General features: G+C 38.4%; 3 protein-coding genes and 1 pseudogene across 8 annotated transcripts; 3 read left to right on the top strand and 1 right to left on the bottom strand.

The window, feature by feature from the left end:
- Nucleotides 1-16943: 16943 nt before the first annotated feature.
- Nucleotides 16944-26255, bottom strand: RMI1 (RecQ mediated genome instability 1). Of its 2 annotated transcripts, XM_052645280.1 has the most exons (4): nt 26210-26255; nt 23143-23207; nt 19508-19603; nt 16944-18854 (listed from the first exon to the last, which is right to left on the bottom strand). In XM_052645280.1, the coding sequence occupies exon 4, from the start codon at nt 18816-18818 to the stop codon at nt 16944-16946; it is 1875 nt and encodes a 624-aa protein (XP_052501240.1). In that variant the 5' UTR covers nt 18819-18854; nt 19508-19603; nt 23143-23207; nt 26210-26255. The 2 variants fall into 2 exon arrangements, 1 of the variants encoding a protein (XP_052501240.1); XR_008199838.1 differs by lacking the exon at nt 26210-26255 and having other exon boundaries at nt 18451-18554; nt 23143-23197.
- Nucleotides 26256-31789: 5534 nt separating this feature from the next.
- HNRNPK (heterogeneous nuclear ribonucleoprotein K) lies at nt 31790-43033 on the top strand. 5 transcript variants are annotated; one of them, XM_052644711.1, is made up of 17 exons: nt 31796-31920; nt 33797-33875; nt 33983-34067; nt 34465-34562; nt 35197-35253; nt 36675-36718; nt 37594-37666; nt 38196-38267; nt 38763-38876; nt 39209-39337; nt 39913-40220; nt 40338-40392; nt 40693-40776; nt 41057-41072; nt 41149-41231; nt 41621-41790; nt 42561-43033. In XM_052644711.1, the coding sequence occupies exons 3-17, from the start codon at nt 34010-34012 to the stop codon at nt 42589-42591; spliced, it is 1392 nt and encodes a 463-aa protein (XP_052500671.1). In that variant the 5' UTR covers nt 31796-31920; nt 33797-33875; nt 33983-34009; the 3' UTR covers nt 42592-43033. The 5 variants fall into 5 exon arrangements, with proteins under 5 accessions (XP_052500669.1, XP_052500671.1, XP_052500667.1 ...); XM_052644707.1 differs by having other exon boundaries at nt 42501-43033; XM_052644708.1 differs by lacking the exon at nt 31796-31920 and adding an exon at nt 32191-32279 and having other exon boundaries at nt 42501-43033.
- Nucleotides 43034-51047: 8014 nt separating this feature from the next.
- Nucleotides 51048-52301, top strand: LOC128052085 (phosphoserine aminotransferase-like; annotated as a pseudogene).
- A 7588-nt stretch (nt 52302-59889) lies between these two features.
- On the top strand, nt 59890-71426 carry QNG1 (Q-nucleotide N-glycosylase 1). Its single transcript, XM_052645270.1, has 4 exons — nt 59890-60428; nt 60950-61209; nt 68576-68771; nt 70990-71426. The coding sequence occupies exons 1-4, from the start codon at nt 60092-60094 to the stop codon at nt 71220-71222; spliced, it is 1026 nt and encodes a 341-aa protein (XP_052501230.1). The 5' UTR covers nt 59890-60091; the 3' UTR covers nt 71223-71426.
- The last annotated feature ends 663 nt before the right edge of the window (nt 71427-72089 follow it).

Genomic DNA, 72089 nt, shown 5'->3' with positions numbered 1-72089 from the left:
ATCTGCTGATGAGGAATATCCACATTAAACTGTTATATTAGCAAGAAATGTACTTCTATCTTGTTAAGCTGCTGAAATTTTGGAGTTGGTTTCTTACAGCAATTAATACACTCCAAACTAAGGTCCATTCCTGATATAATTGAGAGCACTTTTCAAGTATTACTATTAAGTATGACACATGCTAAATTTCCTTTGATACATCCTTATCACCACCTTGAGTAAATTCCTCATTTTCCTAGGTTGGCTAATAGATTTTATAAACAAGTGTATATGTTTATTGAATGTCATTTTGTCAAAAACTGTGATAGGTCTGAGGTTTTACATTATTTGTAATGGAATACTACTCAGCGATAATAAGGAATGAATTACTGATACACACAATAACATGAGGAAAATCTCAAAATCATTACATTGACTAAAAGAAGTCCCACACTAAAGACTGTATCAGTACTTCTTTCCTTTTTATTAACAAATAGTATCCATTTTACAGATATACTGCATATTGCCAATCCATTCAACGGTTAATGGAGATTTGAGTGGCTTTCACTATTGGCTATTACGAATAACACTGCTATGAACATTCATGTACCTTGATTATAAATCAAACATAATGTCTGATTCCATTTATATGATGTTCAAGAACAGGTAAAACTAATTTATGGTGTTTTTAAGTCAGAAAAGTGGTTACCTAGTGGTTACCGATGTTGACTGAGAAAAGGCACAGAAAAAACTTTCAGGACAATGAAAATGTTACATATCTTTTTCTGGGTGAAGATCATGAAAGTGTAGATGTATAAAAAGTCAGTGAACAATGAGATACCACTTCCCTCATAATAGAAATGGCTATAATAAAAAGAACAATAATAAATGTTAGTAAAGATATAATAAAGTGGTAATCCTCATACATTTCTGGTAAAAATGTAAAATATTATAAACACTTTGGAAAAGTTTGGCAGTGCCTCAAAATGCTGAACATAGTGTTACCATATGACTCAGCAATTATTCCAGGTCTCTATCCAAGAAAAATATAAATATACGCCTACATAAATGTTCACAGTAGCATAATTCACTGTAACCAAAAAGTGGAAAAAGCCTAAACGGCCACCATCTAATGAATGGATAAGCAGCATATGGTATATATACATAAAATGGAACACTTTTTAGCAACAAAAAGGAATGAAATACTGACACTTGCTACAATACAAATAAACCTCAAAAACATTATGCTAAATGAGAGAAGCCAATCACAAAGACCACCTATTGTAAGATTCCACTTAAAGGTCCAAAATAGACAAATATATTGATAGAAAGTAGATTAGCAAGTGCCAAGGGCTGAGGGGAAAGAGAGAAAAGAATTGGCAGTGACTGCTAATGTGTATGAGGTTTTTCAGGGGGATATTGAAATTTTTCTAAAATTAAATAATGGTAACAGTTGAAAATTCTGTTCATAGACTAGAAACTATTGAGTTGTACATATTAAATAGTTGAATTTCATAGTATGTTAATTATATCTCAATAAAGCTGGGTTTTTTGATGATCAAGCAATCTTTTAAATTTGTGTGTTAAACCACATGTAAACTATAATAAAGTATTGATCAAAATGTATATTGCTTGTGCTCAGTCACTTCAGTCATGTCCAACTCTTTGTGACCCCATGGACTATAGCCAGGCTCCTCTGTCCATGGGATTTTCCAGGCGAGAATACTAGAGTGGGTTGCCATGCCCTACTCCAGGAGATCTTTCTGACCCAGGGATCAAACTGGCGGCTCCCGCTGCTTCTGAATTGTAGGCAGATTCTTTGCTGCTAAGCCACTGGGGAAGCCCAAAAGGTATTAATATATTAAAAACCACCCAAAATAAAATAAGAAGAGCTGAATAATAGAATTCTGTGAGAGGTAAAGATCTTTGAGATCATCTGGTCCAGCCTCTTCACTGTATATGTAAGGAAACTGGGATTCTGAGAAACACGATTTGCTCATTCTCAATGGCAAAACAGGATGGAAAAGCAAGGAGTCAACTCAATGGTCAGTGCAAGGATATACACTGAATATTCAAAACCAAGTTCCTGGCATTCAGTATATAGCTTGCTGCTACTGCTAAGTCGCTTCAGTCTTGTCCGACTCTGTGCGACCCCACAGATGGCAGCCCACCAGGCTCCCCCATCCCTGGGATTCTCCAGGCAAGAACACTGGAGTGGGTTGCCATTTCCTTCTCCAATGCATGAAAGTGAAAAGTGAAAGTGAAGTCGCTCAGTCGTGTCTGACTCCTAGCGACCCCACAGACTGCAGCCTACCAAGCTCCTCCATCCATGGGATTTTCCAGGCAAGAGTACTGGAGTGGGTTGCCATTGCCTTCTCCAGTATATAGGTTATTATGTTCAAATATACAGATCTCATCTAGAGTTTATAAAGCAGTATTTGCTGGTGTTAACCAGATCTCAGCATGGCTAGCTGGTATTGGGTTGGCCAAAAAGTTCGTTCATAAGATGTTACAGAAAACTTCAAAAAAATTTTTTGCCAACCCAATAGATTTCTGTTTTACAGAAGTCCCTTAAGAATAAGGCTTTAGGGAAAAGGATGTACAAACTTATGCTTAATGTATGCCACTTTAAGCCACCCCACTTCCACCTTTGTTATTGTTCATGTCTCCAAATGATACCTACTTTTTTCCATTGCCCTTCTCTGATTAAAAAAATTTTTTCAACATATTAAATAGCTCCAAATAAATCAAATAATATGAGACAACTAACAACTGAATAAGGGGATGCAAGGTGGAATAATCTAGAGCAAACATACTTAAATATATTTTAGAATCGTCTGCCAAATATAGTCAATTTTAAGTCACATAATTAAACTGGTGTCTTCTGGGTTTTTGAAAATGAAATAGTCCAAGATATAATATTTCTGCTATCTCCTAGGATATTTCTAAATGCCTTAGGGTTTCATAGTAGTGAACCTAGTGAGAAAACAAGAATAGGAAGCTCTGGAGTGGAACTTCTGGGATTTTATTCCCACTCCATTACCAAATAGCTTATTTGTCTTAGAGAAATCAACTTAACCTCCTTGTGCCAATATTTCCAAATCTGTAAAATAGAATGGTATAGGGTTGTTCTAAGAATTAAATAATGTGTTCCTCTTCAAGATGATGAAGAGCCGAATGGTTTTTGTTAATCCCTCTGAAAACCTTGTTTAAATAACATTGAAAATGAATCTCTAACCCAAGGGAAAAAATAAAACTCAGAAAAGCTTTGTGTAAAAAAATAAATAAATAAGTAACATTGAAAGTTATTTTCAGGGTATAAGTCTACAACATTTAAGAGGAAGTAAGGAAAGTCATTAGAAAACATGCTATTTTACTTATTTTTTTTTTAATTTATTTATTTGGCTATGCCAGGCCTTAGTTGTGGTATGCAGAATTTTTAGTTGCAGCATGCGGGAACTAGTTCCCTTACCAGGGATCAAACCAAGCCCCCTGTGTTAGGAATGTGGAGTCTTAGCCACTGGACCACCAAGAAAGTCCCAGAAAATGCTATTTTAACAAAGTTTTAGAAGCAGAAAGAAGACGAAAGACTGACGACTAATTAAGACCAGAGGAAACACTACTTAGAATATGAGTGGAAAAGAATGTAGTGCACCAATCTTACTAAAGAAACCCAAAATGCTTAGAACCAGGACATTCTAATTAGGATGGACAACAGGAACTGGGCCTGAAAGCAGGGAAATTACTTAAAGCCTGTGTATGGAAAGCATGGATTCTCCTCCCAAAAACCAGGGAGCAAAATAGCCATCAGACAGGTGATTATCTTTTGGACAAAAAATAATAATAATGAGGGAAGTGGTAGACAGTAGAAAGCATGTTCTTAACCATGAATACTGAATGTGTTTTTTTGTTTTGGTTAACTTTCATTAAAAAAGGAGGTGAAAGACCTGCAGAATGCACACTATAAGACACTGATTAAAAAAAAAAAAAATCGAAGACACAAATTAAAGGAAAGATATTCCACACACATGGTTTGGAAGAATTAGTATTTTTTAAATGCCTATTTACCCAAAGCAATTTATAGATTCAATACAATTTTTGGCAAAATTCAATGGCATTTTTCACAGAAATAGAATGATCCTAAAATTTATATGGAATCACAGAAGTCCCCATATAGCCAAAGCACTCTTAAGAAAGAACAAAGCTGGAGGCATCACGTTCCCTGATTGAAACTATATTACAAAGTTATGATAATCAAAACAGTACTGGCATAAAAACAGACAGATTGATCAATGGAATAGAACAGAGAGCTCAGAAATAAACCCACATATATAGTCAATTAATTTACAACAAAGGAGCCAAGAATACATGATAAAGAACAGTGTCTTCAATAAATAAGTCTTAGAAAACCTGGAAAGCAACATGCAAAGAAAGGAACTAGACCACTATTTTATATCATACAAAAAAATTAACACAAAATGGATTAAAAACTTGAATGTTAAGACCAGAAACCTTAAAACTCCTAGAAGAAAATATTGACAGTAATCTCCATGACATTACTCTTGGAATTTTTTTTTTTGGATGTCACTCCAAAGGCAATGGCAACCAAAGCAAAGATAAACAAATGGGCTGACATCAAACTAAAAAGTTTTTGTATTGCAAAGGAAATTATCAACAAAACAAAGAGCTTAATGAATGGGAGAAGTTATTTGCAAATCATATATCCAATAAGCATATCCAAATAAATATAGAACTCATATAGCTCAATAAAAACAAAAAAATTCAATTTTAAAATGAGCAGAGAAAATATAAAAAAATTAAAATGGGCAGAGGATCTGAATAGACATCTTTCCAAAGACATACAGATGGTCAGTGGACCATACCTATATGAGATACATATAATACACATATATTATATATCTATTATTTACACACATTATGTATATATAAAAATCTACTTCAACTTTTTTTAAGTGCCTGGAATCAGGCACTCAGGGAATTAGGTTCAGTTCAGTTCAGTTGCTCAGTCGTGTCCAACTCTTTGCGACCCCATGAATCGCAGCATGCCAGGCATACCTGTCCATCACCAACTCCCGGAGTTCACTCAGACTCATGTCCATCAGTGATGCCATCCAGCCATCTCATCCTCTGTCATCCCGTTCTCCTCCTGCCCCCAATCCCTCCCAGCATGAGTCTTTTCCAACGAGTCAACTCTTCGCATGAGGTGGCCAAAGTACTGGAGTTTCAGCTTTAGCATCATTCCTTCCAAAGAAATCCCAGGGCTGATCTCCTTCAGAATGGACTGGTTGGATCTCCTTGCAGTCCAAGGGACTCTCAGAGTCTTCTCCAACACCACAGTTCAAAAGCATCAATTCGAATTATGTTAGAGGAAGGTAAAGAAGAGAAAAATGAGAAATTTGGAAAGGGAGAATTCCTCAAAACTGGAAAGTTCATGGTGGAGCGTGGGACCTTCAATAATAAAATCCATTCCCCCCGACAAATCCCACCTGTCAGTGCCCTAATAGTTGACAGGCCTCAAAGAGGAATGGCTGTTGATGCACCTAGGAAAGCTGGACTTAGCACCAAGGCTCAACAACCTAAAGAAAGAATCAAACAGTGTTATGGTCAATATATGGGTAAGCTGAAAAGAAGCAAATCTTTGCAAATTCTAATGAGACGAAAAAACCTTACATTATCCTTCACCTTGCTGCACCTATATTTATATTCCCTAGGCTATCTGGAGGTTCTGTTTTTGGTAAACTTGAATATACCCCACATGGCACAAAAGGAATCATTTGGGGTTACACCATAAATATCAGCAGTAAACAGCATGGACTAGGGAGCAGAGGGGCCTCATCTAGTATTGTTTTTTCTAAAGTCCTCAGGAAACTTTACATTGAGTAATGGGAATGCAACTATTTTCTGTGGTTGAGTTTTCCACTAACCCAAGGAGGACCGAATGAAAATATTGTATTGCAAAAGAAACCATCAACAAAACAAATAGAAAAAAAAACAGCCTAATGAATGGGAGAAGATATTTGCTGTAGGGGGAAATGTCTGCTGCAATAGAAAACTATGTCTTGTGTAGGGAACTTTCCTCCAAGGCAAATAATTCTGATCCTAATGGAGTTATTTTACAGCTCAGTAAGTTGTAGAGCTACAGTCCATGGGGTTGCAAAGTCAGACACAACTGAAGGACTAACACTTTCACTTTTCAAATTGTAGATACCAGATCGCAATGCAGAATAACTGACCAGCTGAGTTCCTGTCCTCTGTGAAAAGAACAATTTTGCCTCCAATTGTACATTAATTTCAACATCCTTTACTCCATATAAATTTTTTTTCCTATTCTAATTACATATATTGTAACTGTTTATAGGAAATACTTGCAGAAGTATTTGGGGTGACACAGCTTAAGTTTTTGAAGTTCCATATAAATTTTAGAATCAGCTCGATTTACACTTACATGTTCGTCTGAAAACTGGATATTGCATTGAATCCATAAATCAATTTGGGAAGCACTGACATCTTTAAAATACTGAATATTCTAATCTATGAACTTAATGTACTTATATCTTTAATATTTTGTCAGTTTTAATGTAGAAGTCTTATACATCTTTCATTACTTTCATTCCAAAGTATCTAATGTTTATGCAAGTAAATAGTTTCTCTTATTTGTTGTTGATATATAAGAACATAATCAAGTGTTTTTTTTAAATTGTCCTATATACAGTAACCTTGACAAGTACCATGTCCTACTAGTAGTTTATAGATTTTGGACTTTCTACATACACATCACTGGCAAATAAATAAACAGGCTCATTTCTTTCTCTCCAACATTTGTTTCATTTTGTTTTTTCCAACCTTATTATTCTGGCTATGACCTCCAGCACAGAGTTGAATAGAAGTAGTAAATAGTAGATATTCTTATCTTAATCCCAAGTATGATGTCCACTATAGGTTTTATGTAGATACCTTTTATTAGAATAAGAAACCTACTTCTTACTAGTTTACATTTTTATCATGAATACATAAACTTTATGAAATGCTTCTTCCACGTCCACTAGAATGGCTTTACAGTTTTTATCTCTTAATGTGAATTACATTGACTGGTTAAACCATCTTTGCATTCTGAAATAACCTCACTTTATCACGATGTATTCTTTTTATATTTTCAGGTTTAATTGCTAGTATTTAGGTAACTTGGAATCTGCATAAGAGACTGAAAAAAAGAATTGCAGACTAATCTCATGAAGTCTGCAATTCTTTTTTTCAGTCTCTTATGCAGATTCCAAGTTACGCCAGCCTAGTAAAAAGAATTGGGGAAAATCCTCTTATTGTTCAGCTTGCAGAAGAATTTATGTAGGGTGGTATTACTTTTTTAATATTTGAAAGAATCCTTGGGGATGCCATCTAAGTTTGGATTTGTGAGCTCTTAAACAGTAGATCTAGTTCTCAATATACTAATAAAGTTGTGCAACCATCACCATTAATTTCAGAGCATGTAAATCATCGCCCAAAGAAACTCTGTATTCATCAGCAGTCATTCACTGATTATCTTCCCTCCTGCTCTGAGCAACCATAAATTACTTTGTCTCTATGGATTTAACTATTATGGATACTTCATGTAAGTAGGATCATACACTATGTGGTCTTTTGTGTTGCTTTTTCCACTTTGAATAATGCTTTTTAAGACTCATCTATGTTGTTCCATTTATGAATATTTCATTCCTTTTTATGGATGAATAGTTTTCCATTGTATGTACCACATTTTGTTTACCCATTCATCAGCTGATGAACATTTGGGTTGTTTCTACTTTTTCATTATTATGACTAATGCGGCTATGCATATTCATATACAAGTTTTTGTGTGAGCACTTTCAATTTTGCCAGGTAAGACTGTAATCGCTAAGTTATATCATAAATGTTTAGGGAATGACAGGCTGTTTTACAAAAAGGCTGTAAAATGTTATAGTCCCATCAACATATGAAGGTTCCAATTTCTCCACATTCTTGCCAAAACTATCATTGTCTTGATATAGCTATCCTAGTGAGTATATCGGAGAAGGCAATGGCACCTCACTCCAGTACTCTTGCCTGGAAAATCCCATGGACAGAGGAGCCTGGTAGGCTGCAGCCCATGAGGACGCTAAGAGTCGGACACGACTGAGCGACTTCACTTTCACTTTTCACTTTCATGCACTGGAGAAGGAAATGGCAACCTACTCCAGTGTTCTTGCCTGGAGAATCCCAGGGACGGGGGAGCCTGGTGGGCTGCTGTCTCTGGGGTTGCACAGAGTCGGACACAACTGAAGCACCTTAGCAGCAGCAGTGAGTATATAGTATCTTACTGTGTTTTTCACTTGTATTTCCCTAATGACTAATGATGTTGAGCATTTTATGTACTTACTGGACATTCACAGATATTCTTTGATGAAATATCTATTCAAACACTTTGCCCATTTTTAAACTGGGTTGTTTTTTCATTGTTGAGGAATTTTAGATAGTAGTCTTTTATCAGATATATAATTTAAAGATATATTTTCTCACTCTTGAGAGTTGTTTTTATTTTCTTGATAGCCTTTTGAAGCACAATTAAAAAAAAAATTTATGAAGTCCAATTTATCTGCTTCTACGTTGGCTGCCATATGTACAAAGCCATTGTCCCATTCAAGGTCACAAAAACTTACAACTATGTTTTTTTCCAGAGTTTTAAGTTACAGTTCTTACAATATGAGTATTCAGTCAACTTGGAGTTTATTTTGGTATATAATGTGAGGTATAGGTTTAACTTCATTCTTTTGCATGTGGCTACGGAGTTGTCCCAACACCATTAATTGAAGATTATTTCCCCTTGTCAAAAATAACTATTTTAGCAAATATGGAATGGTTCAGATTTGTCTTTCTTCTATCTGTAGTTTTTCAGGTATTTGATTATTTCATCTAAACTGCTCAATGCCCTCAGCATTGTGATTCATAATATCCTCTTAGATTTTTAATGTATGTAGATTAAGCAGTGATTATCTCCACTTCATTTCTGATATTTGTGACTTCATACTTTTTCCTTCATTTTAATCTTCTCAAAGAAGCAACTCTTAGCTTTGTTAATTTTATGTCTGATTCCTATTTCAGTAAATTAAGCTATTTCTTCCCTCTTCTTTGTGCTTCATTTGCAGTTTATAACATACTTGGATAAATGTTCAACTCATTTAGGACTTCCCTGCTGGCTCAGACAGTAAAAGTCTGCCTACAGTGTGGGAAACCCAGGTTTGATCCCTGGGTTGGGAAGATCCCCTGGAGAAGGAAATGGCAACCCACTCCAGTACTCTTGCCAGGAAAATCCCATGGAGAATCCTGGTAGGCTACAGTCCATGGGGTCACAAAGAGTCAGACACAACTTAGCAACTTCACTTTCTTTTTCACTGACTTTTAGCCTTTATTCTTTTTTAATAAATTAAAGATATAAAGTACTTCTCTAGGCAGTTTTATCCACACCTCATACATTGATACTTTTACTTTTTAAATGAAATATTTTCTAACTTTTATTGTGGATTCTTCCTTAAACCAAGGTTACTTTGGAGTATGTTTTGTATTTTCTAAACATAGGACATTTTCTACCCTCCCCTCTTTGTTGTTTTTTTTCAATTACAGTCAAAGAATTATACTCTGGTTACAAATTTTTAAATCTTGTTTAGATTTGCTTTCCAGTATAGAGAATTGTCATTTTTGTAAATGCTCCATGTGTCCACGAAAAACTGTATTATTTGTTGAGTACAGTAGCCTATAAATGGTTATTACATCAATAGTATTTTCCGTAACTCTACCAATTTTGGTTATTATGTGATCTTCCTCTATGATTGCAGATTTCTCTATTTCTCCTTGTAGTTCTCTGATAAACTTAGACACAATATATTGAATTCTATAAATTTAGAATTGCCAAATCTCCTTGTTGAGTTAGTCTTATCAACTCTCTTTACTACTAGTAAGTCTTTGGCCCAAACTTGTTTGATGTTAATATAGCCATAGCAGCCTTTTCCCAGTGTTTATATTTTTTATATCATTTTTTTGCATCCTTACATTTTGTGTCTTTTATATACAAGCATACCTCAGAGATACTGTGGGTTCAGTTCTATACCTCCACAATAAAGCAATTATCACAACAGTGAATCACACAAATTTGTTTTCCCAGTGCATATAAAGGTTGTTTACACTGTTGTTTAATTGCTAAGTCATGTCTGACTCTTTTGCAACCCCCAGGGACTGTGGCCCACCAGGCTCCTCTGTCCATGCAACTTTCCAGGCAGTAACATTGGAGTGGGTTGCCATTTCCATCTCCAGGAGATCTTCCTGATCCAGGGATTGAACTCACATTTCCTCCATTGGCAGGAAGATTCCTTACCACTGAGCCATCTAGCAAGCCCAAGTTTACACTGTACTGTAGACTGCGTGTAGCATTATGTCTAAAAAGATGTATATACTTTAAAATAAGTCGGAAAAATGGTACCAAAGACTTGCTTGACACAGGGTTGCAATAAACCTTCAATTTATAAAAGCTGCAATAAAGCAAAGCACAATAAAACAAAGTATAACTGCAATTGGATTATGTTACTGACAATTTTTGTCTTTTATTGGACGACTTAGCTTATTTACATTTAATGTAATTTCTGATCCATTTGGATTTAAATTTACCACTTCACCAAATGTTTTTCCTATACACCATTTTCTTTGTTCTTTTCTCTTTCTTGCTTTGTGTATTGAGTACACTTGTTGTTGTTATTCTTTTTTATTCCACTTATATATAGTGATAAACTTTTATAAATCTCAGTGTGAAAGTGAAGTTGCTCAGTCGTGTCCGACTCTTTGCGACCCTGTGGACTGTAGCCTACCAGGCTCCTCCGTCCATGGGATTCTCCAGGCAAGAGTACTGGAGTGGGTTGCCATTTCCTTCTCCAGGGGATCTTCCTGACCCACGGATTGAACCCAGGTCTCCCACATCGCGGGCAGACGCTTTAACCTCTGAGCCACCAGGGAAGCCCATAAAACTCTGAATATTCAAGTCTAATATAAAACTACAACTTTAACCTTTTCTCTGACATAGGACCTTAAGATACTTTTCTTTATTCCTCACCCAATTTAAATGCTGTTGTTTTCGTGTAGTTTAGTCCTTTGGGTTTTTATTTTTAACCCTCAAGATGTTATTTCCATTTCAAAATCACTATTCATTTAACCCATATATTTACCCTTTCAGCTGTTCATTCCTTTTTGCATCTCTAGGCTTCCATTTGGTTATCATTATCCTTCTGCTTAAAGAAATTTTTGTGTAGTTAGGGAAAAAATTACTTTTTTGTGTATGAAATTTTCTTAATTTTACCAGTTGCACCCTTACTGTTGAGGGCATTTTTGCCTTATATAGAACTCTAAGTTGGTACTTACTTTTTGTCACTTTGAAAATGCCATCCCATCTTCTGATTCCCAAATTTTTTAACTAAAGTAAAATTGGCATTAAGTTTCAGGTGCACAACATCATGATTCACAGTGGGTGTTTTCTGGTGCTTTGAAATATGCTTTCTTTCACTGCTCTAGATTCTGGATTTTTTTTTTTTTTTTTTTTTAGCTTTCAATGGTATTGATATTTGCACAGGTATTACTCTGAATATATTTTGCTCAGGGTTTGTGGGACTTCCAGAATTTGCAGCTTGATTTCCCTAAATTTTAAAATTTCTTAAGCATTAACTCTAAGTATCCTCTATTTCCTCTTTTTTAGGGGGACTACAGTTATATTAATGTTAGCCCTTCTTGGTGTTGTATCACTTTTTGGTTCTTTTCCATGCTCTTGTCTCTATATACTCTGAATTTTTTCTTCTGATCAAATTTCACTGTCTTCAGCTGTGTTTCATCTGGTGCTAAGCTCATTCATTGACTTTTCAAAATTTCAGCTGTTATAGTCTTTTAGTTTTTTAAAATACCCAATCCCCTGTTGATATTTTCAATCTTTTTTCTTTTGTTTTCCTCTTGCACATATTAAGTCCATGGGTGTCTGAGCATTTCTTTTATTGCCTGCTAACTCCAGAATTGAGCAGATATACCCACCAGTCACAAGCAGTGGTGGCCTAGAGTAGCGATCAATACATATAAGATATACAGGATGCAGGAGCAAAGAACATATAATCTCTGAAAGCAGATTCACTCCTAAGAAGTTAAAGATGATCTGATTATACCCATTTTTCCACTTTCCATTTGCTTCTGCCAGGTTCCCACAGGGTCATTCTTTTTTATGTTAAATTCTCAGTTGGAGATTATCACACAGGTAACTTAAGTGTCCACTTAGTCTCATATAAGAACAGATCAGGTTTCCCTGGTAGCACAGTGGTAAAGAATCCGCCTGCCAACCAGTTGAACCTCAAGAGACACGGTTCAATCCCTGAATCTGGTTAGATCCCATAGGCCAGGAAGCAACTAAGCCTGTGAGCTACAACTACTGAGCCTATGCTCTCGAGCTGCAAATACTGAGCCCACGTGCTGCAACTACTAAAGCCAAGGCACCCTAGAGCCCATGCTCTGCAACAAGAAGCCACTGCAATGGAAAGCCTGCATACCTCAACTAGAGAATAGACCATGCCCACCAGAACCAGAGAAAAGCCTGCACAGCAGATGCAGCACAGCCAAAAATAAATAATAACAATAAAGAACAGTCCTATAGCTAGATTCTCAGAGAAAACTGTTTCTCCCCCTCTATTAGAATCTAGGTGAAGTCAACCAAGTTTTTTCACGGTCTCCCTTTGCTACTGGGCAGATTTTTCTAATTTATTCTGTCACTGATGATATCTGAGGAGCCACGCATACAGAGGTTTGGGGGGCTTTAAATACCATGCTATTGAACACATAATGAGAAATCACTAAAATGTATTAAGCAAGGGAACACAGATAACATGATGATTCATTTATAGTAAAAGTAAACATTTAGTAGAGTTACAAAAGTAATGAATTAGCCACACCCTCAAGCAGCTTATATTTCATTATAGTAATGGTTCTCAACCCAGGGCAATTTTGTCTCTCCAGGAATATTTTGCTAGTTATGGAAAGATCTTTGCTTGTCACAAGTGAAGGATTTTTTAAATTGGAGGATTCTTGTTTTACAATGTTGTGTTGGTTTCTGCCATACAACATAAATCAGCCATTTTGTTTTCAGTTGCTAAGTCTTGTCCAGCTCTTAAGACCTCATGGGCTGTAGCCTGCCAAGTTCCTTCTGTCCATGGGATTTCCCGGGCAATACTGGAGTGGGTTGCCATTTCCTTCTCCAGAGGATCTTCCCTACCCAGGGATAAATATACATATTTCCCCTCCCTCTCACCCTCTTCCATCCTACCCTTCTAGGTTGTCGCGAGCACCAGATTGAGCTCCCTTTGTCATACAGCAACTTTCCACTAGCTATTTTACATATGGTAAGGGATGTTTCAATGCTACTCTCTCAATTCATCCCACCCTCTTTCCCCCAGTGTCCACAAGTCTGTTCTCTGTCTATTCCTGCCCTGCAAATAGGTTCATCAATACCATTTTTCTAAATTCCATGTGTATGTTTTCAGTTCAGCTCAGTTCAGTCGCTCAGTCATGTCCGACTCTTTGTAACCCTATGGACTGCAGCACGCCAGGCTTCCCTGTCCATCACCAACTCCTGGCGCCTACTCAAACTTATGTCCATCGCATTGGTGATGCCATCCAACCACCTCATCCTGTCGGCCCCTTCTCCTCTCGCCTTCAATCTTTCCCAGCTAAAAGGTCTTTTCCAATGAGTCAGTTCTTTGCATCAGGTGGCCAGAGTATTGGAGTTTCAGCTTCAGCATCAGTCCTTCCAGTGAATATTCAGGACTGATTTCCTTTAGGACGGACTGGTTGGATCTCCTTGCTGTCCAAGGGATTCTGAAGAGTCTTCTTCAACACCACAGTTCAAAAGCATCAATTCTTTGGTGCTCAGCTCTCTTTATAGTCCAACTCTCACATCTATACATGAATAATGGAAAAAACATAGCTCTGCCTAGACGGATGTTTGTTGGTAGAGTAATGTCTCTGCTTTTTAATACGCTGTCTTAGTTGGTCATAGATTTTCTTCCAAGGAGCAAGCATCTTTTAACTTCATGGCTGCAGCCACCATCTGCAGTGACTTTGGAACCCAAAAAAATAAAGTCTCTGTTTCCACTGTTTCCCCAAATTGCCATGAAGATAGGACCGGATGCCATCTTAGTTTTCTAAATGTTGAGTTTTAAGCCAACTTTTTCACTCTCCAGTGTCAAGAGGGTCTTTAGTTCCTCCTCGCTTTCTGCCATAAAGGTGGTGTCATCTGCATATCTGAAGTTATTGATATTTCTCCTGGCAATCTTGATTCCAGCTTGTACTTTATCCAGCCCAGCACTGTGCATTATGTACTCTGCATGTAAGTTAAATAAACAGGGTGACAATATAAAGCCTTGATGTACTCCTTTCCCAATTTTGGAACCAGTCTGTTGTTCCATGTGCAGTTCCAATTGTTGCTTCTTGACCTGCATACAGACTTCTCAAGAGGCAGGTCAGGTGGTCTGGTATTCCCATCTCTTTCAGAATTGTCGTTTGTTGCAATCCACATAGTCAAAGGCTTTGGCACAGTCAATAAAGCAAAAGTAGATGTTTTTCTGAATTCTCTTGCTTTTTCAGTGCCTAGCAGATGTTGGCAATTTGATCTCTGGTCCCTCTGTCTTTTCTATGTATGTTTTAATATATATTTTTCTTTCTGACTTACTTTACTCTGTATAACAGGATCTAGGTTCATCCACCTCAGTTCAGCTGACTCAAATTCATTCCTTTTTATGGCTAAATAATATTTCATTGTATATACATACCACAACTTCTTTATCCATTCATCTATAACTGGAAGGATTCTACATCACATGTAGAGGCCAGGATGTTGCTAAAGGGTGCCCATGACAGCTCTCTACAAAAGAATTATTCTGCCCAAAATGTAGCAGTAGAATACAGGAAGCAAATAAGTATAATAAAACATAAATAATAGTCTATACAATATACAAAGGGCATGAAAGTGGATAGGGAAATTCATGAAGCACTTCAATGCGCATCTAAAGCTTAAGTTGAGTGGAAATCTGGGAGGCAGGGTTATTACTATGAGCTTGAGTATGATAAGTATGAAGTATATTCCCCACATTTGGGGAACAACTATGACTAAAATTTACTGGCAGACGAGGTAGGTGAAGAATAAGGAGGCAAGGCAAGGCTGAAAAGGAAGGCAAGGACCAGACTGCAAAAGGTCTTACATACTAGATGAAGAGTTTGGAAAATGTTGATATTAGAGGGCAACAAAGAGTAGTAAACAAGAAGTTTATTAATAAACAAGAATGGTCAGAAAGATCATTCAGGCAGAATTATGGTTAAAGGCTTAAGGACAAAACAAGGCACAGGCCAATTAGTAATCCTATTGGAATACTCCAGGCCAGTGAGGACTAGAGTCAGAAACAAAGGTCCAGTACAGAAGAAAGGATTAATATAGTAAAGTACTGTGTGTGTGCATGTTAAGAAGCTTTAGTCATGTCTTTGCAACTTTGACTCTTAGCAACCATATGGACCAGGCTCCTTTGTTCATGGGATTCTCCAGCAAGAATACTGGAGTGGGTTGCCATACCCTCCTCCAGGAGATCTTCCTGACCCAGGGATCAAACCCACACCTTTTATGTCTCCTGCATTGGCAGGTGGGCTCTTCAACCACTAGCGTCACCTGGGAAGACCGTTAAGTACTATACCCAGTCTTCAGTAACTGAATATGAAGAGAAAATAAAATTTAATAACAGCTTTCAAGCACTACTCGCAGAGACAGAGCACAGGAGAACACTTAGAAGAAAGATAATGAAAGATAATGCCATCCATTTAAACCTCTTGTAGTAAATAAGCTATGCAAGGACATATAAGTGGTTATTATCAGAGGATATAGCAGCAAAATCTGGATTGTGCCTTTAACTCTGATAATCATCCTTCAACCAATAATGACAAAAGATTTTTAGAATATTTTTCTGCTATATCCATATCATATTTTTATATATGTATTTATCTTCCTTCCAGATATTTCCTATTACATTACTTTTACAATGCATGTGTTCATTTTATTTAATGTTTTAAAATTCAAAATACTTTAATTTACATTTTAAAAAAAGAATAATAAAAATAACTTAACCTTTCAAGTGTGACTTTTTAAGAGCAAAATGGGAAAGTGGGAAACAGCCTCCCTTGAAAAAGAAATCAGCACTTCCAACAAAACTAAAGGAAGACTTACATGTAAAAATAATTTAGAAAGGAGATAACAACTAAAGACATAGATATACATCTTATTTTAATCCCCCCAAAAGTTAACTGGATCTTCTTAATAGATTATCCTTGAAAATCAAGCTTTTAACTATTCAATATAATCTTTGAAATGGTATCTAGTTAAGGTAATAATTGCCTTAAATATACTAGACAAAATATTTACAATCAGCAAAATAAAAACCACCAAAACAATTAACATCTGAAAGTCTAACATTCTGTTCCAATGGATTTACATTTTTTCCTAAGAAAAATACTACATACAAATCTCTTGGGGTACAAATTAGAAGTACTCAACTACCTACTTATAATTGGTAACCTTCTGTCAACAGTATGACTCATCAGTAAACACCAATACAATACTTTACCGGTCACCTTATGTGAAATAACAAGTGGAAAACAAAATTTCTCAACAACAGTGGGTCATCAAATTCATTCAGCAAATACTGACTATAAAAAAGTTTATTAAAAAAACTTAAACACACAATCATGATCAAGCATTTTAAAATTAAACTGAAATCAGTTATGAAACTTCCTTTTCAAAAAGTTGTGAAAGTAAAAGGACAAATTTAATTCTAAATATTTCCTTGCTTATTTGAATTGCTTTTTAATACTATTTCAGCAAATTATTTCTTTAATCTCCTCTTTAGGTTCTCAAGGTGGTCCATATTAACATCTTGTAATGCCAGTACCATTGCCTTAGACAAGGAGGGATTAAATGAAATAGTCATCAGACAGCACAAATCTATTAGATCTCTCTGACATTTCTGCAAACCTTCCAGGAACTTCTGGTATTTACAAGGATCCTTTTTCAACTGTTTCATTTCTGATACTGAAAACCCTATCAGACTAGTAAGTATTTCATCTACAAAGTCTACATCTAGATACGCAGTACCATCAGAAATTTTTGCTCTTACACTCCAAATGCCACCAGAACTTGAGAGATTTCCAGTTAAGGTTACAATAAATGCTTTGACTTTCACTGTTGTAACCTCCTTTGGTTTGCTGGCCATTAGAACAGACAAATAGATAAAGGGTGGAGAATACAAATCCATGGTGATAGAAAGTCCAGTGCTATTCTCTGACAATTGTAAAGAACAAGTCTGTAAATGGTGCTCATTTTCATTAGGAACATCTGAACTCCTTTTTGGTATATTACTGACCAGCTCTCCATTGAACATTTTATTATTTAAGGAATGTCCCTCTGAACTGCTAATTTGTTTTATTTTATGTGTCTCTGAGCTCTTACCTTTATTTGTAAAATCATGGGGTAGGGGTACATTATGATTAACTGAAAGACTACTACTGTTTTGGTCTCTAGTAGATGGACAACTAAGAGATTTGTCTTCACTAGTCATTTGCTCAGATAAATTTTTTTCACTCCAATTATTGTTTCCATTTTTGCAAATAAAAGAAAAACTATTTAGAGTACTAGATCTATGTGAAAACTTCTCTATACTTTCATCTGTAGCTCTGTTCAAAGTCAATAGTTGTAATTCTTTGGTCTCCATTTCTTCTTTCTGGACAGCTTCTTCTAAAAGCAAGGCCTCCTCCAATGAAAAGTCATCTAATTCCTCATCAGTAAAAAGCATAGATTGGTTTCGTGGTTTCTCCTTTGGCCTTCGAGAAATAACAAGTTCTGGTTCAAAATCTGACTGTCTGATGGGAACACTATTTGAGGAATTACCTATGAAACAACTTCTTTCCAAAGGGGTATTATTACTTGCTGCAAGCTCATCATTTTCCTCAAGACTTGCCAAGAGTTCTTCATCAGAAGGCCCCAATGCAGGATCTAGAACATCCATAATTCTGGGGATGCTTTGGTTAGAATTATTTGGTGTGACTGAAACTATAGGATCAGGTTCCCCAATTAATCTTGCAAGAACTTTTTCTTGGGCATATTCCTCTAAAAGAGCATCGACTTCTCCTCCCAACACTTTCACATTTTCTGGTTTCAACAAGAGAACACCAAGACGGAAAGAAATATTTCCATAAATCAAAATTTTTGTACCTGGAGGAAGATCACTATGCAGAGCTGGAATAGACTGATATTCCATTCCTTGTATTTGTACAATTCCATCAGTTAGCTGTAGCATCAACATTCGTGAAGGCTTTGCTTCCCAAGGTTTTGGGGTTACTCGTGTTTCAGCTGTAATTAGGTCATTGGTTGTATTCTTTCCTCTCAACTTTTGTATCTGGGCATATGCAGGCTGACTTACATCAACCAATGAATTAATCTGCAGAGCAAAAAATCCGTTCAGTTCTCCTTTTGGAGTTTCTAAAATGCCACTAGGTAAAAGACGATGCTCCAAATCTCTCAGATCGGTAAGGAGCCACTGCTCAAACACTTGTTTATTCATTTGTGCCTGACTCAAATTAACATTATCATTTTCTTCTTGGATCCAGTTAATACAAGCTTCTAGCCACGTTAAAGGCACTTTAACATGCCATGTAGCTGAAAGCCAGGTTTCAACTCTTAATGCAATACTAGTTACACTCATTTCTTTCACGTAAAGGAAATATTAGGCATCTATTACCTGAAAACAAACAAAAACATTATGGTAATTCAGTATATCTAAATAGAGTTTCTATAATTCTCTACAATGCACAAACAAGAGTAGCAAAACCTTTAGACTTTCTCTCCAGCATGTCTGTAATTCTTTCACTTTCTACATAGCAAAACTTCAAATGCCACAAGTAATCAGATGGTATAATGAGAAAAGCAAAAAATGTGAGACAGATTATAAAGGTTTGAAGGCTAGCTCTGTCAAATTATAAGCTCTACAGCCTAGCATAAATTTCTTAACTTCTTCTAACCTAGGTTTTTCATCTATAAAATGTCAATACCACCTCCTACCTAATGGGGTTGTTGTGAGGATTACATGATTAACATTTGTAAAGCACAATGTTAGACCTACGCAATACATACAATGTTAGTAGTTATTAATATAATAATCAGGTAAAATTATAACAACTAACAAATTCTTAGCTGATGTAAAGCATCTTATTTATCTAAATGATTCTGAACAGTCGTATCATGTAAATATACTTCTGATTTTCTCAGTATGATAAAAAAAAAAGTAGCAAAACACTAAAAAGACTAAGCTTTTCTCATAAATTAAGTTTTTTCCTTCAACAGAGGAAGACTTTGAATTTATAAAAGTTTTAATATGCCCATAAGAAAACTTACCATTTGGAACAGGAACACAGGATTTGATGACAGGATTTAGAACTGGTTGTTCAGTGGAGTACTTGTGACCTCTGTTGCTCAGAAATGGCCTGAGAGCTAAGACAAAAAACAGTAAGGGTTATAAAATGAAGCCACAGAAACAATCACTGGACTATTTTCATAAGTGCAAGAGTTTGATGGTATGGTTTTGAAGGTTCCTATTATCAATCAGGGTAGAGTGGAGGTAGTACACAATAAAAACATGAGGTTTGGAATGAAATAAACAAAAGCAAGTGACCATAAGAAACTTAGACACTCTACCTTAGCTTGCTTCCTTGCCTATATACTTACTTCAGAGGGCTACTGTGAAAATTAAAGGATAGGAGATGATGTCGGAGGTTCACAAGCAACCTAAGGCGAAACCAGGCCAAAGCAGCTGAAATTGAAACTGACCACCTACAGAGGGAGAAGGGCTCAAAGTCAAAGAAGCCAGAGCTCTGGATGCCATGGCAGCCGCAGCAGTGAGGTGGAAAAGGAGACCCAGGGATGACTATCCTTCAGGTTTACTTCTGGCAAAACAGGGATGAAGTCCTAGATAACCTCTCAGCCTTTGTCTGCAACATCTGGCAGATCCATAAAACTACCGCATCAGTGAACCAGGGAAGAAGTCCGGTCCCATGGACTAGTTCAAGATATATTCTTGTGAAAAGGCATTAAATTATTTCTGTATATTATATAGTAGGTCCTCTCATTTTTAGAAAATAGTAAATCTAGCTTCCTTGTAAAAACTTAGAGCTTATCCAAATGTTTCTTTTTTTAACCTTGCCACCTCTTAGAAATTTAATAGGCATATATTGTCTGGTTTCCTACATCTTTTAGCTCAAGTGACAAATATGTGTCTATACATATACATATACACACACACTGACTTTTTTTGTAGGTATATTTTTTTTTAATTTTTAACTTAAAAAGGGGGATTAATTTTTTTCCCCTAAAGCTTTCTGAAGGTCAGGGGCTTTATCTATGAAAAAAATAGTAAGTAGTTATTTGTAACCTGTACTAAGCAGCATCTAGACTTAAAACAGTCTTTTCTGGCTAAAAATAGAATGAATGCTAGTAAAATTGTTTGGGCTACTTTTAGCATTTTTTAATCAAAATTACTAGATGACAGAATTCAAGAATTTGTTAACATGTTATTATTTGATATACAGATAGTCATTTAAAAGTAAAAACCCTTTATTGTGTTAAAAAAAATGAAATAAAAAAAGGAGACTAATATATAATCCAGAGGTTCAGTGTACAAGTCTGGTGCCAAATTTATATATAAGCTCTGTGACCCTAAATAAGTAGTCAGATTACTAATTCAACAAACGGTTAAAATTTAAAGGAAGAGTTACGGTTATTGTGAGAAATACAAGAATAACATTTTAGGAGGCAAAATTAACACCAAACTGATGAATCTTTACTTTGAAGAAAATAATTAAGAGTACAGATACATTTTAAATCACATATGAAAAACAATGTGAAAATAGGTTGAGGTAGGAGAGGTCCATGCCCATTTTGATAAAAATAAACCATGTAGAGTCAAATCAGCATGTCTCTTTAACAAACAAACCAACAATCTCTACACGAGCCCTCTGATTTATCAAATGGAAATATTCTCTAACTTGTTGCTAAGAAAAACAAAACACAGTATGCTAACTTTTGTGTACAAGAGAAAGGACAATAAGCATATTCTTCTTGACTTTGTACATATAGGATCTCTATCTAGAAGGATATACAAGAAACAAGTTAAAACTTTAAATACATAGCTACACTCAATAACAAAGAGTAAAATCTTGTGGGCCAGGAACTCAGGAAGATGCCCTGAAGAAGGGATAGGCTACCCACTCCAGTATTCTTGGGCTTCCCTGGTGGCTCAGCTAGTAAAGAATCCACCTGCAATGCAGTAAACTTGGGTTTGATCCCTGGGTTCAGAAGATCCCCTGGAGAAGGGAAGAGCTACCCACTCCAGTATTTTAGCCTGGAGAATTCAATGGACTGTACAGTACACGGGGTTACAGAGAGTTGGACACGACTGAGAAACTTTCACTTTAGAGTTTTAAGTGGGCACTAAAGCCACCAGGAAAAGGGGACTTGCAGGCTAAAGCTCCAAGGCTCTAAGGCCCCAGTATGCCAATTATAGGGCACAACAGACTACTTGCTAGAATTGTGCCAAAAAATGTTCTACTCAGCACCTACCTATGGCCTATGGAGAGAACACAGATAATCTAAGAATAGATATATAGAGCATACAACTTGTATAGAATACAGCATGGTCCAGAACCAGGCTACTCACTTAAGTAAATACCCAGATCTCTAAGGACACAGCTGATCTAGACCCATGCCAGTCAGAGGGCAGGTTGAAGCAACTCCAAAAACACACCAAAGGGAAAAACACACATGGGAAAAACCTCTATCCAACATGAGCTCTCAAGCCAAAACTACATTTGAGGAAAATTACCACCATGAACCACATCAGCACACACAACCAAGAGGAGAATTTATACCTGAAGAAGTTTGTTTTTAAATGAAGAATCTTAAATGTTTAAAAAATTAGAATAAAGTAACTATGAAAGAATACAAAAAACTTCAAAAAAAAATATTATTAATATCCTCAGAGAGGTAGGGATATCTCCATACACAAAAACATGAACCACTACCAGTACATCACACATATACAAAAATTAACTCTAAGTGAGCCACAGATATAAATGTGAAAACTAAAAAAGGTAGGAGAAAAAAAAAACCTCATATATAACAGAACAGGTTGACAGCTGCCAGAGGTCAGGGGTGGGCGAAACAGATGAAAGGGGTCACAAGACACAAACTTCCAGCTATAAAACTTAACTTCAGTTAAGTCATAGAAACGCAATGTATAGTATGGTCACTGTAGTTAAAATACTATATTGCATATTTAAAAGTTGCTAAGAGAGTAGATCTTAACAGTTCTCATCATAAGAAATATAAAATTTTGTAACTAAGTGTGATGGATATCAGCTGGGCTTAATTGTGGTGAGTTCTGCAATAATAGCGATTCCCTAGTGGCTCAGCTGGTAAAGTCTGCCTGCAATGAGGGAGACCCAGGGTCGATTCCTGGGTCGGGAAGATCCCCTGGAGAAGGAAATCCCAACTCACTCCAGTACTCCTGCCTGGAAAATCCCACGGATTGAGGAGCCTCGTGGGCTACAGTCCATGGGGTTGCAAAGAGTCAGACATGACTGAGCAACTTCACTTTCTGCAATAATACAAATCATTATGTTGTACAACTGAAATGAAAATGTTGTATGTCAATTATATTTCATTTTTTAAGGGGAATGAAAGTTAGGAGAATAATCTTTGTGATCTTAGTTTCTTAAAAGTTTCCTCAGATACAACACTAGAAACATACATAATTCATAAAAGAAAGAAACTAGTAAACTGAGCTTCACCAAAATTTTAAAATTCTGCTCTATGAAAGACACTGCTAAAAGTGCAAAGACAAGCCAAACAAACACAAAAGACAAGCCACAGACTGGGAGAAATACATAACTGACAAAAGACATATTTAGACTACAAAAAGAATTTTAAAATTCAATAGGGGGACTTCCCTGGCAGTCCAGTGGTTAATACTTCACCTTCCAATGCAGAGGGTGTGGCTTTGACCCCCGGTGGGGGAGCTAAGATCTCACATGACTCACAGCTGAAAAAACAAAACATAAAACAAAAGCAATATGCAACAAATTCAAAAAATCTGAATTAAAAATTGTCCACACCAAAAAAAGGAAAAATATTTTTAAAAATTCAAACTAATTTTAAAAGGAGCAAAAGAACTGAATAGACATTTCACCAAAAGATATGCAAAATGACAAAATATTAGGGAAATGTAAAATTAAAATCATAGCTAAAATTTTTAAAAAAACTGGTAATTCCAAGTACTGGAATTCTCATACATTGCTGGTTGGAAAGCAAAATAGCACATCACTTTAAAAAACAGTTTAGCAGTTTATTAGGAAGAAAAACAGTTTAGCATTTTCTTACAAAGTTAAATATATACTCACCATGCAACCCAGCATTCATAGGTATTTACTGAAGAGAAATGAAAACTTACACTCATTAAAAATCTGTATGTGAACATTTACAGCAGCTTGTTTCATAATCACCAAAAATCAGAAACAACCCACATGTCCTTCATGAAAGGACAAATTATAGTACATTATTACAATGAAATATTATTCAGTGTTAAAAAAGAATACACTACTAACAGATGCAATAACAAAGATGAATACTGCCACATATACTCTCCCTCAGAAAATTCATATGTTGAAATCCTAATACCCAGTGTGATGGTATTGGGAGGTGGGGCCTCTGTGAAGTGCTTAGATTATGAGAATGAAGCCCTCATGGAAATTCCCTGATGGCCCAGTGGTTCAGACTCCCCACTTCCACTGAAGGGGGCTTAGATCTGTGGTTGGGTACTAAGATCCTGCATGCCACACAGTGTGACCAAACTAAAGTCAGAATTCTGAAAAGATATTAATTTTAAAAAAAGAACTTACAACCCAATAACAAAAGAAATAAACAACAGAGATGCTTCCACACAGCTACCTGTCCCTTTTGCCACAAGAGGTTACTATAAAAAGACTGTCATCCAAGAACCAGGAAACATGTCCCTATCAGACACCCACAAAATCTGCCATCACCTTGACAATGGACTTTTCAGTTTTCAAATAAATTTCTGTCATTTATGAACCTCCCAGTTTATGATATTTTTTCATAGTAGCCCAAATAGACTGAAACAAATAGCAAATGCAGCATGCTAGGTAAAAGTTAGACAAAGACTGTATAATTCCAATTACAGGGCATTACAGAAAAGGTATCATCAACTTCACAGACATGAACTTGAGCAAACTCCAGGAGACAGTAGAGGACAGGAAGGCCTTGCATGCTGCAGTCCATGGGGTTGCAAAGAATCAGATACAACTTAGCAACTGAACAACAACAATGGAAAAGGCAGCACCACAGTAACATGTGACAGCAATGGTCATGTGACTAATGTTTGTCAAAGCTCACGGAACTATGCATCAAAAAGAACATAAATTTCACTGAATGTAAATTATATCCTTAATAAAAATACTGAAGACAAACACCAAAATGATAGAAATATAACAACTGATTTTCAAATCTGCTGAGAAAAACACAGAATAAAGAAAACAATCCAAAAGAAGGTACAAACGGAATGGGGCTGTGAAAGTGCTGCACTCAATGTGCCAGCAAATTTGGAAAACTCAGCAGTGGCCACAAGACTGGAAAAGATCAGTTTTCATTCCAATCCCAAAGAAAGGCAATGTAAAAGAATGCTCAAACTACCGCACAATTGCACTCATCTCAATGCTAGCAAAATAATGCTCAAAATTCTCCAAGCCAGGCTTCAACAGTACGTGAACCGTGAGCTTCCAGATGTTCAAGCTGGATTTAGAAAAGGCAGAGGAACCAGAGATCAAATTGCCAACATCCGTTGGATCATCAAAACAGCAAGGGAGTTCCAGAAAAGCATCTACTTCTGCTTTATTGACTATGCCAAGGTCTTTGACTGTGTGGATCACAACAAAACTATGGAAAATTCTTCAAGAGATGGGAATAGCAGACCAACTGATCTGCCTCCTGAGAAATCTATATGCAGGTCAAGAAGCAACAATTGGAACTGCACATGGAACAAGACTGGTTCCAAACTGGGAAAGGAGTACGTCAAGGCTATATATTGTCATCATGCTTGTTTAACTTATATACAGAGTACATCATGAGAAACGCTGGACTGGATGAAGCACACGCTGGAATCAAGACTGCCAGGAGAAATACCAATAACCTCAGATATGCAGATGACACCACCCTTATGGCAGAAAGCGAAGAATTAGAGCCTCTTGATGAAAGTGAAAGAGCGGGCTTAAAACTCAACATTCAGAAAACTAAGATCATGGAATCTCATCCCATCACATCATGGCAAACAGATGGGGAAACAGTGAAAAGAGTGACAGACTTTATTTCTGGGGGCTCCAAAATCACTGCAGATGGTGACTGCAGCCATGAAATTAAAAGATGCTTGCTCCTTGGAAGAAAAGCTATCACCAACCTAGACAGCATATTAAAAAGCAGAGACATTACTTTGCCAACAAAGGTCTGTCTAGTCAAAGCTATGGTTTTTCCAGTACTCATGTATGGATGTGAGAGTTGGACTATAAAGAAAGTTGAGCACCAAAGAATTGATGCTTTTGAACTGTGGTGTTGGAGAAGACTCTTGAGAGTCCCTTGGACTGCAAGGAGATCCAACCAGTCCATCCTAAAGGAAATCAGTCCTGAATATTCATTAGAAGGACTGATGCTGAAGCTGAAACTCCAATACTTCAGACACCTGCTACAAAGAACTGACTCATCTGAAAAGACTCTGATGCTAGAAAGATTGAAGGCAGGAGAAGGGGTTGACAGAGGATGAGATGGTTGGATGGCATCACCAACTCAATGGACATGAGTCTGAGTAAGCTCCGGGAGCTGGTGATGGACGTGGAGGCCTGGTGTGCTGCAGTCCATGGAGTTGCAAAGAGTTGCACACAACTGAGCAACTGAACTGAACTGATAAACAGAAATAAACAAGATGGTAAAAATAAGTCTAAATATATCAGCAATCATAATGAACATAGATTAACTCACCTCTTAAAAGATACTCTCAAACTGAATAAACCAAGTTCAGCTGTATGCTTAAAAGATGGACCTAGAACAAAATAGCATCAACATAAGAAAATAATTAAAATAAGACATGTTAAAATCTCCAAGCATGATTTTTTGAGGCCATAGTTGAGTGACATCTTATCTTCAAGACACAGATCTGTACTGTATAGATCTATTTTTATCTGTTGACATTATTAACCTCAAAAATTAAGCTACATCCAAGGCTCTCAGGTGTATTCATTCAGTAAGTTACTTTATTTTCTTCACTAAAATTTAACTACCACAACACTGGCAAATGGGCCTAGCATAATTGGCACGGGTGTTATAATGAGATGATAGTCATTAAGTAAACTGAAATCAAGACAAAGTGTACTTTCAGTAGTTAGAATTATTTAAATGAATTAGCAATCAATTAAGTTGTTTGCAGAATGTTTTGTACTATGAATTACTCAGGATGTACAGTACAGTATATACCCATATACACCCCTAAGTTATTATATGCAGACACCTAACACAAATGCCATTTTCTACCTGAACCTGTTAAATAGTAGGAGTTAATACTGTTAATACTTCTAGGAGGAGGAAGAAACCAATAAAAAAGGAAGACTGACTGTGAATTGAAACGGTCAAGGCTGGATAGAAAATGAAATGAAAGAAATGAATTTCAGTGGTGTCAATTCTTTATAGCAGCAATATAGCTGATAAACAGAGAACTCAAGGAAAGGGTGAGTAAAAATTAAAACCTCTTATTTGTAAGATTTTAAACTTTTTCAAAATATATTATTTTACATCTGTAATATTACCTAAACCTCAAAATAGTCATTTATGATAGAAAGGGTAGGTACTGTCTTCTATTTGGGTGAGAATGAAACAGGCATGAAGATTAAAGACATAAAGATCATACACAGTAGCAGGTTCTGAACTAATCTCCATTCCTATACCTTTTTCTAGATACTGTTTAAGTGAAAAGAGAAAGTCAAGTCAGTCTCTCATTTACATATACCCACTTGCATACAAAACACATTCATAAATGGCTAGTTTATAACAACACTAGAGTATTAACAATCAACTTTTCTCTGATCTCATATAAATGACAATCTCACTCAGTACATTCTAAATTATTTACAAAGTCAAATGAAAGAAACACATCACCTACTGCATCTATCTTTGTAACAGTGTTATCATTAAGTATTACTTTTCCTTTTGCTATAACTCTACTAAAGTACCACATAAAGTAGTTTTAAATTTTTTTAAATATCACAAACTGATATTTTAAAACTTATGTATTATTTTTTTAATTTTGTACTTATTTCAAACATGCATTTCCTTGTTTGTGTTGTTGAACACAGCAAGTGACAAAAATCTTTTCAGACAGTAGTCTGGACAAATTCCTAATTAATAATTTTCTTAAAATAGTACCCTTCGGATTTGGATCTCCACTTCCAGAGATGTACTATAACTTTATAATAATGTTACTGTAACTAAATGCACATTTGCATAGAATATGCATAGAATTCTTCATTTAACAGCAAAGAAAGGTGGAGGGCATATTGATATACAACATAATTTAGTGCCTACAAATGCATGTTAAAACAATTTTATAAAAAGATGTTTCTAACATAAAAATTTTTTCCTACAGGTAAAAAAGAAAAGCTTATTAAATTATTAAAAGCTTATTAAATTGCTAAATGGAAAAAGTATTATCATGTGAAATTATAAAGTTTAGACTGGGTTTCAATAACTGAGCTCCTTAATAATTTAGTAAATTGTATTGCTTGCATCTATTCCTTCAAGAGAATTTCTAAGGTTTTTGTTCCTCCTTTTCTTGAGAAACTGAGTAACCATGGTCACTGCAGGTAAGCAACTCAGAGGGGAGGTATCAGCTGCAGCTGCTGCTGCTAAGTTGCTTCAGTTGTGTCCGACTCTGTGCAACCCCATAGATGGCAGCCCACCAGGCTCCCCCTGTCCCTGGGATTCTCCAGGCAAGAACACTGGAGTGGGTTGCCATTTCCTTTCACAATGTACGAAAGTGAAGTCGCTCAGTTGTCTCCGACTCTTGCCACCCCATGGACTGCAGCCTACCAAGCTCCTCTGTCCATGGGATTTTGCAGGCAAGAGTACTGGAGTGGATTGCCATTGCCCTCTCCAGGTGTCAAGCTAGAGCACCACAACTTCCCAGCCCTTGATCCTCAAGAACATCACTGTCCATGAAAAGAATATTAAAAAAGTATACGTTGTTGAAATTGTACAGTAAGAAATGTTCACACCATATGATCTACTTTTTTTATTTTCAAAACTTAATCTTAAGAAAACAATCAGAAATAAGGACAAAGATTTATGAGCCAGAGTGTTTATCATGAAGCTTTTACAGTGTGGAAAAAAACAAACTAAATGTTCAACAACAGTAAAATAAATAAATACATAATCACACTGGATCCAGGAAATAGTTTTTTAAAGAAATATTTTTAAGGACTATTTAATTACATGAAAATTATTTTATTTGGTTAGGAAAAAAGACCATATGTAAAACTACATTAATCTCCACTACTTTTATAATCATGAAAACACTGTTTTTTAAAAAATTGAGTTACATCTTGCTCCTGCTTAACTTGGCTAACACAGCAATCTACATTCTAGATCTTGACTGCAGGAACCAATCAGAAAAGAACAGAGTAGGAAAATTCTATAATATCAGTCATCACTACTAAGATTTACACAACTGGAGAATCCCAGGGACAGGGGAGCCTGGCAGGCTGCCATCTGTGGGGTCGCAGAGTCGGACACGACTGAAGCGACTTAGCAGCAGCAGCAGCAGCAGCAGCAGCAGCAGCATCTGTAAGTTAATTTTCAGTCAGCCTCACATATTCCAATTTTTTAACAAATAGAAGAAGAGGCAGAAGTACCATCCTTTTAGACATGGTATGTGGCATTCAATCAATAGTTAAGACTTAAAAGCACTAACAAATATTTAAGTTATAACCGTTTCATGTTTCCACTGCCTTCACTTTAAAAAATACACATAAATCTGTTTTTAACTCTTGGGGATAACACTAAAGGTAACCCAAGAATTCTGAGAAGACACTTTCTGAAAATTAAGGGGAAATTTTTATTTAATGGCTGAAATCAGAAAGAAGTAATTAGTGGAGCTGCTTGCGGATCCTCCATAACCTAATGCAAGAGAAAGACAGAAAACAGGTATAGGAGTCTGATTCCCATCTCTGCTTTGTGACCTTAGACTTGTTCCTTAACTTCTCTTTGTCTTCTCCACAATTTACGCACAGGACTGTAATAAGCATTAAACGGCCAGCACAAAGTCTGGCACAAACTAAAAAATTAATAGTTACAAAATTTTAAATAATCATCCAGCTGACTAGAGTACAATCTCAATTAGATTAGTTTATCTTACATAAATTCCACAGCTAAGTAATACCAGCCTTAAAATCATCAGGAGTCCAAATAATCACACAATTAATTACACAATAGCCAGAATATGTCAATCAAGTTGGTAAGTCCTTGAATAAGCAGATGTAACACAGCTTGGCTGAAAACAACACAGGATGAAAGAAAGGTTGGTGAAAAGACAGACCTTCCTCAAACTGCCAAGTGTCTGAATGAAGCAGGTATAAAATTGTTTGAAAAGACGATGGAAAAAACAGACTTTCTTGTTATTTAGAAAGTAAACCTAAACAGCAAATTTTAAAAGGTAAAGGAAGAAAACAATTAGAAAAAGAAAAAAAAATCTAGAAAAGGGGAATAAGAGCTTTCAGTTTTGAGGGTCCAGTCAGAAGACAGTGAAACTGGGAAGTTCTTAGAGCTGCTTACTTTGCGTTCCTGCTCACCAGTCATCACTGTTTATCAAGGCAGAATATGATGGTTTCAACCGAAATACTAGTTTGAAAGAAAGCACCCTTAGTACATTATCCTATATGTGCCTATTTGTGTTAGTGAAGTGTCCCTGGTTTTGAAAGACAGATTCAATTAAATGTCGCAAATTCTGACTGGTAGATTAAATCTCTATAATCCAAACATCCCCAGCCCCTTCATACACTCAATCAACTTTTCTTGAACATTAAATAAAAATTTGAACTATGTATCATAAAACCGAACGCACATGGAGTTTTACTTCCCAACAAGACTATAATATTCTTCACGATGGGGGCCATTAAAAAACAACTCAAAGAGCCTTTTATAAAGCCCACAATCCCAGACACTATGCTCCAACAGTACTTAACTACCATTCCCGCCAGTAAATATTTGGTGCTTCATGAAGTCCTCAGTTTCCCCTAGAAAGAGTTTTCTTCCTAATTAAGCAAGTAAAATAGATGGTCAAAATCAGAGACACTTTTGAAAGATGCTGGTTACATCTAATTTGCAAAGTATTCAAGAGGGAAATCAAATTACAATGGAATGAATCAGCACAAATTCATCATTACCCCAAAAAATGTGTATTCTAACGGTAGATTTAGCTTCATGTGTAACTTATAACATTTTCACTTTTCAACACAAGTTTGGGGTTGTGGGTGAGAGCTGGAGAGTTGAGTCGGGATGCGGAGACTGGGTACTGCTACTGGTAATTTCCGGGGTTTGTCACCGATTCTGGACCTAAGGGCCTTAACAAAAAAAAATCATCAAAGCCTGACACAAAGGCCTTAGAAGTAGCCGAACACAAACTAAGTATAATCTGAACACTCTAGGACGATAACATATCTATATGAGGGCGATAGGTTTAGTCTAAGTCACTGCCGACACACCGTGGGTGATTTAAGGTAAGTGAACGGAAAGCGGATGTCTACAACTCATTTTGCGATTTGCATACATTGTAGATGAAAGCAGCACTTTCAGAAATTTTTCACACGTAACTACAGCAACGACACTATAAAATACTCTTATCACAGGCCCCATTAATAAATAAAAGAAAGGGAAAAAATGTTTCATCAGAAACGCAGAGCCCAGTAAAGACCCTGGGAGCGCAGGCTCCCGGCCGGAAGCAAAGGGGGCGAATAGTGCAGGACTCCAAGGCTCGACAGCCAGAGCCCGGCGGGACTGCCAGCGTTTCTCGGAATCCCGCCCGAGCCTCCAGCCGACCGCGGACCGCAACCTGCCGGCTGCGCCCCCTGCCCGGGCCACGCCTGAAGGGCGCTGCGGCCCGTTACACACAGCGGGTTAGCGCGGCGTGGGCCGGGCCGGCAAGCTGGCTGCACTTACCAACGCGCAGCTCGCCCTGCAGCCTGGGCGGGAGGGAAGTACCGGGGAGGGAAGAAGACGCGAATGTGGGCTGTGGAAACGGGGGCATTCGTCTGGCCCTACACCGACCTGGGCGTCCCGCCTTCCCCTCGCGCAACAGCAGTTCCCGGGCACGCGACCGTGAGACTAGGAACCGCCACAGCGCGCGCACTAATCCTTTTTCTTTTCGCTGCTTCCCGCCCGATTTGCCGCGCGCTCACGCCCCTCCTCCCACCCGTGAAGACTCCTTCAGGCCCGAAAAGCGCCCACCACACCCGCCCCTCCCTGTGCGCGAGAACGGGACAGCCTTTAGTTCTCGCGAGAGCCTCACCCCTCCCCCCAGCCAGTGAGTGCGCGGACGAGAAAGGAGGGCGCTTCAGGCGAAAGCACTGCAGACGCCATTATCCTCTGTTTCTCTGCTGCACCGACCTCGACGTCTTGCCTACTTCCCGCTTATTTGCGGCCTATAGGTAATTAGAGTTATTGGGGCTTGGGCATTGTGGGTTTGGGCAGGGCTTTGGCCTCCCTAAAGGCTGCGTTGACTTTTCCGAAGTCTGATTTTTCTCAGGCCCTTAGCGGCCTTACAGCCTGAAGGGAGGCGCCGGCGGGGGGCGGGGTTGTCGCCTCCTCCGGCGCCTTGATTGATGCGGCCTTGGGCCAATCGCTTCGCTCTCGCGCCACCGCTGTAGCCGGTGGAGCCAATCGGGCCCGGCGGCGCGGTAGGAGAGTGCGTGGAGGCGGGGGAGGGCAGTGGGGGCCTACGCTTGTTCTCTGTCTAGCTGTGACCGGCTGAGGAGGCGCGGCGGCATAGGGACGGTACCCTTGCCGGGTGAGGAATGGGGCTGGGCGAACGGCGCGTGGGGGTGAGGGCCTTTCTCCACTTGAGGGAAGGCGTTTGGGGGCCTGGTGGTGGTTGGCGGGTTCTGGGAGGGAACGTTGCCGGGTTTCCCCTCCCCCCACCTCCGCCATTTCCCTGAGCGTATATCTGCAGTCCGCGTTGTGGTACTAGAGGCTTCGGAGAGTCGCTAGGCTTGTGCCGGTGGGATGAGTTTTGTTGTGTTGGGAACTAGGCCTTGTGTGGGAAGGAGAGGGAGCCGGAGGGCGGTAGAGAACGCCGCCGCTCTCTTTGTGTGGGGCCCGCCGCACTTGGGCGCTCCGGGCCTGGGTCTGGAACGGGCGAGCGGGAAGGGTCGGGGCTGCCTTCGTTGCTTTGTCTCCCGCGGTGGGGGGAGGGTGCGGGGGACGAGGTCTCGGGACCGCGTGGTGGGTGGGGGAGGGGGTCCGCGCTCGGCTCCGCCTAGTAGCACGTAGTCGCCATTACGCGGGCCGCCATTTCCTGTCGGATCGGGCTGAGGAGAGGTGCGGCGCTGGTGCTCTCGCCTCGGGAGCTTTCTCAACTCCTGTTGCTTGGCGCTTGCCGATCCCGGTTTCGGGCGTTGAGGGGAGGAGGGCATGTTTGCCCTTGGCCGGTCGCGCAGATACTTAGCAATTTCGGGGGTCTGGCGACTAAAGCACTTGGAGGATATTGGGTTTATCGTTATAAACAGCCTGCTATTTGTCGTCAAACCCCTTCATCTAAATCTTCCGTAGCACCTCAGCATTTTGAGTTTGGGGCCGGGTTGGCGTTTCAGTTACTGTGAAGAGTGGAAGGCGTAAATACTACCATGACTGTGAGCATTTCTTTCATAACGGGAGCCGCATGTCGCCTTCTGCCAGTCAGGAGAGGGGAGCTAAAAGGCTGTTCACAGTCCTATCACCAGTCTGGTGGTGCTGAAAGAAAGTGTCAGGTTATACCGCTTTTAACGTAATTTGAAATATCCCGCTAGTGATGATGTTGGTGTTCAAGGGTTCTGTTAGTCGAGTAGTACAGGCAGTTTGGGTGTACTCCTGTTTCAGGTTTGCCTGTTTATCGCTCCAGTAGATTGGCCAGACGGTTAGGTATGGCTTGAATTTGCCTTTATATTTCAGGTAGAGTTTTCAAGTCACCGGTGGGAAGAAACCCAGAAGTTTAGAATCCAGATGTAAAAATAATTTCTGTGTCTCTTTATAAATGTATACGTTCAGGAGCATTACTCGAGACTCATTACTCGGAGGCTTAAATGCCTTATGCGTCTGGTTTCTGTGTGTTTATATAAAACATTATGGTGGAACTTGGTGCAAAATTACTGTGTTTTTGCTTTTACAGAAAAATCAGATAGGTCTTTTGGATTGTGTTTTAGGGCGGCCCTTTGGAAATTTAAGATCCTAAAAATAGTTTTAGAAATGGCTCTTTTGTGTTAAAATCTGTAGTCATTAGTATTCGGTAATAACCAAAAAAGCAAAACTGATTTGTGTTGGTTTTCGTAGGCTACTACAGCACTAGGGTGTCAGTTGGTCCCGCCCAGAACACTTCAGTTCTGCTCTGGAAGGATATATTTAATAACTGGTACGTTCTGGAAATAGTCATTTCTTTCCCTTGTCTTTAATATTTAGTATCCTGCACAGCTTGCTTTCCAAGAAACCAAGTGTACTAGCCTCTCTATTTTTTAACAGATTGGTGTGTCCCTTGAACACAAGAAAATGGAAACTGAACAGCCAGAGGAAACCTTTCCTAACACCGAAACCAATGGCGAATTTGGTGAGAAAACATTTTAACAATTTCTTCTTGTTTTGTTAATTTCATCATTTTTTCCCTTGAGATCCTTGTTACTTTTTTGAACTAGAAGTAACTGTCATTTGCGTAGGTGAGGAAACCAATTAAAAGAAAGCCAGTAAATACAAAAGTTTTTTTTCTTGCATTTAGAAATTTCTAATCCTTTGATGTGCTGTCACAATAAATCTCGTGTTTAGAAAATTAAGGGAGTGTATTTTGATATAAAAGTTGAAGATTGAGTGCCTTTTTTTAATAAGCTTTAACAACTAATCCCTTCAAAGGGAATGGACTTAAATGTTAAATCTGTAGGTTAAAATGTGATTAAAGGTACCCTTTCTTGAAGATGCTGGTGCTCTCTGAAACCTAAACTGTTAATTTTTAGGTAAACGCCCTGCTGAAGATATGGAAGAGGAACAAGCTTTTAAAAGATCTAGAAACACTGATGAGATGGTTGAATTACGAATTCTGCTTCAGAGCAAGGTATAGAATTTATTCTTGAAATTGATTCTTACTCAAAGTAGAAATTAAGAAAATGAGCTTCTGGGAAGCCTTCAGAAGGCTACAGAATGTAAAATAATTGGCTCTTTCTAAACAGACTTAGACTTTTTAGGCCATGGTAATTATTTTGCTAATGATTAAAATGAAAACCCTTAACACAGTGAACTACAAGCCTAATTAGGAGATGGGTGTGGATGGTCCTTATAGCATTAATGCCTTAAAGATAGTATTTTCTATTTCATTGTGGGTTCATTAGATAACATCCTGATTGGCAGCTTACTTAACTGATAATATAGCTAAAAATGTGAAAGTATCTGCTAGAATTTAAGTTAATTGACTTGCAAAAGGGTATTGTAAATTTGGTGCCAGTGCTTAAGATTTACACTCAGTATATTTCTGGCATCCTGAATATTTCAAAGCTCTGTTTAGGTATTTAGTCTCCAGAGCATGTAACATAGACTCTTGGTTTTCGTTTAAAACTTGTGGTTTTAATATCCACAAATAGATTTCCATCGCTATAACCAAACAAGAGGTTAGATACACTAGACTTGTGTGGTGTTTGTTTTTGACTAAAAGATTAAGAAGATACACTTAGATATCTTTTTATCTTCTTCAGAATGCTGGGGCAGTGATTGGAAAAGGAGGCAAGAATATTAAGGCTCTCCGTACAGACGTAAGTATTAAAGAGTTTAAACTACTACACAGGCAGCTTCAGTTTATGTGTTTTTAGAAATTTAAAGATTTGCATCATAGAAATCATTTAATAGCTTAGATACAAGCCTTTTATAATAATTGAATACATAGATAATTCTAAAGATTTGCCATTCCTAACAAAGCCCAGATTGAGTTGGGGGGGTCTGTATTAAACCTCCTCACTTTCTAATAACTTTACACCAAATTATTCATTTCAAGATAACATCTTAATTATAAATAACAGTATAAAACCCTTTAATTGCACCATTTCCCATGTGTGAATCAAGTATAGTAGTACTGAAAACCGTTGCAGGTGGCTGATTAAACTCCATATTTTTATTCCCCTTTTTTCCCCCCAATTTGCCCATCTGTTCTTGAACAGTTTACTCATGGAGCACAAAGAAATTGAGGTTGCATGATTTAGATATGGGTAAAGAATAGAGTAGGCACTTAATTTTATAACTGGGAGACCGTCTGTCAATGCTGATAATTTGTGTCTTCATATTTTATAGTGGGTTGACTCTTGTGATTAGACACATTAAATGTTGGTATCACCACAAGTGAGCATATTTATAGGACTTGGCTACACCAAATTTCTTAATTTTTTTTCTCATTTTACACACTCTTGATGTTTCCTTGCTGAAGTTGAGGCAAATAAGAACTTTGTGTTGAAAACTTATTTGATAGTATTTCATTTCTCTCTTGGTCGCAGATCTTTGTATGTTCCTCTTGATTACTGTAAACTGAACTTAAAATTTTAAATTTTACAAACTTGCCTGTTAGGATCTAGGAATGCATTTTAAACCTCCAAGAAACCAAATTAGTCATTTAAGTTAGGATTTTTGGTGGTGTGGGAATTTTTGTCTTTTATAAACCTCTTTCCTCTTAATCCAGATGTTCTGTATAATTATCTGGGTTAATAATTTCCCCATTTCCTCAAGAATTCAAGTCATGACAGGTTTTGTGTCTACCCTCATGAGCCAGCCTGCTACTGAAACATCGTTTGTTTTTTAAAGTACCATCATTAAAGGTCCTTAAATGTTAAGCCACAGTCAGATATAGAGAAGTCCATTATTGTGTTAGTCTTCAGAACAACTTAAGCTTGTTTCATTAATTGAGAGTATGAGTATAGTTTGTATTAAATTAAAATTTATTGCTTTTCCCCCTTTTCCCTCTCCTTGTTTTTTTGGCCATATATCTCCGTTGCCCATGTACTGGATCGACTTACCCCTGCGTTGCCCACCATGACGTTGGCCCATCCGCCCCTGAACGCCCATGTGAAAACCCTGGTTGGCTATGCCCAAAAATGTGCTCGTTGCCAAACGGGTACCATACTTGACAACTTCTGATTGAATGCCCATGCCCAATGCCAACATCCACGAACGCCAATGACCAATGCAGTACAATGCCAGTGTTTCAGTCCCAGACAGCAGTGGCCCCGAGCGGTATGTCCCAACAGTTTATGCCTCACTGCCTGATTAGAAAGAGAGAAATGTATTTTATTACCTGCCTTTTATATAATTAAATAGTATCCCCTTTAGACGGTGTATTGTTTTTCAAGTTTCTGTCTTATTTTCCCCATTAAGTCTTTTTGTCACTGAACTTTTACCGTGAGTTGCCCACCCAAACGATCCACTAATTTTATTTCAATGGAAGGAGCACAGCTTCAAGTGTTGCATATTTGCTGCATTGTAAATCAAATTGTTACCGAAACAGTCTCTCGCTCTGTCTTTGTGGCCCACCTTGCTTCCCAACATTGCCTGTTCATAATTTTTTCTGATGAAATGCTAACTCTGGTTCACTTTCCTTCACTTCTCATTTGTGTTGTCTTTGTTTTTGTCTTGCATTTGTATTTGTTTTCTTGCAGAGCCCATTAGTGATCTAATTTCTAACTGGTATCCATAACCTTACTCCAAATACAATGTTTACCACTTGCATATTCCCCTACTTTGCCTGAGAGAAGGTGTGCCAGTTTTTCCAATGTAACAGCGAGGGTATCCTTAATTAGTGGTGGCGGGGAACATAAATATTCAACTCTGCTTCAGTTCTGGTCAATTTATTGCCCACTTAATCTGAGCCCTTCCAAGAGCCCATTCTCTCTGTCTCTCTGCAAGTCTCCTAATATTGTTACCATGTTTGTATTGGGCATAAAACAAAATGCATGTGAAAAATGTATAAATAGGCTACTTTACTTTAAATGGGGACTATTAAATAATTGTATGTTCATCTCTGTAAAAGTTTGACTACTGGTGATGACCACAAAACTCATTTTTCTTTTCCACCTTTTTTTGTACTATCTGGTATTTGTGATGTTTGACAGCATATTGAGTATCAGTGCTGATATTGAAACGATTGGAGAAATTCTGAAGAAAATCATCCCTACCTTGGAAGAGGTAGGCTCATTTTTTAAATGTATTTCGCAATGGGGGGTGCTTAATATATTTAATGGGGCAAAACGGGGGAGGTGGAAAGACACTGGTTATAATAGTTTTTTAGCAGCAATGTGTTACACTCTGCTGCTTAAAGTGCAGGATTGTTTTACATCCCACATTACTTGTTTAAAACTGTAGTCTAGCCATTCTGGAGTAGATAGGAAGGAACTACCTGTGGTCGTGCACGTTCATGGAGTTTAGCATGTATATTATGGGCTTTATTTTTAGAAGAGGTTTTGAGTTAAGACTACTGACTGAGACTATGTTGGAAAGGAGTATGTTTGATCTAGTTTGAGTATTTGTAAATTCTGTGTAATGTTTGCTAGGTGTACAGAGAAAAGCATTGTATGTTCATTGTTAGTGTAGATAAGCAATTTCTTGTTATTTAATGATAGTCATGAAATATGTTGTAGTAGCTTTACCAATATATGCGACAATAGCCTGATCACACTAGACACTTAACCTATTACTCTTATTTTTCTACTTTCAGGGCCTGCAGTTGCCATCACCCACTGCAACCAGCCAGCTCCCGCTCGAATCTGATGCTGTGGAATGCTTAAATGTATGTCATAGTGCCATTGAACCCCACTGAAGTATGGAGCCTGGCCCATAGGATCGATTTTATTTTCAACATAGTGTACTTTTCCCGTCTCTATAGAAAAAGGCTTAAAAAGATAATAAATGAATGGTCTTACAACTCACTGTTGACCCTGCTCCATGCTGCAGTGGGAATTAAATACATTTGCAAAGTGCTTTGCAGTCATTTTTATTATGGTGTTATTTGAATGTTAATAATAATTTTGTGGTAACAGCGACATGCTAAATGGCTGCAGTGTGGGTATGGTGTTGCAGGACCTGAAAATAAAATAGTTTTTTAAGGTGGTGCAGAATGTCCTTTTTGGGCCTGGCTATTGAGGATAATAGCACATAACTGGTAAAGTTATTAAAATAAAATTCAGGTTGCTCACTGCAACAGTATATTGGTATGCTTATAGCAGATAAGTGTGTATTGGGGAATCTTTGATTTGGAACTGAAATTCTGTAACTCCCTCCACAGTACCAACACTATAAAGGAAGCGACTTTGACTGCGAGTTGAGACTGTTGATTCATCAGAGTCTGGCAGGAGGAATTATTGGAGTCAAAGGTGCTAAAATCAAAGAACTTCGAGAGGTAAAGCTAGTGCTTTCTTCTGCTGAATTAATGGAAAATAGTTGTTTATAAGGATTTGGTAGGCTTTTCTCATTCCTTCTTTTGCGCTTCCTCCCCCTAAGATTACGTAGTTTGCTAATTAAAATATAGCAGAATGGCTTGGCCATACTAGACAAGTTATTTGCCAAAAGTGTATTGCAAAGCCCAACCCTTACTAACAAGGTTTTTACATTGGGGGGAAATTTTACTAAAATATAAATTAAATCTGTCTAAGCCTAGAACTTTTTTTTTCTTCAGTGCATTTCATTTTTTTCTGATTGATTAATGCTGATTATTTTGTAAACCTATTGCAGAACACTCAGACAACAATCAAGCTTTTCCAGGAATGTTGTCCTCAATCTACTGACAGAGTCGTTCTTATCGGAGGAAAACCTGATAGGGTTGTAGAGTGCATAAAGATCATCCTTGATCTTATATCAGAGGTACCTTCAGAACACTTTTATTTACATTTAATTTCACAAAACGGATATCTTATTCAAAAGTAATTTCAGAAGGCAAAGACAAATTACTTTCCCTAACAATTTTCTATCACTCTGCTTTTCCATCAATTTAATTTAGAAATACTTTGAGATAATCTGTACAGTTGCCTTTTGACTGTTGGTGAGGTTTTTTTTTTTTTTTTAATAACTTTTGATCATTCAAATGAAGTTTTTATGGTTCTTCTACAGTACTAGATAGTGATCCCCTCTGGGTAGTAACTTCTTCATAATCCCCATTGTGAAATTGAAAGGAATTTGTGGTCTGTTAACGCTAAGCGTAAAATTAAACTGTTGTCTCACGAGCAGTAAAACTCCCAATTTTTTTATTTCAAACTCACCAGAAACGCATTTTTTAAAATTCTATTTATTATGTTTGCATATGTTCCTGTCCCTATCCTTAACCACAAGTATCTCGCAAGAGAAATGCAAAGTGCTTGAAGATTTCTGTTAAAAAAAATTGTTACTGTGAACTAAGGTTTTTCCCCTCAGTCTATAAAGTTGCTGTGTTTTTCTTTCAGTCTCCCATCAAAGGACGTGCTCAGCCTTATGATCCCAATTTTTATGATGAAACCTATGATTACGGTGGTTTTACAATGATGTTTGATGACCGCCGTGGACGTCCTGTGGGATTTCCCATGCGGGGAAGAGGTGGTTTTGACAGAATGCCGCCTGGTCGGGGTGGGCGTCCCATGCCTCCCTCCAGAAGAGATTATGATGATATGAGCCCTCGTCGAGGACCTCCTCCACCCCCTCCCGGACGAGGTGGCCGGGGAGGTAGTAGAGCTCGGAATCTTCCTCTTCCACCACCACCACCACCTAGAGGAGGGTGAGTTTCTTTCATCCACACATTGATATACAAGAAGTAGCAACTTAACAGATAGAAGGGGGTAGGTTTTCATTTCAAATACGCGACCAGCTGAGATTACAATTATTATGCTTGCAGAGATCTAATGGCCTATGACAGAAGAGGAAGACCTGGAGACCGTTACGATGGCATGGTAAGAACTTTGATACTTCGTTGATGTATTTTATGAGAGCTAAAGGGTTTAAAAGTCAGATAGCTAACATTTTATTGAATGTGTTAACTGAAGAACTTGTCTTACAAATAGATTCTGTTAGTCACTTAAATCATTGTTTGTTTGTTTCCTGGGATGTTAGGACTTGTTCCATCTTTGTTTACCCCCAAAATACATGATTACTGAAAACTTACATACAGAAGTAGAAATTGATGTATAAAAATGGTGGCTCTGACAAATACTGTGCAGGTTCATGTTAATAGTTTTCTCTCTTTAACACAGGTTGGTTTCAGTGCTGATGAAACCTGGGATTCTGCAATAGATACATGGAGCCCATCAGAGTGGCAGATGGCTTATGAACCACAGGTTGAGTATCACGGGTGTTTATGTTAGTAATAATCTTAAAGTGCTTGTTTACTCACCAATTAAATATTTTATTTCCCCCATATAACATTTTTGTTTTTTGGAACGCTGTGTACGTGAATGGTTTCTTCCCCTGAAGATTGTTTTCTGAAATTGGCTTACTAGAGAATATATGGGAGGGCTTTGGTTACTAATAATAACTGGGGGGGTTTTAGAAATGTGTTTAATTACCTAAAATTTGGAAGGTAAAGTAATTTTCTGTTTTTGTCTGTTCTCTTTTTAGGGTGGCTCTGGATATGGTAAGTTTTCTTCTTTCTGAAATCAAACATTATTTCATGCTTTGTATATGAACTTAATACTCATTATTTAAATCAGATTATTCCTATGCAGGGGGTCGTGGCTCATATGGTGATCTTGGTGGACCTATTATTACTACACAAGTAACTATTCCCAAAGATGTAAGTATTTTTAATACTATAAAAGACATTTACTGAGTCATTTTTATGAGTTTTCTGGCTTAACGAAGGTTTTAACAAAAGTATTCCCTTCTAGGATTAAAATTGTGTTTCAAGGACTTCAGTGAAGTGTTCTCCAGTTTAAGCCTTGTCAAAAAGTGTTCAGTGCTTTTAAAAGCAATTATCAGGGGTTAGAGCCCCTGGTTCCTTTATTAAAGGAAATGTCAGTGGGTGATGTAAATAGGTTGTAATTCAAACTGACTGGTTAGAGGGAATTAAATAACAAAGTATAGTCAATAAGTTGTACGAGAATGTTCTTGATGGTCACTGAACATACAGGATAATTTTTTTTTAAGTATATCATAAACACTTGCTTTTAAAAATCTTTGCAGTTGGCTGGATCTATTATTGGCAAAGGTGGTCAGCGGATTAAACAAATCCGTCATGAGTCAGGAGCTTCGATCAAAATTGATGAGCCTTTAGAAGGATCCGAAGATCGGATCATTACCATTACAGGAACACAGGACCAGATACAGAATGCACAGTATTTGCTGCAGAACAGGTCAGTTTGTTTAGCTTTATGTTATTAGCCTACACATACTAAAACCTTAAAAAGCTTCTCTTTCTCAGCTAATTTTTCTTTTAGAAGCCATGGTGTCTCAACCTTTTGGGGACCTAACTTCTAAACATTCTAATAGCTTTGCTTTAATTTTCTTCTGCCTTCTTGCTAAAACATGAAGACATTCGATACTAATCTTACTGGAAGAAGCCTTAACCAAGCAAACTTCTCATTTTTCTGGTGAAAACTGCTGCCAAAACCACTTGTTAAAAATTATACAGAGCCTGTAGAAAATGTAGAAGATTCAGTGGATGTTGGTCTAGTTCTGTGTGGAAGACTAGTGATTTTGTTGTTTTTAGATAACTGAATCGACAACAAATCACAGTCTGCCATATGGCACAGGCCATGCCTCTACAGGACAAATGATTGGTGCTGTAAAATGCAGCAATTCACACCTTAACTGGCATTTCTTTGTCTTTTCTACCATATATTAACAATTCTGCTCTACTAATGTCTGATTTACTATTAATCTTTTTTCTTGGATTTTACATTGCTCTAATTTGTAATTACTAATGTTTTAGTTCTTGTCTCTAATTGTGTAATGGACATGTTTATCATTTTAATTTAGCATTGAAATTGTCTTAATGTTAAGATTGATTAAGATGTTACGAACAAAAATTCTAATTCGTACTTTTTTTTCTTTTCTTTTATAGTGTGAAGCAGTATGCAGATGTTGAAGGATTCTAATGCAAGATATTTTTTCTTTTTTATAGTGTGAAGCAGTATTCTGGAAAGTTTTTCTAAGACTAGTGAAGAACTGAAGGAGTCCTGCATCTTTTTTTTTTTATCTGCTTCTGTTTAAAAAGCCAACATTCCTCTGCTTCATAGGTGTTCTGCATTTGAGGTGTAGTGAAATCTTTGCTGTTCACCAGATGTAATGTTTTAGTTCCTTACAAACAGGGTGGGGGTGGGGGAGGGTGTGCAAAAACTAACATTGAAATTTTGAAACAGCAGCAGAGTGAGTGAATTTTAATTTTTGTTCATTGTTGGTGGTTAAAGAAGTCCCCCCATGTAATTATTGTGAACACTTTGCTTTGTGGTCACTGTAACATTTGGGGTGGTGGGACAGGGAGGAAAAGTAACAGTAGTCCATATATCCCTGGCATCTATTCAGAGCAGTGTGCAGAATGTAATGCTCTTTTGTAAGAAACGTTTTATGATTTTTAAAATAAATTTAGTGAACCTATTTTTGGTGGTCATTTTTTTTAAGATGGTCATTTTTCAAATGGCTGAATTCCCTCCAACCTACCCCCGAACGGAACACTAAGTTAAATTTTCAGTCCTCTGTTGGATATAAATAAATGGCATCTCTTCTCGGATTTAGGCAAAATATCTTGACAATACTCAGTTCTGGTGATTCTTAATGATTTGAAGTCCATTGCTTGGGAGGAAATTCCACCACACATTCATGCTTATAATAAGCTGGGGATTTTTGTTTGTTTTTGCAAATGCTTGCCCCTACTTTGCAACAATTTTCTGTTCGTGATTCTGAAGAACCAAGGTGGGGAGCAACACAACCGATGGAATAGTGGTATAAGTTTATACCAGAAGCTTAATGACAAGTTTTATCAATCAGAATAATACTTGGTTATGGAAGTGACTGATGCTAAATAAATTCTGATTATTTTTTATTAGATAATTTCTCACATATAGACTTAAACTGTCAGCTTGGTAGTGTCTATTAGTTAAACTTTGTAAAATATATATATATACTTGTTTTTCCATTGTATGCAAATTGAAAGAAAAAGATGTACCATTTCTCTGTTGTATGTTGGATTATGTAGGAAATGTTTGTGAACAATTCAAAAAAAAAGATGAAAAAAATTCCTGTGGATGTTTTGTGTAGTATCTCTTGGCATTTGTATTAATAGTTAAAAGTTCACTTCCAAATAAAACTCCCATAATGGTAGATTTGATGTGTGCCCAATTTTGAACAAGGGTTGATTGACACCTGTAAAGTTTGTTAAAACGTTCCTCTTGTAAGGAAATACAATAATCTTAAATTATGTATTTTTTGTGTGAAGTGTTTTTCTAGCATTTATAAATCAGATTTCATGGGGGTGGTAAGTTAAAACTTCAGTAGAAGGGCTCTTAATTTTAAAGAGTTGAGCATAGAGCTGAGTCATACCAATTTTACAAGTCTTCCTGTTCTCATATTACCTGTGATATGCTTGCAGATTTCTTAGGTTTCTATCTTTAAAATAGCTCTGGTTTGTTGGGAGAATTTTTTTTTGTCCCCTGGTTCTTGGCTTATAAATCAAGTACTACCGGTTAACTTCGAATTTGTCTAGAAAGCCTGAGAACAATGCAGCAATTATGTGGGAAGTAATTCATGGATGCAATTCTTAAGTTTTGAGAAAACATGATAGGCTGAAGTGAGCAGAATTTTCTGAAATAGTGTGAGTAGTACACGCGAAGGTGTTTAATATTTTAGTGATAGCCCTCTTAGTTCAAGGCCGGGTGGGGGGGATGAGTGTTAAGCGACAGTGGTATCACATTACTTAATGCTACCTGTGATGAGGTTTCCTCAAAGATGAAATTAGTCTGAGTTGCCACCTGGGTGTTGGTTAGCTTTCCGCTTCTGTATTTTAAGCATGAGTAAGCTTGGGTTGCTGAGGGTAGTGTAACCTATTCATGTTGAAATGAACCCTTCCTCTGGAGAAAGATTATCAGTAATGATGTTTTAGTCAAATTGTAGTTCCTATTGGAGGAAAGTATCTGGAGAGAATACAGGCTTTCAGTTTTCACTTGTCATTCAGAAATTAATTAGACTGGTGACAGTGTTCCTGTTTTTGCCTTTGAAAAGTCAGACTGAACACAACCTACTAAAAAGTAGGTTGAAGGATATCTTGAGGGTAAATCTGGGATACAACTTAGGGGGGAGAGGCCTTTGTCATTTCCATTCTTAACAGTGTTTGAACGTGAGCTGGCAGTTTTGAGAGATTTTTCAAGCTTGAAGAGGCACTGAATAAAATGGAACATTTAAACGAGTTGTATAGGCTGATGCACTGAACTTTTAAAACGTTTCCAAAAGTGGTTTTAGCTTAATTTTGTAAATTATCAATATGCCAACAACAATGTTGTAAACCAGGTTGCACCAAAATTTTTTCAGAAGTGAGAAAAGGAATTTAAAATTTTTACCTGTTATTCAAATGTTAATAGTGTGCACAATGAGTCTGTGCACAGTACTTTAAATTTTTTTGAATGAACCAGCAGTTACTCTTAAGTCTAACCACTGGAATACACAGAATCTTTTAGGAAAATCGGAGTTTTTCTCTTAACCTTATCAATGAATGTCTTAAAATGTAAAATACCTTACATTGTTGGTACTCTGAAGGGAATTATATTCCACATAAAAGGAGATTCAGTCTTCATGTGTTGAGTGTAAATTAAAGTAGCCTTAAATGCTATATTTTAATGGTCAAGGTTTGCCCATTGTTGGCAAATTTGAAGTGAAACTGACCTGGCTTTTTTTTTTTTTGGCTGTGCCACACACTAGCCAGGATTGTAGTTCCCAACAAGTGATGTGAATTCATCCCCTGCAGTGGAAGCCCAGAGTGTTAACCACTGGACTGCCAAGAAAGTCCCAGCCTAACTTGTTAACGGAGGCACTGAACCCTTAGGAAGCAATTTTGCAATGTCTCTCAAACTATTCTAGGACCACCATTGAAATAACAGTGCTTGTTAAACATGAAAATTTTGGATCACACTAGAGCTCTACTGAAGTGGCAACCCACTCACTCCAGTGTTCTTGTCTGGGGAATCCCAGGGACGGAGGAGCCTGGTGGGCTGCTGTTTCTGGGGTCGCACAGAGTCGGACACGACTGAAGCGACTTAGCAGCAGCAGAGCTCTACTGAACCACCTGTTCTATACAGAGGTGCCAGGAATCTGCATAACAAGTTCAAGCAAACCATGAATTTCTGTATCTTTTTACTAATTTTATCAAATATTTAATTCCTGAGGTGTATATTGTAGCTCCTGAAGAGGCAGTGGTTAACAGATATTTGGAAAGACCAATAATGACAGCAGTGAAGATAATGGAGCAAGAAGCCTCATAGTACTGTATGTGTTTAAGGAGCAGAAACCAACATCTGTTCATGCACGTGAATGTATATACATTAACAAGCATGTTGCTTAAACCATCAAACTAGGGCAATCACAGTGTGTTGAATAAAATTATGCCCTCTGATCCTTAGATTTAAAAAATGGGGCATTGTATACACAGGTTAACATCATTTACCCAAGCCAGACCTCAGTACTTCCAGTCATTTGACTTGTGAAAGGATACCTGGAAAATTAAAGTCCAGACATGTATACGTTTGTCTGTATTTAGAATGGGGAGCTAATCTGGATCAAGGTGGTAGAATGTGCAAGTACACATTGGAAAATGTAAAATGCAAACATTTTGTGGGGTTGGGCTTCCCTGTGTGCTAACTGAACAACATGGACAAGCAACAGGGTTGGGGTAAAATGATATACTAGCTACCCTATGACCTCAGAGCTTTCTATTTTCAACCTCACTGTCCAGAACCAGTAAGAATTTCCTAACCTCCCTCTCTATAGCTCTTCCCGCTATTTCTCCCTGCTTCCCCAAACTCAAGCCTATAACCCAAGAACCTGTAATTAGGAATAAAGGTTTGGTCACCAAAACCTCGCTTTTCAAAAGTTTCCCCCTCCACCTCCCCCACCTCCCATTGTTTTTTTGGTGGTTTTTTTTTTTCATAGGCATTCAGGCGGGCTCTTAGTTTCCTGACAAGGGACTAAACCTGCATGCTTATGCATTGGAAGCTCAGAGTCCTAACCACTGCGCTACCAGGGAATTCTCCATTTTCCCCTTTGGGGTATCTTATTCCCTTTGCTCCTTTTTACCCTGAAGTCTTGCTACCATTAAAGACAGGCTTCATTGGAAAGGAAGGGCCGCCTTGTTTACCTAAGAAGAAGAATGGGTATATATAGTAGGGAGGGAAAGTATATAATACCTGCTTCTCAGACCAAAGGAGGATAACTGATTTTGATAGTAATGAGGCAGATTTGGCAGAAACAGAGTAGAAAGTGCCAGCTAGGTTCCTCCAAGACCTCCCTAGCCTGGGGCAGGGCAAGTGAGAGCAGAAATTTCAGATAGGTTAAGTAAGAAGCCAAACACAAGACTGACTTCTATCTGGAACCCTGCTAAGTGTTTCTATGACCACATAAACTAGTAAAGCACAGCAGAATGAAGGCATATCACGTTTGGCAGAGAGAACCTGAGACTTCTCTCTTGTTCTCTCCTCAGAATTCCCTTTGCTTCCTATGTGGCATGAGAGGAACACCAGTTAAGTGCTAAGGGGCTTTCCATAGGGCCACCATGATGAAAGGGGACAGTTACTGCATAGCGGGAGCCATATGCTAGACAACTCAACCGGGGACTGGTTGGAGACAGAGCAGAATCTCAAAGGGTTGTCAATACCAGTGAAACCCAAATGAGATCAAGTTGGTCAAGGAAAACCACTGAGCTGAGTGCTGGAGAAACCAGACTACCAGTTACAGTAGGTTTGGTTATTCGGTGGTAACCATAGGGAGAGTAGATGCCAAAACACCAGACAAGGCCCTTCACTTTCATTATCAGAAAACCTAAACCTGCAATCAGACCTCAAAAAGTCTTGGAAAGCTGGAGGTCAAGAGCTTTTAGTGCAAACAGCCTTAAAGGTCAGATCTTGAACTGAATAATTATCTACCTTGAATTAGATCATTTTAAACTGGAAGAGATCGACCTACTTTTACTTGGCAAGTTTATGTGTTTCTTCTAAAGTCAATGGGAATTCAGACTTACCAAGGAAGAGGGTAAAAGGGAATTTGAGACCTCTAGAAATCTCTTAAAAGCAGACCTTACCTATATATGTGCCAGGTGGAGGTGGCCCCAGCTGGGTTAGAGCCTTTATTCGGTAAGATCATGTGACCTTTTAAATCAAGATCATTTATTCATACCTGTGTTTCAAACTGGCACCAAATCTGTGTACAGTTTGGACTTCAGAAGTGAAGTGAAGTCACTCAGTCGTGTCCGACTCTTTGCAACCCCATAAACTGTAGCCTACCAGGCTCCTCCCTCCATGGGATTCTCCAGGCAAGAGTACTGGAGTGGGTTGCCATTTCCTTCTCTAGGAGAATCTTCCCTACCCAGGGATTGAACCCGGGTCTCCAGCATTCCAGGCAGATGCTTTAATCTCTGAGCCACCAGGGAAGCCAGAACTCTGTGGAATCAGACTGAGACCACATCATGACTTGACTGATTCCCTGCCTTATCCTGCTGCCCTCACTCCCTTTATGTGAGAGCAATTCCCCAGCAAATCCCTGGCGCAAGAATCCCTGGGTTGGGCTCTGCTTCTAGGGACTTGATCCAAGACAGCTGAGCTGGAGCTAGAGCAAAAATTTATTTCACTTAGACATCCTTGACATAGATTTTGATGCAGTAAGTCATGAGATGAATTATCTCCTGAAGAAGGAGTGAGAATTTTTTTTACTTAATGAGGAATAGCTGCATTCTATTAGGCAGGAGTATTTTTGAAGGTATATATATGGGAATAAAATTGTTTTTGATGCTGAACAGCCATAAAGGTGAATTTTGTTAAATAATACAGCATCAGTTTTTCTTTTCTAATAGTACCCAGGTTTCTTTTTAGACTTATTCTCTCCCAGTTGTATATAGACTTCATGAGATAGAAATCTTGGTCATTTGAGATGCCTTATCACCCAAAAGTATAGGCATTTGACCCAGGCTTGCCCAACAATGCACTTTGTCCTGGGAATTTGTACCTTGAACAAAATAATGGAAACAAGGTAAAATTATAATATTTTTCCAGCAGCATCAGTAGAACGTTGGGTGGTTTCTGCTCTCAATATTCTAGAACTGCCTGATTTCTGTTTACATACCTCATTCCCCAGCCTTCCCTTCCATCCCAAGAGATTTTTCACAACTTTCTCATTTTATTTTTTATATTTATTTTTAGTTGTTTATTTGGCTGCACCAGATCTTAGTTGCTGCACATAGGATCTTTAGTTGAGTCATGTGAAACTCTTAGTTGGGGAATCTAGTTCCCTGACCAGGTATTGAACCCAGGCCCCCTGCCTTGGGAGTGCAGAGTCTTAGCCACTTGATCACCAGGGAAGTCCCATTCGTGACTTTTTTAAAAATTAATTTTCCTTAGATTAATTAGCTGATCACTTGCTAATATATGCAGCCCATCAAATGAAGAGATTTTAAATTAATTTTTTTATTGAGACATAGTTGATGTACAATATTATATAAGTTGCAGGTGTATAACATAGTGAGTTAACAATTTTTAGTTATACTCTATAGTTATTATAAAATATTTGCTGTATTCTCTGTGTGTATAGTATATATCCCAGTAGCCTATTTATTTTACACGTAGTAGTGGTACCTCTTAATCCACTACCCCAGTCTTGCCTCTCCCCCTTTCTCTCTTCCCACTCCTAACCACTAATTTGTGCTGTATGAGTCTACTTCTGTTTTATTATGTTCACTAGTTTGTTGTATTTTTTAGATTCCATGTGTTAGTGATATCACACAGTATTTGTCTTTCTCTGTCTGGCTTATTCCACTAAGCATAATTTCTCCAAGTCCATCCGTGTTGTTGCATTAAGGAGCTTTTCTTGTACAGGCAGCATTGCTAATTTCAGGGAAGTGAAAGTGAAGTCGCTCTGTCATGTCCGACTCTTTGCGACCACCGTGGACTGTAGCCTACCAGGCTCCTCCTTCCATGGGATTCTCCAGGCAATAATACTTGAGTGGGTTGCCATTTCCTTCTCCAGGGGATCTTCCCAACCCAGGGATCGAACCCGGGCCTCCCACATTGCAAGCAGACACTTTAACCTCTGAGCTACCAGGGAAGCCCAATTTCAGGGAGGAGAGCCACAAAGTATGGGTGAGAGCTTCCTGCTCCACCTCAGCTGCCACTACTGCAACCGGTGTCACTTGGGCCTTCACAGCGATGCCATTTTGGGCATAAATCAGTCATTTTCTAGGAGAGTGCCGGGCCCTATCTCAAGGCTGCCACTGAACATACAGAGCAACTATCAATGTGCCGCGAGTTTCTGGCTTTCTCTTTCACTTTCAGACTTTGATAAAATACTACACCTCACAGGCAGTGGATCTGCCTTCCCTAACAGTCACCGAAGCGCTGGATGATTCAGTCTGAAATGCTAGTGGAGTTAACTCCCAGCAGGGAAGTTCAGTTCAGCTCAGTTCAGTCGCTCAGTCATGTCCGACTCTTTGCAGCCCCATGAACTGCAGCATGCCAGGCTTCCCTGTCCATCACCAACTCCTGAAGTCTACACAAATTCATGTCCATCACATCGGGGATGCCATCTAACCATCTCATCCTCTGTTGTCCCCTTCTCCTGCCTTCAATCTTTCCCAGCATCAGGGTCTTTTCAAATGAGTCGGATCTTCGCATCAGGTGGCCAAAGTATTGGAGTTTCAGCTTCAGCATCAGTCATTCCAATGAATGTTCAGGACTGATTTCCTTTAGGATTGACTGGTTGGATCTCCTTGCAGTCCAAGGGACTCTCCAGAGTCTTTTCCAACACCAAAGTTTAAAAGCATCAATTTTTCGGTGCTGAGCTTTCTTTATAGTCCAATTCTCACTTGCCCAGCAGGGAAACCTCTGGCCAAAAGGAAATAGAAGAGAGATGCTCACTGCCCACTGATAGATCCTCTCTGGCCAACTCCACCCATGCTGCTACCTGAAGACACCTGGAGGTAGGTGGTCAATTTCAGCTCAGGCCACCAAGCTACTGAGCTCTGTGTTGTTAGAGATATAGAAAGAATTATTAGGCCACAAAGGAGCTGGCATTCATGTTCTTGAAATGAGCTACAGACTATCAGCTTTAGCTAAGATTATTAATAACATATAGAATCTTGTGCAGAAATTGTTAGCCATTCCAGACAATGATTTTTGTGCAAAGAGGAGAGTTGGTTGAGCCAGTTCCGTAAGTGAGTGAAGTCACTCAGTTGTGTCCGACTCTTTGCGACCCCGTGGACTATAGCCTACCAGGCTCCTCCGACCATGGGATTCTCCAGGCAAGAATACTGGAGTGGGTTGCCATTTCCTTCTCCAGGGGATCTTCCCGACCCAGGGATCGAACTCAGGGATCGAACTGGGGCTCCCACATTGGAGGCAGACGCTTTAACCTCTGAGCCACCATGGAACCGAGCCAGTTCCATGCTATCCCCTTAAACCTGATTGACCTGAAAGTAGGAACGTGTGCCAGCCATTTGATGACAAGAGCTTGGTCAGCTAAGGCCCCAGAAGCCATGAAGTTTGGGAACTGTGAATGTCATCTATTCTAAACTTAGAAGTTACAGGAAAATTCTGAATCCAAGACCATGGAACCTCAATCAGGTCACCTCCTGCATGTATTACTGCACAAATGAGACCAGGCCCAGAGCAGAATTTTACTTTATTCCTATGTCAAAGGAGCAGTGGCTGCTTTTTGGCATGTCCTCAAATTTCCCAAAGCTTCCCTGGTGGCTCAGACGGTAAAGCGTCTGTCTACAATGTGGGAGACCTGGGTTTGATCCCTGGGTCAGGAAGATCCCCTGGAGAAGGAAATGGCAATCCACTCCAGTACTATTGCCTGGAAAATCCCATGGACAGAGGAGCCTGGTAGGCTACAGTCCATGGGGTCGCAAAGAGTCTGACACGACTGTGCGATTTCACTCACTCACTCAAATTTCCCATATAAATCAGTTTGATGTTTAAAAGTTTGGTGTGATTTTTGATGGTGCCCAGAAGAATGCTGGCTCTGTAGGGGTCACAGTGGTGATATTTCAAGATATCCTGCTGGGGTTTGCCCTCAGAGAGTGCCCTTCCATTGTGGAATACAAAGTGTAGGCCGGAAACAACAAAACAGCTCCCTACCTTGCTTCTACAGCATCAGCTTGGTCTTGGAGTAGATCAAGAATAACAGTGGCATAAGAAAAAGAATAACAGTGGCATAAGAAAAAGAATAACAGTGGCAAAGGACTTCCCTGGTGACCCACTGTTTAAGACACCATGTTTCCACTACAAGGGTGCGGGTTTGATCTCTGGTCAAGGAAGTCACCCCCACCAAAAAAAAAAAAAAGAATAACAGTGGCGAAGCAGCCATGAAGCTTAGTTCCATCAAATCTCTAATGATTTATCATATTATTGATAATTCTGAAGGATTCTGTGTATATCTAGTGAAACCCAGAATAGAAGCAAGACGAATATTTCACTCTGCATTGGCAATGCCAATGGAGATGCTGCTTTAGAATAAAAGATTTCTTGATAAAGCTCTTGAATTCAATATAATCTCCTTCAAAGGGCATGGGTCTGTGGGAGGTATCATGGCTTCTTTGAAAAATGGTGGCAGGATAGAAGATGTTCAGAAGTTGATAGCCTCCATGAAAAATTCTTTGGAGATATATCAGTGAAGAACACATCCTAACCAATATGCACTCTGTCCTTGAATAACGTACAAAGTTTTAAGTAACTTGGGAATGTCTCCAAAAAACCTTAACAAACATGGCATTTTTCTTGAATGGACATGTTTATTATGGCTTCCCATGTGGCTCAGTGGTAAAGAATCTGCCTGACAATGGAGAAGAGAAACGTTCTGTCTCTGGGTCAGGAAGATATAGATTCTTCTTTTTCAAGGAACAACAGCAAAACATCCACAGCTGGTGGGACCTGCATGCATGTCATCAGTTGCTTCAATCGTGTCCAACTCTTTGCAACCGCATGGACCATAGCCCACCAGGCTCCTCTGTCTGAGGGATTTCCCAGACCAAGAATACTGGAGTGGGTTGGGTTGCCATTTCCTTCTCCAGGGGATCTTGCCAACCCAGGGATCAAACCCATATCTCCTGCATTGCAGGCAGATTCTTTATCACTGAGTCACCAGGGATTCCCCACTTGAAGTGAAGTGTTTTAGAAATCTTCCTCTTGCTTTTCTAACAAACTAGCTTAGGTTGCCTTTGCTGCTACTTTTTCTAGCTAGATCTCAATATTCAGACTTGATTGTGGACTTAATTATGCAAATTAGTTATTTGTATCTCAAGCCACACAAACACAAAGCGTGTGTGTGTGTGTGTGTGTGTGTGTGTGTGTGTGTGTGTGTGTGTGTAGCGGGGGCGGGGGTGGGGTGGGGTGGATGGTGTCCTCTAGGAGTGTGATTCTTGATCCTTTACAAAATGACAGCAGTGGGGTCTTCTGGGTTCCAAAGCTGTTAGTTCAGGGCAACACCAACGGCATGCTGAGTGTTCAGGAATTCCAGACTAAAGGGCAAACTGGAGATTGTTCTCTATACTGTTATTCTCATCAAGAGATTAAAGTGACATCCTACATGTTTATATAGCAAAGTCTTTTTACTACCAAATAGTTTATATCCCTATGCATTTATATTTTCAGTAATGTGGTTCTCTGTAATACATTTAGAGATTTTTAGAATTTGATAGAATCCTTGACTTCTTGTGTTATAGTATTATCTTAGCAACAGTTGTGGCCCTCTCCTCTTCCACCCTTCCTCCCTTTTAAAAAAAGATTTAGAAGTTCTCAGGTTCACTTTTGTTTTCCTTTGCAAGAGTAGAAAAAGAAGGTTGGTTGGTTGGCTCTTTTTTAGTTAAGCCATTGAACTAAAATTCTCTGTTAAACTCTCTTATCCTTTGTTCACTTGAACGTTCTTTTTATAGTATTTAAAGAGGGATATTGTGAATTCTGGAAGATCTTTCCTGGAGAGTCTTTTCCCCTATTGTTTAGACACAGTCAGAAGTTTATGTTGAAAGGTAAAGAAATTAAAATCTTAAAACATCCAAAAAAAGAGAGAAAGAGAGGAGAATTTCCTCCTTTTCTCCCTCCACAAACCTGAGTACAATTTCTTCCAGTAGTTTGTCTAGTGTGGTGTAGACTGTTACAAAGTTGCATCTCTTCCAGGTTCCCCACAAAGCAGTAGCCAGCACACATTACTTGCCAACCAAACCTCCTCTTTCCCTCTCCCTCGCTGTCAATGCCCTCAGACTACACCTCACAGATAAAACATTAGCACTTAATCCCTGCCTCAGGTTCTGTCACCATAGTATTCTTTCATATCTATTTATTTTTGCACTTTTTAAAAGCAGATTTTTCACAAATGTTAGCGTTGTGAATCTCCTCTCTGCCCACACCTTTTCTTCTCCCACTACTAAGTGATCTACTGCCAACTGGCACCAATTCTCCAAATCAAAGTATGCATTGCAAACACAATTGTGTGATCCTTTACTAAAAAATACACCAGGCAATCTGTCTACTTCTGTTTCTCAGAGTCTCTCCCGAATAGTTCGGTGGGTTTTTTTTTTTGGTTGTTTGGTTTCTTCCAGTTTTATTGAGATATAATTGACATGCAGCACTGTATAAGTTTAAGGTGTACAGCATAATGATTTGATTTACATACATCAATTTTATTGTGAAATGATGATCATAAGTTCAGTTGAACATCCATTACTTCATATAGGTGCAAAATTAAAGAAAAGAAATGTGTTTTTCTTACAATGAGAACTCTTAGGATTTACTCTGTTAGCAGCTTTCATATATAACATCCAGCAATGTTAATTATATTTGGCTTGTTGTACAGTAAAATAGTACTTATAACTGGAAGTTCATAACTTCTGGCTGCCTTCATTCAATTTCTACTCCCCACTTCCACATATTTGAATATCAGTTCTGAAAACTTCTTTAGCTTGTCTTTGAGCAGTGCAACAACCCCTTTCTTGATGATTTCCAGATTCTATTCCACTGACAGCTCAGCTCCAGCTTGTAGCAAACTTGAGCTAATAGTGATTACCAGACCAATATTTTGTGTTATATCCTGAAATGAAGTGTGGTGAGTTCAAAATTGTTCAAAGAGACCACATGCGCAAACCAGTGCATACACCAAGTCTGGATGGTGGTGAAGAGAATTTGGCAGGCAGGCAGGAACTGATGATCTCTAATATCATTCAAATCACTTCTTCAATGACATTTAAGTCTTGTTTGTAATCTGCTAAAGGAACATCACTGGAACTCAGCAAACCTCTCAAGGACTGTCTAGCTTATTCCAGAACTTTGTTGTGTAATCTGTACACAGCAAGGAAAGTAATTAGACTATCAGTTTACTGTAAAAGGATACAACACAGGAACAGCCAAATGCAAGAGATGGATAGGGCAAGGTACGTAGGAAGGGATGTAGAGGGCTCATGCTCTCCCATCATGTTACTTTCCCTGAATCTCACCAATCTGGAAGCTCTGAACTGAGTTGTTGTTTTGTTTAGTTTTGTTTTGTTAATAATACTTACTTCTTCCTCCAAAGTAGGAAATATTAATATTTCACTAGCTAAAAGTAAACTATGGTTCAAAAAAATTCTAACTGGTTTTGAACAATAGTAAGAATGTTAATGATCTATAATGGAAATGATATAGTTATCCTCAAGAGTTTTCATCAGAAGGAGTCCATTCTGTCCCTAATCCAAGCCTGGAGGTGTGATATTTTACATACAATAAAAATAGAATAGGAAGAGAAGAGTCTTCAATGTTACTAAGAAAACTAGGATAATTCCCTGATAGTTAAGAATCCTCCTGCAATGCAGGAGACCCTGGTTTGACTCCTGGGTCAGGAAGATCTACTGGAGAAGGGATAGGCTACTCACTCCAGTATTCTTGATTCCCTTGTGGCTCAGCTGGTAAAGAATCTGCCTGCAATGCAGGAGACCTGGGTCTGATCCCTGGGTTGGGAAGACCCCCAGAGAAGGGAACAGCTACCCACTCCAGTATACTGGCCTGGAGAATTCCATCAGTCCATGGGGTCACAAAGAGTCAGACATGACTGAGCGACTTTCACTTTCACTTTCACAATGCCCTAGAAGTTGAGGGTGAATTTTAAGAAAGTAGTTAATTTTAAGGGGCTTCCCAGATGGCACCAGCGGTAAAAAAAATAAAAAACCCACCTGCCAATGCAGGAGATGTAAGAGGTGGGGGTTCTATCCCTGGGTCAGGAAGCTCCCCTGGAGGAGAGAATGGCAAGTCATTTCAGTATTCTTGCCTGGAGAATCCCGTGGACAGGGGAACCTTGGACACGACTGAAGTGACTTAGCACTCACGCATGCAGTCAATTTTAAATGCTATATATGGCTAAATCAAGGAAAAACTGAACTGGAAAATTACACAGTAGTGAACTATATCTCTTTTCTGTTAAGTCTTCTTGGGGCTTTAGTCTGATGATCACTTTGGGAGAGTCATGAGAAATGAAAACAACAGATATCCTACCTTCACAAAATCCGTTTTACTTCTTTGTTTTCCTCCATCTGCATATATCAGAAACTACTCCTACCTAGCCATTGTCCACTACTCCCATCTAGTCTATTGTCCATCCATTGCTCCAGCCAATTTTTGCAACTTATGCTCAAGAATGCATTTTAACTCATTTTCTTTAAGTATCTGTCATAATCAATCATGATAGAAAATAGCAGATGTAGCAATGATTGTTGCCAATGCTTGAAATTTAATTCAGCTATTCAGACTGACGGTTCTCCTGATAATTGGAATAATCAAACTTGATTACTGGTCAGGAGGGGGAAAAGTGATAGGGACACAACATCATTGATCATGCCTCCATCTCTGATCTTCTCTTCAAAAGCCTATGCCTAAGGGGTAGAGCTTCTGGTAAAGGTTTTCAAATGAAACATACTCACTTGGTATGTTTCCTTGGCCCTTTTAGAGCCATCTTACAACTATAAAGCCACATACTAATGATAAACTGAAAATGAGGAGCCTAGTTCCTTGCTGACATTCTCAAATAGCTGCACCAGGCTTGAAGTGTCTACTTCTGTAGTTCTTACTGTATGATAATAACAATCTCTTTTTCATTTAGTCACTGGAGTCTGGTTTTCTGTTGCTCAAGTATAACTCTACCCAGACATTTGATTGTCCACTTTTCCCACTAGATCATAAGATGTCAGATAGGATCTGCTACCTGTGTAAGCTAGGATGCTTTCATAGAAAATAATAGAAAACCCAATTCAAAACGTCTTTAACTATAGGAAGTTTACTAACTCAGATAATTGGAGATCTAGAAGTAAGGCAAACTTAAGAGTAGACATAATCCCATGATTCCAGTTCCATTTCTCTCTCTGCCATTCTTTTGAGTTCCCCTATATGTAGACTTCTGTTCCAGTTACCATCAAAAGGACTGTAGTGGGGGCTTCCCTGATGGCTCAGTGGTAAAGAATCCACCTGCCAATGCAGGAGACATGGGTTTGATCCCTGATGCAGGAAGATTCCATGTGCTGTGGAGAAACTAAGCCTGCTCACCACAACTATTGACCCTGTGCTCTAGAGCTTGAGCTCTGGCAACAAAAGAAGCCACTGCAAAGAGAAGCCCATGCACCTCAATTAGAGAGCAGTCCCCTGCTTGCCACAACCAGAGAAAGCTTCACAAAGCAACAAAGACCCAGCACAGCCAAAAATTAACTTACTATTTTTAAAAGAACTGTAGCAATTTCAAGCCTCACATCCAAGAATAACTATGTCCAGAAAAATTGTGAATCAATTCTCAAAGTTCTCCTGGAAAAGTTCTTCTGGAAGCAGCCTTCAAACCTATTCTTGCAACTCACTGAAGTGAACTGGGGAACATACATGATCCTAATCTAATCTCTGGCAAGAGGGTAATATTACCCTTAGACCAGTCCAGACCTCTGCAGCTGAGAATGCTGTACTACATCAACTGTGAATGAGAGAGGGATTTCTGAACATCAGAATTCTGTTGGGAAGAAATTCTGACAAAGGAAGGCAAGGATGTTGAGTAGGTAAAGAACTCACTTTTTGTATTCCCAGCATCTTGCAAACATACTTTAAAAAAAAAACTCCACCCTACACATGCAAAGTTTACACTTTATCTCAACAAGTTCCTTGAGAGAAGGAAGCATCTTTTACTTCTGTTTATGCTACTCTTATGTCTAACTCAATAGCCCAAACATAGTAGAATTCAAGTTGTTGATTTTTCAGTCAACAAGCCTCAGAAAATAGCCTAAATGATTTAACCTCTTGGATTCTTTTGTAGATTGCTAGAACTTCTTGCTAATCAATCAACTTTTTTTTTTTTTTTTTGGCCACATGGCTTGCAAGATTTTAGTTCCCCACCAGGGATTGAAGCTGGGACAACAGCAGTGAAAGTGCCAACTCCTAACTACTAGACCACCAGGGAACTCTGACTAATCAACTTCTTTGACTCCCAAGACTTAGAACTGCTGGGATAGTCAATAGGTCGACATTTTTTCAATAACTGTGTTACTGTATTAGTTACTTTTTCAGGGAGAGCAAATTGTCGGAGAAGGCAATGGAAGCCCACTCCAGTACTCTTGCCTGGAAAATCCCATGGACGGAGGAGCCTGGTAGGGTGCAGTCCATTGGGTCACTAAGAGTTGGGCACGACTGAGCAAATTCACTTTCACTTTCCACTTTCATGCATTGGAGAAGGAAATGGCAACCCACTCCAGTGTTCTTGCCTGGAGAATCCCAGGGACGATGGAGCCTAGTGGGCTGCCATCTATGGGGTCGCACAGAGTCGGACACGACTGAAGCAACTTAGCAGCAGCAGCAAATCGTAGTGAAGTTCTTAAAGCTCCTTTTTCTCATCCAAATGGAGAAACTAGAGGGATGAAGATGTTCTGCTTTTCTAGGGGCACAGTTGTCAGATGTAGAGTTCCAAATCCTCCCCAAATTCAGTAACTAGAGATGACTACTGATGATTGTTTTTAATAGTTGATTTTCAAAGATGTGAACATGTAATATGATCCATGGAAATATAAGTCTCTAAAGGAGAAAAAAATATTTGTTTCCTTTCTAAATTTCATCACTAGGCAAATCTGGGTCATTGATTTCTAAAATTCATTCCTCATCCTACTAGAAAGTTTGTATTTTGTTTTTTGTTGTTTTTAAAGCTTGGGGTTGTGAGGGGATACTTACATCTTCTAATAATGTCTCCTCAGTTGATTAGAGCCACTGACATAGTCCCTACTTGACCAGGATAGTTGGCATTGCTAAGCTTGGTTCACAAAAAGTGCCTTTGACTTGGAGATCTCATCTCAGCCTAGACCACTGCTGTGACCAGGGACTAAGCACTGAACCACTCAGTTTCTCTTGCAAAAATGGCGATTACAGTTGCTGCTTTTGACATGGCCCAAGACTAACTGGGATTCAGTATTTCAGTATTTAAGCACAAATCCAGACACACAATATTAATTTAACCATTTAAATGGATGTTTCCTCATCCATTTCTCCAAACATTCCAACTAGTCCTAAATCTCCCAATGGGCCAGGTGTGCTTATATGCTCAGTCATGCCCGACTCTGCAACCCCATGGACTGTAACCCGCCAGGTTTTTCTGTCCGTGGGGATTCTCCAGGCAAGAATATTGGAGTGGGTTGCCATTTCCTTCTCCAGGGAATCTTCTCAACCCGGGGATCGAACCCAGGTCTCCCCGCATTGCTGACGGATCCTTTACCTTCTGAGCCACCAAAGGGGCCAGGAATACAGCAAAATGAAGAGGACTGCCTGGGGGATAGGGGTTGCGGGGACCTCCAACCCGTGTCGCAGTCTTGGGGGGTCTCGGTCCCCGACACGATGACCCACGGCCATAAAGTTCCTCGAGTCCCAGGAAGTTGGCTGCAGCGTGTCGCCAACGGTGTCCTGCCCAGACTTCGCCCTCAGTAGGCAGGAGAGGCGCGGGAGCCGAGTGAGGGCAACACAGTACATCGGCTGGAGTAGCTGAAACTCGCGCCACAGCGGTCTCGCAGGCCCACCTGCCCGGGGGAGGGTGGGTGCACGCGCAAATCAGCTAAGCCCTCAGGTCTTAGGTTGGGCAACTCCCAGCAGGCGCGCGACCGACTCTTCCAGGCGGTTTCCGGACCTTCAGAACCGGAAGCGAGTCTGGGCGCGCGCCCGGGCCCGAGTGGGTGGGGCCTCCCTCCCGGAAGTGCCTGCAGCCTTGGGCTGGTTTTCGCTGTGACCCAGTGGTGCACGAGGGGCCTTAGGAGCTTGGGGACCGTCGGTTCTCTTATCCTCTCTGAGAGGGTGGGAGCCTGTTAGGGCTACGATCCCGCGGTGGGAAGGGAGGGAAAGTCGTAGGGGACCCTGGCCTTTGTCCCTGCTAGAAAGGGAAGGGCGTTTGGCCAGCCCGCGGGCAAAAGTGTCGGTTCCTGTCCCACAGAAGTGCAGGATGGACAGGCTTCTGACTCCCAGGGAGTCTGCAAAATTCATTGCCGAGAACAGTCGAGATGTGTTCATTGACGACGGAGGCGTGCGGAGGGTGGCCGAGCTGCTGCTGGCCAAGGCCACGGGGCCCGAGCTGCGCATTGGGGGCTGGAAGGCGATTCACGAGCTGAATCCTAGGGGCACCGACGAGGCCGCCGTTAACTGGGTGTTCGTGACAGACACGCTCAACTTCTCCTTCTGGTCGGAGAGTGACGAGCATAAATGTCTGGTGGGGTTTGGGGGAAAGACGTATAGTGGGTACTGGTCCCTGTGCGCCGCGATCAACAGAGCTCTGGACGAAGGTTGGTACCCCTACTCCCGGTCAGACCCAGTGGCGTTGAGATTTCATTTTACTGGGAGGGTCCCACAGAGTGGGTTGGGACATGGAATAATGTATTGATAAGCCAAATTTATTGCCGGTACCTCTGCTTAAAATAAAAGTAAGAGAAGAAGCTGGCATGAAATCTTTGATCAGTGTGAAATGATCCTAATACTTATCACTGTCGCAGCTAAGACTGAAAGTCAGTTTTCTTAGGAACGCCACTCTGATGACATCTGAGGAGCAAAGGGACAAATATTATCCCACACTTTACACAGTCAAACTACATTTGATGTAATATTACAGTTATTAGAAGTGGATGAGTAAGTACAGACGAGCAAATACAGAATGAGGGATCTGTTTCTGATTTTTAATTATTCATCTACTTTTAATTCATTCCTGTAATACTTAAGTGGTTTCATTTTAATTGTATGTTGTAAAAGCAAAGGCCTAATGAATATAAAAGTATGACATTGTTCCTCTGCATGTGCTCTTCTTCCTAAGGGATCCCAATAACTAGTGCTTCCTACTACGCCAAAGTGACCCTTGATGAGGTCCGGCATATACTCCGGTCTGACACAGATGTCCCCATGCCTTTGATAGAAGAGAGGCATCGGATTCTCAATGAAACAGGGAAAATTCTGCTTGAGAAGTTTGAAGGCTCTTTTCTTAATTGTGTCCAAAAAAGTGATAAAAGTGCTCAGAAGTTATTGCACCTGGTAGTTGAAAACTTTCCTTCTTACAGAGATGTGACTCAGTTTGAGGTGAGTTGCTCCCCTTCTAGAGATTTTAGAGTTCTTAATTATCTTCTCATAGATAACTCTTTTACTTTCAGAACTCCTTTTGAGAATAAAAATTTAAATTCTGAAATTTTTTCCTAATGAAACCAAGGAACAGTAACAAAATTGTTAAGCAGTGTTTCAAAGACATTACTTCTCTTAATGCTTTCTAATCAGTGTATTTCCTTTATTGTTTTGTCCTTTACAATGTTTCAAACCTAAGAAAACACTAGACTTAACATGATGTCACTTGGGGATAGTGAGGTCCTTTTAGTACTTCAAAAACTTTACTTCATTGGATAAGAATCAGAATGTATACTAAATTTTCTCTTAAAAAATTTCTTGCTAAGTTCTAATGTATATATACTGTGTATTTTCTTTTTCATGCACAGGGTAGTTTAACAGTATTATTTGCTCTATGGTACAAAAAATTTAAGTAGGCATACTTTTTAAATGGTGAACATTTTGTATACTCTCCTAGTATACACCTGGATTTTATTTTTGTATAAATCTTTTAGAATTCGTTGTCACTGTGTATTTTAACTGTTAAATAGAATTGAAAGTAACTTAAGAGGGACGTATATATAAATCTCTTGACTAAGTTAGTAAGTACTTATGTCAACTTGAAATTTTACCCTTTTGTAATCACAACAACTAAAATGACTGGCAATATTGTTCAAATCTCTCTTTATGATTCACAAGGTATTTGCATGCACACACTCTCATTTGATCCACGGAACAATTCTGTAGGGCTTAGGACAAGGAGCGTTATAATCCTATTTGTAGACCTGGAACCACAGTCTCAAAAATAGAAAGGTTAGCTAATGTACAATATCTTAGGTCATTTAGTCAAGAAATAGCTAGCTTTTCAGTTTTACTGTAAAGTGAAAGATGCCTGATTATGTATGTTAAGATTCTTTTAATTGCAAGTGACAGACACAAAACAAGATATGGAGATAAATATCCAGGATCAGGGACTCAAAGCCATCGGGATTCAGTCCTCTCTTTGTTTCTGTTGACTCCATTTTTCTCTTACCGCAGACCAACTTTCTCCATGAAGTAGAAAAGCAGATAACTGAAGGACCTACTGTATAGCACAGAGAACTCTACTCAGTACTCTGTAATAGCCTACCCTGTAACTCTACTCAATACTCTATAATGGGAAAAGGGTTTTCCATTTTATCACTTTAGCCACCAGGGAGAGAGGGAGGAGCTCTCTTGCTTCCAGTTCTAAAACTCCTGGACAAGGACTGATTGACCTGGCATGGATTATGACCAGTTAAGTGTGACTGTGGAGAGTAGTATCGATGGGACACAGGCAGTTCCTAGGAAAGAGACCCTAGGCCACTGTTGAACTTCATTCTCTTCTGAGGAACCATTTTATTAATGCAGAGGTTACTATGAGCTTTATCTTAGTCTTCAAAGTATGTCATTTCAACCTTGTTTTTCAGGAAATTTGGATCAAGTTCTTTATTTCATGCTGGCCATATAAATATATTAAACAGTGTATAAAAGTAATCAAACTGTCATTCATGTTGCTTGGAATCTGTGTATTCCAGAATCAACATGGGTGTTGTAGAAGAAGGGCTAAGATTAAATTTAACATGACTTTAGGAAGGTGGCTCAGTTGGTAAAGAATCTGCCTGCAATGCGGGAGACCTGGGTTCGATCCCTGGGTTGGGAAGATTCCCTGGAGAAGGGAAAGGCTACCCACTCCAATATTCTGGCCTAGAGAATTCCATGGAGTGTATAGTTCATGGGGTCGCAAAGAGTCGGACATGACTGAGTGACTTTCACTTGCTTACTCCCTTACTAGGATGGAATGAATTCAGGACATCATGTAGTTGTTTACTTTCAAGTTGTCCTGAATTTTTGTTTCTGTGAGAAAAAGGAGTGAATTATTTTGGTAGATAAGATTGAGTTAGTAAGCATTTGCTGAAATTCTCGTTTATTTACAGCAGAGTGCTTTCTTTTCATTTGTTGTATATGCTGAGAAGTTCAATTAGAAACTGTACCAGGATATAGATTAATTTTAAGGCTAACATATTTTTTTTTTTTCCTTTTTGGCCACAAGATGCAGCATGTAGGTTTTTAGTCCCTTACTGGGGATTGAACCTGTGCCCCCTGTATTTGAAACTCAGAGTCTTACCCACTGAACTGCCAGGGAAGTCCAAGACTGATACATTTTAAAATGAAAATTAGTACCTGAGCCATTTCCCATCAGTACTCATTTCTAAAATACATTCTTACAGAAAATTCCCCAAAATGTAACAAAAATCAAATTTAAACATTTTGGTACTTTCTTAAAGAAGTATTACTACATTTTTTCATGTTTCATATATTATTTTCATAAGATTATCATTATTGTTACCCCAAAGCACTATATTTCTTGAATCCCTATGATTCCTCACAGAACACTGAGTGTATAGTGAGGACTCACTTAATCTTTGATTAGTTAATTTTAAGTTACCTTTGCATATTTATTTATTTTTAAAAATTTTTATGGAGTATAGTTGATTTACAATGTTGTGTTAGTTTCTGGTGACATAAATAATTCACCAAAGTGAACCAGTTATGCATATGTCTACTCTTTATTATTTATTTTTCTGTCCAGTCTTTTTTAGATTTTTTTTACCATTGCAGAATATTGAGTAGAGTTCTCTGTGCTATACAGTAGGTCTTATTAGTTATCTACTTTATATATAGTAGTCTGTATATGCCAATCCCAGTCTTCCAAATGATCTCCCCCCCACCCATCTTTCTACCCCTGGTAACCATAAGTTTGTTTTCTACATCTGTGACTCTGCACATTCATTTAAAAGATAAAAAATAAAGCACTGAGCGACTTCACTTTCACTTTTCACTTTCATGCATTGGAGAAGGAAATGGCAACCCACTCCAGTGTTCTTGCCTAGAGAATCCCAGGGACGGGGGAGCCTGGTGGGCTGCTGTCTATGGGGTCACACAGAGTCGGATACGACTGAAGTGACTTAGCAGCAGCAGCAGCTCAATTCCAAGTCTAAAGGAATTCTAATGAACTTTTGGTACTGCTGCTGAATTCAGAAAGTGATAAAATCAAATGTATTTTTAAAAATTTAGTTGGTTATTTATTGGCTGCACTGGGTCTTTGTTGCTGTGCTCAGGCTTTTCTCTAGTTGTGGCAAGCAGGGACTACTCTCTAGTTGTAGTGCAGGGCTTCTCATTGTGGTGGCATCTCTTGTTGCAGAGCACAGGTTCCAGGTGTGTGGGCTTCAGTAGTTGCTGCACTTTGGGCTCAGTAGTTGTGGCTCGTGGGCTGTAGGCTCAGTAGTTGTGTCTCGTGGTCTCCATAGTTGTGGCACATGTGCTCAGTTGCTCTGAGGCATGTGAAATCTTCCTACGCCAGAGATCGAACCTATGTCCCTTGCATTGGCAGGTATATTCTTATCCACTGTACCACCAGGGAAGTCCTCAAATGTCTTTCTATCCATATTTTAAAAATTTTCTAATTGCAAAAGTAAAACAAATTAATTATAGAATTTGGATAGTACAGAGAAGCAGTCTTTATTCTGCCAAGAGTTAACCATTGTTCACAATTTGGTCTTTTTCTGTGTGTGACTATATATATATACATATATGTATATATGAGCTGGGAAGAAATATGCTATATAAACTGTTTTAAAATTTAATATATTATGAGCATCTATGTCAGTAAAAATTCTTTCACAGCACAATTTTTTTCCATGCTACTCTTAATGGCTTCATAGTACTCCACTGTATTGATGTACATTACCATAATTATTTGCCCAAACTATTTTACCACAATAATTGTGATATATAGTTTTATTTTTAAATTAAATTTTATATCTTATTGTTTCCAGTTTTATGTAAAAATAAGCAATATTGCCCAGCAGTTTAACACCCATAATTATTTCCTTAGAATGGATTCCCCATAATGGGATTACTGAGAGTATGGCCAGGATTTTCAGACTTATAATACATAAAAATGGTTACTCTTCTCCAGGAAAACAATAACAAAGATGATCAGCAATAGCATATTTGAGTGTCCTTTTCCCTACTCCTTCATAATATGGTAGTAGTATCACTTGCCATATTTTTTAATCTTCAGCAAGTTGCTAAAAATAATTATAATTGTTTTTAATGTTACACTTATTTGCTGAGATTATCATTTGTTTCTAGACATTGTGAACAAGTTAGTGAAGTTAGAGAATTTGTCTAAGTGAAACAGTTTAGATGAGTGATTTCTCAACCTGGCTGTGCCCCAGAATCAGGAGACTTAAGAATTCAGATACATTCCCAAAGCACCACCATCAAAGATTCTGATCTCTGGGTAAAATAACTTTATTTTTTAAAGCTCTTAAAGTGACTCTGATTTAGAACACTCAGTAACTATTGTTGTTTAGTTGCTAAGTCATGTCTGAGTCATTTTCAACCCCACTGACTGTAGCCCGCCAGGCTCCTCTGTCCGTGGGATTTTCCAGATAGGAATACTGGAGTGGGTTGCCATTTCCTTCTCCAGGACGTCTTCCAATCCAGGGATTAATAAACCTGCATCTCCAGTGTTGGCAGGTGGATTCTTTATCACTGAGCCATCAGGGAAGCCCATTCAGTAACTATATAAAAGCCCTAATTAACAAATCAACTTCCTTTATGCTGACATACTGATAAATATACATGAAAAGCTTGAGCTTTTCTCCCCTGGTGGTTCAGAATCCGCCTGCAATTCGGGAAACCTGGCTTCGATCCCTGGGTTAGGAAGATCCCCTGGAGGAGGCCATAGCAACCCACTCCAGTACTCTTGCCTGGAGAATCCTCATGGACAGAGGACCCTGGTGGGCAACAGTTCGTGGGGTCACAAAGAGTCAGACAGGACTGAGTGACTAAGCATAATTGATAACATGTTACGTTATACTTAAGCATTTGTAATTCTTGACCTTTCTAGTTTGTTCATAATAAGTTTGTTGCAGAAAATCAACTCATGGTTATAGTTTTTTACATTGATTATTATTTTATAAAGATACTATTTTGAAAATATTTTATTTGCAAAGCAATATTATGGAACATATATGTTGTGTACTTAGTTGCTCAGTCGTGTCTGACTCTTTGCGACCCCATGGGCTATGGCTCGCCAGGCTCCTCTGTCCATGGGATTTTCCAGGCAAGAATACTGGAGTAGGTTGCCATGCCCTCCTCCAGGGGATCTTCCCAACCCAGGGATTGAACCCAGGTCTCCTGCCTTGCAGGAGGATTCTTTACCATCTGAGCCACCAGAGAAGCCCTATGGAACATATAGGGAATTGTTACTAGAGGATTTACTGGTATTTTCAGTGATATCAGTTAATATGTTAGAGATGTAGATTTGGTTACTAAAATTATTTGACTACTAAAAAAATATCAGCTTGCTAAAAAATGCTTTATAGGTGATTTGAGTTTATTTTTAGATTCTTCACTTGAATTTGTTTTTGTTTTCATCTTAGGGTATTACAATCTAACCTTCATGATATCCTAGTTGGCTACCATGGAAACAGTCCTCATGATGTGACAATTTGTGTTTTGTTAGATGCTGGCACTGATTTTGTTACATAAGTCTGGCTCCTAGATTTTTCCTGTTTGCTCTATGCATGCACGCATGTTAAGTTGTTTCAGTCGTGTCCAACTCTTTGCAACCCTATAGACTGTAGTCTGCCAGGCTTCTCTGTCCATGGGAATCTCTAGACATTGTGCTCTCCTCCAGGGGATCTTCCCAAGCCAGGGATTGAACCCATATCTCTTATGTCTCCTGAATTCACAGGAGGGTTCTTTACTGCTAGTGCCACCTGGGAAGCCCTTGCTCTATGAATCTTATTAAAAATAGGAGACAATAGCTTCTATTATAATATATATTATGATTAATACTTCTTTTTGGAACAGTTTTATTTTGTGAATTAAGTTTATGCTTGCTGTTCAATAAAGTTTACTTGAATTAGAAATCTAGTTACCATCTACAAGTCCAGCATCCATAAAGGAACAATTTCCAGGTTGTCATATTTTGGTAGGTTTGGGAATATAGATTATTCCCAGATGATATAGAAATATTTCTTAGTGGTGATTTCTTCCTCCATCACTCAATGTAATTTACAGACTTTACACCAAAAAATGAGTGTATGTGTTTGCCCTAGAAAACAAAATACTCAGTTTCTTAGTGGTGGCTTTAGAAAATTTAGTTTAAAAAAAAAAGATGGAAAATTTACTTTACTTAGAAAAAGTACATCTGGGTTGATTGCAGGGGGTATTCTTTAAGGTTAAACAATATTAAGTTATTTCTCATTAGGATAGTATAGCAATATTTTTAAAAGAAGTAGTTTTAATAGAGTTTTTTTTATAAATAAAGGAATCTATATTATCATCTTGAAGAATTTTTATATGGAGTCTATCCTTGAAGAATTTAATTTCATTTTTAATTTACTTCTTTATGTCATTTACTTATTTAAACATTCTCCAAGTTGGTCAGAATGTGTTTTGGGAGCCAGTGATACTTTTTAATGGTTAACAGACTCACAGTTATAAAAGATGATTTGAGGTCATCAGCCTTGGTATTAAGACTAGGAGTAGATTTAATTATGTTTTTCCATAGTCCATGCTAATGAGCATTTGTAGTTTTATAGAGAATTTTTGAGTTAAATTATGACCCATTGTCTTATAATGCTTGGTTAAATTTGTTTCTGACATGTATAAATATAATTGGTAGCTTATTTTGTTATATGGACTTAAATATTGACTTTGACTGTTTCCAAAAATGGTTGACTTGATAAATTCTAGCTGTTGATCAGTTGTGTCTTTATCTCTGAAATAAGTTAATCATTTTATCTGAAAGGAAATAGTTAAAAAATGGATATTGTAATTCTCTTCAAAAGTGAGTTCAGGGATGATTATTTTTTCTTCCATATGCTTCTATATTTTATATAATTAATGTGAATTATGTTGCACTCAGAAAAGCATATATATATATTTTAAGAAACTTTCTAAAGAAATGCTATCTAGCCCTTAAACATAGTAAACAGATAAATTATAGTGGCACAGAAATATGTATATAAAATAATGTCGTTGAAAAAGAACACAAAGTAGTACCATGATGACATGAATTGTATTTTATGTGCTTTGAAAAATAAAGGAAGTAAACCTGGAGTGATAGAGATAAATTAGTATCTATAGACTCCCTTTTTTTTTTCTTTCTATAAAAGGTCTATAAATTCTTACCAAAGAGTAAGATTATTTACCCTTGAAAAAATGTTTCCGATGTGTACCTTTTTTTAATAGCATACATAAGGCTTTCAGATACCCAGGTAACATTCATATTGTCTTCATTCATCAGGGGAAAAGAATTTCTTTTTACAAAAGGGCCCAAATCCTGGTGGCAGATACGTGGAGTGTATTAGAGGGGAAAGGAGATGGCTGCTTTAAGGACATCTCCAGTATCACCATGTTTGCCGACTACAGATTACCTCAGGTTCTTGTTTACCTGGGAGCCCTGAAATACTCCAATGAACTACTGGAGAAGCTTCTCAAAGGTTTGCTAGCTTAATTAAGACATTCTTTGTTATACTGTGACTTGTTCAGTCTTTGTCATTTCCTTCACAAAAGGTCTTCCCTTAAAAAACACAAAACACTATTATTGTTAAAAGCACATGTAAAGAATGCAAGGGCAATTAAATTATAGAGAAAATTGGTTTTTGTTTTTTACACTGTGGAATATGGTTATTGCTGGAAATCACACTGTCTGGACATCATCATTTCAGAGTCTTATATTAAAATGACACCTAAATTTATGTCACATGAAGGTGTGCAACACTAAGACAGTTCAGGTTTGTATTCAAAGTGTTATTAATTAAGCTTAAGAGCATACTACACTGTGAAATAAAAAGTGGGCTGAGAGATAAATAATATGTACTGGATTTTGAGTGAGGAGGCTCCAGGGTCTGCCGCTGGTTTATCTTGCACAAGTCACTGACTTTTCTAGGCTTATTTATTTGCCATTATTGAGTTTGAATATTAATTCTCAAGAGTGAGAGTCTTATTATGAGTATAGATAATTGTGTTTATATGAAAACTAACTTTTCGCTTTTTAAATATTCCTTTGCATAAGGAAAATAATTACATTGTACAATTTTCATGTTAATTTCTCTTTTAGGGGCAATACTTTCAGCTACTTTTTTCTTTATTTTTAAAAGAAGCTGTTTTTATGATTGAGTAACTTTTTCTCGTGAAATATATTTCAATCACCCAAAATAAGAAAGAATGACACAGAATATAAAGGTACCATTATTCCTATGGTTGCTTCTACCAGATTTTTATGTAGCCTTGGGCAATCCATTTTGCTCATTTCCTCATTTGAAAAATAACAGGCTGTTCTATGTCATAATACTCATGTCTGGGATCATTAATTGTTGACTACCTTTAAAGGGACAACCTTTAGCAGTCAGGGCTTCTTCTACATACAGCCATATTCAGTTGATCTTTTTTTTTTTTTTTTTGGGTGTGTGCAATACACATTCCTATCTTTATAAACACTTTCTTGCCTGGTTTCCCCCACCCAAATTTTCTTTTATTCAGTTCAAATCCTACACATCCAAAAAAGCTTAACTCAAATGCCAAGTCAGTGTCTGTTCCTCCACTTGCCCCAAGGATCAGAGAGAGACATATGGAAGGGACACAAGTAACACTATTTAAGATCCCAAGTGACAGAATGTAACCAGTGGGGCTAGGGCATTTCCTCTAGGTCTCAGTGGATCACAGGGCTTCTCAGCTACTGTGAAGCTCTGTGTAAGAGTACCGATTGGTGGCCCGAGGCCAAATATAGCGTGCAGATGTGTTTTGTTTGGCTTGAACAGTGTTTTAAGCAATTTTTAATTAGTTATCAGCACTTGACAATTAGATTTCACATGAAATTCAATTTTCTGATTTCCAAGAGAAGAAAAATGCTCAAACTCTGGGGTCTGTCTGCCTTGACACGGGGCAGCATATGCTCTCTAATTGACCACATTTTGCGCCCAGCTGCTGCATCCACTTACTCTGTCTGCCTCTATCTGTTGAGTTGCTGAGCCCAACTCGAGTCTCCCTGGCAGAGCACTACCAGTGTCCACCTTGCAGGATCAGATATACTCTGGAGATGAGCACTGAATACCTGTAGAATCTAGCAGCTCTGTATTCAGGCAGAGCTGACAAAAGGATCCTGACTCTGAAGAACAAGCATGGTTTTCCTTGCTCAAGCTAAGAACTTTGATCTCCTAGGTTTTTCTTGATGTATCTGGCGTGTCCCCAAGACAACATTAAGTTCTCAAGGGTAAGGGAGGTGCTGTTTATTTGGCCCCCCGGGAGTCCTCCACATTTTGCAGTAATTTTTTTTTTTCTCCAACATCAAACCCAAATTTTAAATCCTGTCTTTTAAATAATTTAATAATCTTGCTGTCATATTTTAAAATATATGGCTCACCCATATTCAATTAGCAGATATTTATTGGGGAGCTAGTATATGCAAGGGGCTATGCTAGGTCCTATGAATATTGAGACAATCAAGTCAGACACTATCCCTGACCATGTGGAACTTAACTTGCAATTTTGAATTAATGCCAGAGTTTAGAAATTGTTTAAATTACCAAAAATAAATAAAGTCTGAGATTTACAGTTTTAAAATGAGTACTGTTTACTGCATGTTGTCCTACAGTAAAGTTTTGAATGCATTTTATTTCATTGACTATTAGTGCTTATTTTTCTTTTTCCTCCTTGCAGGAGAAATGCTTTTTTATGGGAATAGGCAAGAGGTGGAAATCAGAGGGTGCTCAGTTTGGTGTGTCGAGCTGATCCGGGATTGTCTTCTGGAGCTTATTGAAAAAAAGGGTGAAAAAACTACTGGAGAGATTAATTCCATTCTTCTGGATTATTACTTATGGGACTATGCCCGTGATCACAGGGAAGATATGAAAGGAATTCCATTTCATCGTACACGTTGCATATATTATTGACCCATAGTGTAAACTGATCCTAAGAAATTCCTTGCATTTTTGTATCATAATTATTTATACAATTCTGCTTTGATATTAAGAGAAAGTGGTAGAGGTTACAGCAACAAGAAAATTGATTAGCCAGACTCTCTTAAAATCTTTTCCTGACATATCACCCTGTATTCCCAATTTTATCCTATGTTTGCTTGTTTAATTTTAACTATATTTTCCCTTTCTATAGATACATGAGAGAAATAATGAAGAAAACTTAATGCTTTTTTTAAATATCAGATTTCTTAAAATTAATCATGTGTTATAATGATCCTTAGTGAAAATATTTCATCCGTTCAATCAGTATCTTTTTTCACGGTATAGTAATTTTCTCTGTACCATAATCATTTGATATGAGAGAGAGTAGGGTCTTTGCTGTATTGAATGCTGCCACTCTTATAGAAATCAATCTTGACAGATATTTAAAAACTTTTTTGTTGATTAACATAATGATTTTCAATTTAGGATACTATTTTTTTTTTCAGAGTAACTACATTGGAATTTATTGAATAAAGATTTTTTAAACATTTCTTAAATATGGAATGAATTGTTTCATTAAATAGAATTTACCACATATATTTTTTTAAAGTTTACATTGAATTTGATTATCTATGTTGTAGGACTCTCATTTCTCAGCTTCACCACCACTTTCGTCTAATGTGCTTTGTCACTCAGTTGTGTCCAGCTCTTTGTGACCCCATGTCCTCTAGCCCGCCAGGCTCCTCTTTCCATGGGATTCTCAGGCAAGAATACTGGAGTGTGTTGCCATGCCCTCCTCCAGGGGGTCTTCCCAACTCAGGAATCAGACCCAGGTCTCCCGCACTGCAGGGGAATTCT

This window comes from Budorcas taxicolor, chromosome 8, assembly GCF_023091745.1.
Source record: "Budorcas taxicolor isolate Tak-1 chromosome 8, Takin1.1, whole genome shotgun sequence".
NCBI classification, from domain to species: domain Eukaryota; kingdom Metazoa; phylum Chordata; class Mammalia; order Artiodactyla; family Bovidae; genus Budorcas; species Budorcas taxicolor.
The sequence above is the reverse complement of the archived record's forward strand: the minus strand, read 5'-3'. Positions and strand labels throughout refer to the sequence as shown.

Coding starts and splice junctions, on each gene's coding strand:
- HNRNPK (XM_052644709.1), top strand. CDS start 34,010: ATGGAAACTGAACAGCCAGAGGAAACCTTTCCTAACACCGAAACCAAT. Junction 36,719..37,593: donor GACAGCAGTGGCCCCGAGCG/GTATGTCCCAAC, acceptor GATGTTTGACAG/CATATTGAGTATCAGTGCTG. Junction 40,221..40,337: donor CCACCACCACCTAGAGGAGG/GTGAGTTTCTTT, acceptor TTATGCTTGCAG/AGATCTAATGGCCTATGACA.
- RMI1 (XM_052645280.1), bottom strand. CDS start 18,818: ATGAGTGTAACTAGTATTGCATTAAGAGTTGAAACCTGGCTTTCAGCT.
- QNG1 (XM_052645270.1), top strand. CDS start 60,092: ATGGACAGGCTTCTGACTCCCAGGGAGTCTGCAAAATTCATTGCCGAG. Junction 60,429..60,949: donor CAACAGAGCTCTGGACGAAG/GTTGGTACCCCT, acceptor CTTCTTCCTAAG/GGATCCCAATAACTAGTGCT. Junction 61,210..68,575: donor GAGATGTGACTCAGTTTGAG/GTGAGTTGCTCC, acceptor TTCATTCATCAG/GGGAAAAGAATTTCTTTTTA.